At 43.9% G+C, this 72,089-nt stretch overlaps 1 protein-coding gene across 4 annotated transcripts; it reads right to left on the minus strand.

Annotated features, from left to right (window-relative positions):
- Positions 1-4,078: 4,078 nt before the first annotated feature.
- LYPD6 (LY6/PLAUR domain containing 6) lies at positions 4,079-44,200 on the minus strand. 4 transcript variants are annotated; one of them, XM_014951348.1, is made up of 6 exons: positions 44,032-44,200; positions 43,507-43,703; positions 16,197-16,357; positions 14,415-14,513; positions 8,681-8,811; positions 4,079-7,134 (listed from the first exon to the last, which is right to left on the minus strand). In XM_014951348.1, exons 3-6 carry the CDS (start codon positions 16,312-16,314, stop codon positions 6,931-6,933), a joined length of 552 nt encoding a protein of 183 aa, XP_014806834.1. In that variant the 5' UTR covers positions 16,315-16,357; positions 43,507-43,703; positions 44,032-44,200; the 3' UTR covers positions 4,079-6,930. The 4 variants fall into 4 exon arrangements, with proteins under 4 accessions (XP_014806834.1, XP_014806836.1, XP_014806835.1 ...); XM_014951350.1 differs by lacking the exon at positions 43,507-43,703; XM_014951349.1 differs by lacking the exons at positions 43,507-43,703; positions 44,032-44,200 and adding an exon at positions 38,777-38,904.
- Positions 44,201-72,089: the final 27,889 nt, after the last annotated feature.

Consider the following 72,089-nt stretch of genomic DNA (forward strand, 5'->3'; position numbering starts at 1 on the left):
TTGCAAACAGACTTGTGGCTTTTATCTTCCACGGGCTGCTGTGGTGTCTTTAAAATAGTAGCCCTTCACCTTGGTAATGGCAATTGTGGCTTTAGGGCTGGGGTTGGTTATTTTTCGGGAGAGCTCGGGCTGCGATTTCGGGAGCTGCACAAACACAAAGGTCTCCTCGGTGCGGAGGCTGAGGAGGGGGGGGGAAACCCCTAACAGGATTAGGAGACTGAAATTTCATGCAGCTGGGTGTTACGCTTCACCGGGAAAGTAATCTCCACCGCTAAAACCACAGCGTCTGGCAGATGGGGAAAGCTTTGAGAAAAGCAAATGCAGGCTGAGGGCTGGGCTTTGGGGAGGGTTTTACGTCTGAGAGAGAGACAGTGACTGGTAGAAAATGTTCGGAAATGAACTTTTTGGAATATATTTCCCCTGGGGAAAACTCAGAATCCTAGAACGGTTTGGGTTGGAAGGATCTTAAAGAACATTGACTTCCAACCTGTGCCCTGGGCAGGGACACCTCCCACCACACCAGGTTGCTCCAAGCCCCCTCCAACCTGCCCTTCAACCCCTCCAGGGATGGGGCAGCCACAGCTTCTCGGGGCAACCTGGGCCAGGCTCTCACCACCCTCACACCAAAGAACTTCTTCCCCACATCTCAGCTCCATCTCCCCTCTTTCAGGGTCAAACCCTTCCCCCTCCTCCTAGGGCTCCCCTCCCTGATCCAGAGTCCCTCCCCAGCTTTCCTGGAGCCCCTTGAGGGACTGGAAGGGGCTCCAAGGTCTCCCTGGAGCCTTCTCTTCTCCAGGCTGAACCCCCCAATTCTCTCAGCCTATCAGAATTTTGGTTAGTAGGATGTCTTTGGGTGACAAACCATCATTTCGATTGTAAAAAAAGCCATGTATGACCACGTGTGTTGTCCCCTACTGTGTGCTCAGGTTGCTAAGACATTAGTTGAGGTTGAGCAGTAAAAAATACCCATCCCAGGTGGTTCTCTACAGTGTCAGCAACATCACCCACATGTTCTTCTGTTCTTCTGACACCTGCCATGGGCTTTAGGTGCTGCTTTTTTCTTTGTTTTTGTCGGGATACACTGCATGGCTCACAGCTGGAGGATTACTTGAATTTTTACAGGAAAAAAACTAAGTTACCCCTTTAAAATAGTTACCTAGCTTTGTCAGGATACACTGCATGGCTCACAGCAGGAGGGTTACTTGCATTTTTACAGGAAAGAACTAAGTTACCCCTTTAAAATAGTTACCTACTTCAAATATTGGCCTGCAGCCCCTTGCCATGGTCCTAAATCAACACTTTTTGGGTAGGAAGGTGGGGTCAGTAATTTCTAACACACGCGGGCTGACAAGTTGTTGAGGTTTAGCCTGTCTTCAGTAGAGCTTGACAGACACAGCTGCAGCCCAGCTAAAAGCTGTCTCAGTTTTACATTGGAGAGTAGTGAAGTGTTTATAAACAATCAGTAAATCTGGCTCTTTCAGGCTGCTTTTCTCAGCTTAAAAACCTCTGGAAGGTTGGTTTTTTTGACAGCTTGATATCACTTACTTTGTTTTTCCAGTGTCCTCAGCCCCACGTTGGGTTTGTTTGCCTTTCTTTTGAATAGGCTCCATCACCTTGAAGATACCCTGCTATTTTTTTTTTTTTTAGTCTAAGACTTGTAGGGTTGAGCTCCGTGTGCTGAAATGTGTGAATGGTAGCTGTCTAAAAGCTGATGAAATCTTAAAAAAGGGATAAGAAACCTTAAACCCTCTATATACACGCGAGTTGAAAGAGATATATTTAAAATGCTTTCAAATACATCATGTCAATACTAATGGAATGACATTATTGGATCAACCTGGGCAATGGGTGGCTGATAGTTGGGTTAGGAATCCAGGTGGACTTTGGGATTCATGTCAAGGCGAATCTTACTCGGAGAGGAGCAAAGAGACATGGGTACAAGAACCAATCAAATGGTCTGATGAGGTTGGCAACAAAAATTGGAAGCCCATTTTGACCTGCACCTGGGGTGGACCAGGATTCAGAGGGATGGTTCCTATCTTCCTATCTGAATTGATACCACTTTGGGCATTGCCATTGCCAAGATTTGCACCTTCAGATCATGAGAGTTAACTCACACTTGCTATTGATTATGCATATTTTAAGTACGTTTTCAATTTCCTCTCCTACTAGCTACGTGTAGGTATAGTGAGATCATTTACCAGAGTCAGAGTTGAACTTATTGGTGGTTTCTTGGTGGAAGGAGCAAGTTGTGACATGGAGTCCTCTCCCCAGCTTGGAGAGGGAACATATGGGAACCTCCAGGTGTCAATGAGGCTCTTTGGGACATAACAGTTACTGGTTTGTTGAGCCTTTTTAAGGGGGAGGGAGGAGAAAATGCTCTCAGAAGCTTTGCTGTGCCAGTTAGTCCAAACTGTTTGTGGGTTTGGTTTTTTTGTTGTTTTTTTTTTGTGTGTGTGTGTGGTTGTTTTTTTTTTTGACTGTGTTGGATTCTGGCTGGCAATGGAGAAGAGGTTCCTGGGTCTCAAAAAATTGTTGGTGATTACAGGAGGTTCAGCATCACTTTAGGTGCTGCAGGGCAGAAGTTTTGCATTAAATGGGTTGCTGAAAGCCCTGCTGGGCTGCTTGATGCCCCCAAAAGCAGGCGAAGGCTGTGTCTGGTGTTGTTTAAGGGGAGGAAAAGAGCTAGTCAATCAAGCTGCATTGTCTTTACTGACAATTAATTCAACTGCTTTGCAGAAATGAAGGCAAAGTGTTTGTCAGGCACCATCTGCCTTCTGCTCATGGTGCTGTGACGCCGAAAATCAGTGATTGAAGCACTGAGCTCAAGAAGTGCTGCGTGCCCAGGGACTATTGTGTCCCTGGCCCTGAGCAGGGACTGGTGTTTCCAGAGACACCTCTTGAAGTGGGATGACATAGTCTCATCCCTCAAGGCACATTTGTAAGCCAAAGGTGCACCAAATGCTGAACTTCCAGAGAGAAACCTATTTTGGGACTATATTTTTGCATGTTTTACTCCCCATCAATACTGTTTTCCTATTATTATACCCTTGCAAACATCAATTTATTATTTTTTTTGCCCTTGCTTTATCTTCACCTCCTGGGGCCAGGAAGGCCTTGGCTCAGTCTTTCCTACTGCTGAAGAGGTTACTGGGATGGAACAACCTTTATCAGAACTCAGGAAAAACAAGTAAATTCCCTTCTGTACGCTTAGCATAAGGGGAAAAAGAGAACTGTCAGAATATCCTATAATACAGCGGGCCTTGGCTCAGTCTTTCCCACTGCTGAAGAGGTTACTGGGATGGAAGAACCTTTATCAGGACTCAGGAAAAACAAGAAAATTCCCTTCTGTACACTTAGCATAAGGGGAAAAAGAGAGAACTGTCAGAATATCCTATAATACAGCTGTGGTTTTTATATCTTTAACTTATGTATCTCCTTATAATTTTTTTTTGGCTTATACCTTCTTCGTGTTACCCATAAATATCTCTGTCCAAAGCCTTTCATTAGCTAAATGAAGTTGTTGACATCCAAATGAGTGTTGCTTTCAGGAGTGGAAATTAGAAATGAGTGCAGAATGCACTGGGAGCAAGTTAGTGTGGCAGCACGGTTATGGAAAACGTAAAGCTTTCCCAGAGCAGAGGAGGGAAAGGAAGATCTGGGTGTCACAAACTAAACAGGAACATCCTCAGGCTTATTTTATTTAAACACCCAATATAAACCAATTTGCAACAAATAACCATGGGAGCTCGATAGGAGAAAACCATGGGAAAGATTCATTAACTATGGTGGGAGTTAAACCAAAATGTTCTAAATACAGCTTTTTTCAGGGGGCTTTTTGGTTGGTTTGGGGTTTTTTTTTGGCTAGTAGGGCACCGGAGAAAGGAAAAGGGGGACAGGGGAGCAGACAGCAGTGTCCCAGCACAGGGGGTGGCACCACATCAAAGAGCAGGGATGGTGATGGCAATTGTACATGGTTATCAGACACCTCACACCATCTCAATATTTAAAACATTTATTTATACAAATGTACAGCATTTACAATAGTTAAAAAAAAAATTAGAGATTTAAAACAAATATCACATATATGTATATATAAATACGGTGCAGCTCAGCATCTATGTGCTTTTAAAAAACCCCAGCAGCTCCACGGGCAGCCCAGGCATGGGGAGGGGGGGATGCTGTGCTGGTTCCTCTCTTGGGCTGTCACCTTAATTTGCTCTTTTAAGCTCAATGTCCACGTTCCTCCTCCCGGAGACAGCAGCCCCATTGGACAGGGCTCAGGTCCCTTTTGAAGGGCACAGTGTTGGGGGAGAGGGACCAGCACAGCTCAAGAACTGGGACTTTCACCATCTGCACCAACATCGTGGTCAGAGCGAAGGTGGTGATGGGCAGAATGTAACCATCCACCTCAGCATACAATGAATCAGCCCTTGAAATAGCACTTTTTCCTTCTGCTGGATACAAAGATAATAGAAATAACCAGCTTGGCTTAATGGAACAGCCATAACTAAATTTGAGGAGTAGCATCCAGGTCTCTGTGGGTGAAGAGCGCTACCAGGTACCCAAAAAAGGCCCAGGTTGCCCAGAGAAGCTGTGGCTTCCCCATCTCTGAAGGGGTTCAAAGCCAGGTTGGAAGGGGCTTGGAGCAACCTGGTCCGGTGGGAGGTGTCCCTGCCCAGGGCAGGAGTTGGAACTAGATGGTCTTTAAGGTCCCTTCCAACTCAAACCATTCTGTGATTCTATGACTCCTAAATGCACATGTTCACATCCCATTAGCTTTCCAACGCAGGTTCTCAAGGCACATGTCCTGCATCTAGCCCTGCTTTCCAGAAAACCTGTTTAACCCCCAGCCCAGGAGAGGAGCTAAACCACTCAGCGAGATCCATCCAGACTTAAACTCTTCCATTTCACAGGAAAATAATAATAATAATAAATATTTAAATTGCTGCTGGAGAAGCCATAACCCCCTCCACCTCATTGCCCTCCAACCCATACAGAGCAAGTACCTCACACAGCTCTGCTGGAGCCAGGTAGCAGAGGAGGAGGGACAGGCTTTAGGAAGACCACAAGGTTGATTTTTTTTTTTCCCCCAAGGTCTCCAGAGATAGGTCTGACTTGCATAAAAATAACAGATTGCAACTACCCTCGTAACACCAGCTATCTGTGAGCAAGTCACAGGAGAGCTGAAAGGACATCAAAATGCAAGGTTTGGGCATGAGTTCAGCTAGCCTGTCCTCAAAAATATTAGTTTTTATATAAAAAGTTTAAAAAAAAAGAAAAGAAACAGTGTTTGATGTTCAGTTTTCACAGTGAAATATATATATATATATTGAAAAAACATCACTGAGCACAGCACAGCGAGGCTTCCAGTGTTTTCCTTCCCCAGAGAAGTCACCTGAAACTGAATCATGAGTGAGCCTTGCTCTCGGTCCTCCTCTGCTGCCAGTGAAACTCCGAAGCAGAGTTCACTCCAAAGGCCCCAAAACTCAAGACAGCACCTTGTGTGCTCAAGATCTGTGGTTTTTCCAGCTCTTAACGGTATCCAACACAGATGCTGCCAGATGGGAGCTTGCTGGGACCTTCCAGGAGCCCTCTCAAAGCACCGCAGACCATAACCATACTGTTGACAAGATAAGGCTCAGGTTCCCTTGGAGCATGACTAGCCAAAAATTAACTCATAAAAGAACAAATTTAAAAAAAAAACAACCTAAAATTATAAAAAAGGGTTGGTTTAACTTTAAAACAAGTCCATGGACACCCTGCTTTTATTACTGACCTTGCAAAACAAAGCTGATGCTTTTTCAATAGCGATGCAAACCATTATATATATATATATTTATGATAACTTATATATTACAGTCTTACCTATTTGCAAAACAACCATTTTGCCCAGCAATATCAGTTTTAAGAATCTTTTAAACGCTTTAGATCCTACTCAATGTACAAAAATAAATATTGCATATGTGATTTCCGAGCAAAACAAGCAACACAGGTCACCAAAATCAGCTGTAGCTGGCAATGGTCCGTACTCCGAACAGCCCATACGTAAGGGGAGTGCATTAAATAAAATATGAGAAGCTATTTGGGATCAAATCACCCTCATGCTGTAGGACTGGGTGCCGAAAATGTAAAAATAACTAAAGCCTCCAAAACACCAGGAACCTGTTGGCTTGGGAGGCACCAACATCCCAACCTGGACACCCACCAGTTCTCCTCTTGGGACAGGGTCAGGGACCACACACCCAGCTCCTCCTCTAAACACGCAACAGGAACAGAGTTTTTAGAGTTCTTCTGGTTCAGTTGATAAACCAAAGTGGTTTTTCTGCCCGTTCCAGTGTGTGTTGTCATGGGGGTGGCTCTTCATGCTGCTTGTGGGCAACCTCAGAGGAAGCATCTGGGCACGATGCTGGCCTGGTCCGAGCTTCTGCTGCTTCTTTGACCTCATCCCTTCCAGCTCCAGCTGCTTTGCTGCAAACTACTGCACTCTGCAGGAGGAGGAGATGTGGGGAGGCTGCAAAGACTTACCCACTACATATTATTTACCCTGTGGTCTCCAAAGAGGTTAACGAGACACCGGCGTTAGTGCTGTGACGAATTATAATAAGAAAATGTCAGAAGCGTAAGCGATGATAATAGCAGCTGGCAGTGACATAGTACTTTTAAATAACATTTCTTCACAGAGAAAAGAGAGGAATTAAGAAAAGTGTGTGTATCAGTCTCTGCAGTGGATTCTGGGAACGTTTTGCATGGGTTTCTTCAGAAAAGAGTTGAGAAACCACGTGATGGTCTTACCCCCTTCGGATGAGTCTACATCCCAGATTCACTGGTTCATCGCTAACAAAAAATAAGGTGGAAAACCAGTCTTTTAGGAGACAACTCCAAAGCGCAGGCTCCGCATGGAGATGTTGAAGGTGTTCTCAGGCCACCTCAGCTCTCTGGAGCCACCACACGTGGCAGTGTCACCCAGTGCTGGGACACCAGCCCCAGCCAGAGGCAGGCGGTGGTGAGCAGGGCGGGATGCGGGAGCCTCTGCGTTTTGTTGAGGGGAGAGAGGGTTGTGAAGATGGCATCTGTCGTGTTCCTTGGCAGGGGCAAGTTGCAGATGCTTCCTTCGCAGCAGGAGGTGCAGATCTGAAAGAAACAGGGTTATTTATAACTTGGTTTTATTGCCCAAAGAAGCTGTGGCTTCCCCATCCTTGGAGGGGTTCAAGACCAGGTTTGGAGGGGGCTTGGAGCAACCTGGTGTGGTGGGAGGTGTCCCTGCCCAGGGCAGGGGGTGGCACTGGGTGGTCTTTAAGGTCCCTTCCAACCCAAACCATTCTATGATTCTATTTGAAAAGCACCAATACCACTGAATAAAGAGGTAGGAAAATAATAAGACATTTGCAAAGAAGCACAGTGGCCAGTCTGATTTTTTTTTTCCCCTTTTTTTTCCTCCTCCTATTATTTTTTTAAACCTGATTTTTTTTCCTCCTCCTATTATTTTTTTAAAATCCATCTACTTGGAGAACAATTTCACATGTACAGGAACAGCACGTTGGCTTACGCAAAGAAGACACATCTATTTTGAAGAGGTTATTAAATTTAGGACAAGAGAAAATGACCTCAAGTTGCCCAGGGGAGGTTTAGGATGGATATTGGGAAAAATTTTTACACTGAAAGGGTTATCACGCCTTGGAAGAGGCTGCCCAAGGAAGTGGTGGAGTCACCATCCCTGGATGAATTTAAAAGAAGGGCAGACGTGGTGCTTGGAGATATGGTTTAAGGACAGACGTGGTGCTTGGAGATACAGTTTAGAGGTGGTTTTGTCAGTGTTGGGTTGATGGTTGGACTCAATGATCTGAAAGGTCCCTTCCAACCACGTCAATTCAATGGTTCTATGATTCTATGTTTTTACCCCAAATAAGTAAACCGATGAAAACCACTGTTGTTTGGTTGAAGTAGAGCTCGCAGTTCAACTCCAACAAATTAGTATCTATTCATATAGGGGTCTTTGGGTGCCTGTCACTTAGTGCGGAGTGATAAGACAATCCGTGTGCCAGCCCAAAGGACATCCTTGGGGTGAGGAAGAGCTTGTGACAGTTCCCTGCCAGAGCACACAGGTTTAGAAAATCAAGAGTAAGTGCCCAAGGCCAGGAGAGCATAAAATTCTGTGCAAAACCCAGATGGGGCTGTGGTGTTCCTGGCAGCTCAGCAAGCTCTTTGGTTTTAACCTATTGGAGGATTTCAAAAAGGCCAGCTATTAACCTTCAGAAAAAAAAAATCTTATTTTTAAGTAACTGTTGGATTCAGATATCAAACGTTTGCTTCAAAGGTTTTGGGGCTTTCCCCCATCCTGCTTTGGTAAAAAAACCACGAGTCAGTGGGCGAGCATCCACTGCAGAGCTGAGGGGACCAAGCCCAGAGAAGTTCTGCAGGAAAAGGGAGAAGGGAGTGGTTTGCTCCCCTGAGCTTTTGGCAGGAAGGTTATTTAAAGAGATTATTCTTTTGTTCTGGTAAAGGTTATGCCTTTGTTTCTGTAACAAATGGAAATGAGCTGGAACTCGTTTAGAAGAGAAACTTGATTTTTTGACGATGCTGATTTACCCACTGAACCAGTCAGACTTCTGGTGGAGGCCAGAAGGTTTCTGCCCAGTTTTCATATTCATAAAAAAAGGGAAAAATTGTAATGCTATACCTTGTATTCTTCATGCTTTACGTAGGTGCATCCTGTAGACAGACAGTCCTCTAATGGTACACAGCGCTTGGTGACGGACACACTCTCTCCAGTAACTTTCATCAGGTGTTGGCTAAAGCAGTATCTTGTACCTAGAAAGACAGAAAAATGTGTTTACCTGTCAAATTCGAATTTTGTGATAGTCTAACAAATGGGAAGGAATAGGAAAGGGGTCTTAGATATTTTTTTAAAATCTTGGGCTTTAAAAAAAAGATAATTCTAATGTCATTTATTGAAATACATATATGTCACACATTCCCCAAGCTCAGGAAGGAATAGGAAAGGGGGCTTAGATATTTTTTAAACCTTGGGCTTTAAAAAAAAGAGAATTCTAATGTTATTTATTGCAATACATATATGTCACACATTCCCCAAGCTCTGGTTTCAGAGCACTCCGGAACATGGAGATTTAGCGTTAAATTTACAGCTAAATTTTACAAGAATGGTCTTTAAAAAAGAAAACATTTGCAATACCTGCTTATGTCCGAAGCTAAGCTTTGTTTCTATAGGTTTAATTTTTTTCCTAGCTTTCTGCACAACCATTAATTCTGTAGACTTACCTAAATCATTACACATTGGAGACATCTTTCCCTCTATCCTAACACTGTGCACAAGCTGTTCTCACTGCTCGTGCTCCGACCCCGGCTCTCCCAAAGCTCCTGCTGAGCCCAGGGAGGATCCTTCACCTTCCCTGTCCCTCAGTTTTATCATGCCAAAACCACCAGCAGAATGTTTGGGCTGATTTATGTGTTCCTCAGTTTCTCAGTCTTTGGGAAAATGCACCATGAAAGGGACTGTGTCCCCAACATTCCCATCACATCTTCTGCACACTTCTCCTGTGGGCTTCCTCCTCCCCAAAGGAGACCATCCTCACCCTCATCCTCCTCCTTCTTTAAGCTACTCCTCTAGTGACACCTGCAAAAAGCACGGAAAATTCAAAGCAGAGCGACTGACAAACACTGTGGTTACCCTCAGCCTTGAAGGAATTTGGGATTATTTCATGCTTTAGTCATCAGGGGGAAGCTGAAGGCGCTTCCTACCACTCCAAGGTGAAAACACTGGATTTTCAACACAGGAAACATGCCATTAGGTATTTCTTCTCTAAATTATACCTTGCTTCTCATTAAACAACCATATTATTAATAAAATTGTTGCTTTCATAGGGAGAAAAAAAAAAAAAAAGAAAAGGAGTGTAATTAATTTAAAGTGAATGTTCCTGTTCAGCCCTCGTCTCCGATGGGCAAAGCCCCACATACTTCTCATGTTTTAGGTGTTCAGCAGCAACCGAGCAAGATTGACGACTGAAGACATTATTTATTAGGCAATAAATCCCCTCAGACATCTGCTGTATCTTTGACCCGCTCTTAAGTGTGATATCCACAGCAAACAGACTCAACTTATCACCAGAGGCTGGAGACCCTGGGTGTGCTGTCTTCCTTCAGACCAACACGGGGCTTTTGATGGCTTTTCCAGGCTCTCCTGCTCCAAGGGGTGAAGATCTCGCAGTTGCACCCCAAGGGAAGCACTCTCTGCATGATGATCATGAGCTTCTCCAGGGACCTTCCCTGGAAGTGCCTTCTCCAGCAAATCCAAGCGCTCATCGCTTCATTTCTCCTGTCAGGGGAGCTCACCCCTGACAGGTCCCAGATGGAACAAGTAAAGCTTCTAGCACCCCATAACTCTTTTGAGGCTGTTTCATTCTTTCTTCCAAGTGTGTTTTTAGAAAATATTGTGCAATCACCTTGGAAATATGTATTTTGCCCTGCACAGAGGGACCTAGCACACCTCTTCTCGTACAGCCATCACTGATGGCTATCATCTCCTGCAAGGCAGGGCTGCAGCTAGGGAGTAAGTCCACAATAAGTAATAAAATCCACTCACTCAGATTAATATTAATTTTTACACTGCATTCTGGTCTGCCCCTCTTCTCAGAGAAGGCCAAGCTCAATCTCTTCTCCCAAGGAACAGGCGACAGGACAAGAGGAAATTGCCTCAAATGGCACCAGAGGAGGTTTAGGATGGATAAAGTTTTATACTGAAAGGATTATCAAGCCTTGGAAGAGGCGTTAAGAAAAAGTTTTACAATGAAAGGATTATCAAGCCTTGGAAGAGGCTGCCCAGGGCAGTGGTGGAGTCGCCATCCCTGGAGGTATTTAAAAGCTGGGCGGATGAGGTGCTTGGAGATATTGTTTAGTGGTGGGTTTGTCAGTGTTGGGTTGATGGTTGGACTCAATGGTCTTAAAGGTCCTTTCCAACCAAGGCAGTTCTGTGATTCTAGGACAAAAGGCACTATGAGAAGTGCTGGAAAAGCTCAGAGCAAAGCAGAGGTGAGGAAAACCACCACAGTGAGGGACATTATCTGCTCTGCAGACATGGAGGCTACTAGCCAGAGGGATGGAAAAAGGACTCTAAGCTGACCCCATGAAGAACACAGGCCCACCGCTATAAAATAATTTACCAAAAAATAACAGAGAGATTTAGAGGGATTCAAGTAAGACTTTGAAGCTGGTGCTTCTAAGCACGATGGTGCCCAAGCCAGGCAGCAAGCTGTATGGCCACAGGGTAAGGAAGGCTCTTGGTGGTATTGTATCAAAAAACCATGGATTTATGCTTCCTAAATTTTGCATTTCCAGAGTGTCTCTGTCTTTTACATTTTTCTTTCCTCTGGTGGAACTCTCATGCAAAGACTGCATGATGTGCTTCAGCTATGAGTTATCTCCAAACACCCATATACAATAGACAGCCCCAGTCTCGACCTGCTGACCTACAGCAGCATCACTCAACAGCTGAAACGCACGTTCTCCATGAGGTCCACCTCATGGGGACCATCCTATAGCCTTAAAAGGAGCACAAATGAAGAAACCAGCTATTGAAACCAGAAGTCATGGTGCAGACAGACAGCCAGGCTCAGTGTAAGCAAACCAGCCCTGCACACTGAGACCCAGCAAGGCTGCTCTCCAGAAGGAGAAAGTTCTCCTCTCTGTTTTAAACTGGGTAAGGAAACACTGAGCCTGGTGTTTCAAAGGGCCCAGAGTCACACATTGAATTTTGAGGGCCCATTTCCCAACCTGCAGCCTCTAACGGTGCTTTTGGGGGCCACCTGCAGTGGCTGGAACATCACCGTGGTGGTGGTGGCCATCATGGAGATGTCAGCCTGCCCACGGGCTGTACTTAAATAGAGTACTGGGAGCATTTTGAGTGCAGTATTTCCATACAAATTAGATCACTAACACAGTTTCTGCTTCAGCTGAAGCTAATAAATAACAGAAAACAAGGTTAATGCACAGCAGGAGGCCTGACTTCTAGGAAATGCTTTTTCTAATCTCGGTTCAATACCAGGAATTGTGTTTTTACTCTCCCTCATAATTAATTTTGTTATATACAAAAGGTGGTTCCCTTTAAGTCCTGCATTACGGTTAATGAAAATACTTTGTTTTGCGCCGTTTTAATGGCATTCTGTTTTAAAAAAAAGAAATGAGGCCAATACCAGGATGGAGTATCCTTGTTTTCTCTCATCACTTAACCCAAGGGGAACGGCAAGGGTTCAGATTGGGATGGCTGCAGGGAGGGAGGCAACGCCACAAGCATCTTCCTCTGTCTCCCAGAGATAAGGTAATTAACCAGCAGATAACCCCAGCCCCCAGAGCACTGCCTGGGGTCACACCTCAAACCTGAGGCTGCTTTCTGCGGCTTCCTTAACCCAACTCAAAAAAAAAAAATAAAAATCACATTTGAAAGTTAAAGCAACAAAGTTAAAAAAAAAAAAAGCCAGTTTAACAAATGCTTTCCGATGTGGAAGCGTGTTGGAGGCACAGCTAAGAGATACCAACTGAAGCCGTGGGTGAGGAGGCACCCCGAAGCAATGGCTGAGTTCTACAGAGTGGGGAGAAATAACTTTATCAGCTTTGTCTCCACTGCAACAGGGTAAGGATGGAGCATTTAAGCCACAGTGCCCTTCCCCAGGTCCCTGCTCCTCTGAAGCACAGCGACTGCTGGCTCAGCACTTACTCCTTCCTGGTGTCCTAGCCTGGGTGCTAACGAGTCCTGCCTGGGGTAAAACATTATCAGATGCCACCAGTTTCAGGAGATGAGAAGTCCTCTGGGCTGAAGATTAAGGGCAGACTCAGATTTCCAGCCAGCCCCTTCTCATGGCTAAAACCCCATCCTTACTTCATGGACAGTGGGTGCTTGTACCAGCAGCAGGAGGGCTGGTGACCATAACGAGCAGCTCTGGTCTGGATGGACACAGGCACACCAAAGCACAGTTTCCCCTCCCCTAAACAGCCACTAAGTGCCAACTTTCCAGACAGGCACATTTTTTTTGGCCAGGTCATTTCTGCTGGCTGTTACTGAAGGCAGATGGTGGAGTCACGCCTGGCTCCCTGCACAGGAATCTACAGGTAACAAAGCCCTTAGTCATTTAAATGCCACCTATTCCTGTCAAAACAGGGAGCGTCCACGAACATCGGTCTCATCTGATGCCAACCAGCCTGATCCCTTTTATCGTTGTTGATGTTGTGCTGATTTGAGCTCAAAGCAAATAAACTCTCGGACAGATAACGCGCTCTGACACAGGCTGTGCACACAGCTGGTTCCTCCCTGCAGTGCAGGTTATGGTCCTTCTCTTTCCAAAATAAATATTTTCTGAGGGCACTTGTCCCACAACAGACCACAGACGTTCCAGATAGATGCTTCACAAGCACTGCTGAGCCTACAGAAAGCACCAGGGGAGTGGTGAGTCCTGGCAGCATCCCTCTGCCTCTTCAGCATCCCTCTGTCCTTCAGCCCCAGCAACATCCCTCTGCCCCCACGACCCCTGCAGCATCTCTTGGCTCCAGAAGCATCCCTCTGCCCCTCATCCTGGCAGCATCCCTCTGCCCTATGGACCCTTCAGCATCCCTTGGCACTGGCAGTGTCCCTCTGCCCCACATGGCCCCAGCAGCATCCCTGTGCCCCCACAGCATCCCTCTGCCCCCTCAGCATCCCTCCTCCTCCACAGCCCCAGCAGCCACGATGGCTGCCTCCTGCCCACATGTGGTTTCCACACTGGTGAGGATACAGTCCACATTCAACCCATGTCCACGGCTTCATCAGGGGCTGTGGACATCTTAATGCTTTTAAGTGTCTCAAAAAGAGAAGCAGTAAGGGAGGGGGAGATCTGAGGATCTCACTGGTACCTGGGTCTGATATTTGGGTGCCCGTATCCCAAAGCCTTTTCTGAGTTGTTCCCAACTTCAGACTCCAATGGGAGATCAGAGCCCCAAAAATACTGAAAATATCTCGATGCCAGCCAAAAAGAGAGCAGCCTCAGCTGCCCTGAGGCGTGGGCTTTTGGCATGGGGGAGGGAAGCTAACGAAGCGAGAACCCGGTCCTGTACCCACCAGTAAGAGAAACACAACCCTTAAATAAATGTCAGCCTGATTTAATTACCAGCTGAGCGAGAGGAGTACGGCGAGTAGATGAAAGTCCTAAACTTCACCCACCCCAAAGAGACAGAAAAGCTTAAAGGATTACTCGTATCGCTTACATATCTCTCTGGTTGAGGAGGCTTACAAGGGGGAGCAGCAAACGCCAGGATCCGAGTAGGAATTCCATAGGGAATAACGGGGGCTTGGTGCTGGCCCCGAGGTGGGGATAAGCGAGAGGTTGTCATAAGGGTGGGTTTAAATTAAACGCTAGCGTGTGGCTGGTTACCTCTGGGACAATAGACATCCGGAGCCCACCGGTTGCATTCGTAATTATCTGCTGCCCTTTCGCAGGTGAAACATTTAAATCCGTGCGGATACGGTGTGGCTGAAAGGAAGAGACAGCGTTGGGTTAAAATGAGCCAATTAATCCAGTACACAGCAGCATTTGTTCTCTTTAGACACGTCTTTCCACAAGTAAGCCTGCCCCACTTCATCAAGTTGGGCCTGATCTGTAAAAAATTCCTATCACCAAAAGCGACGTGGGGAAGGCACAGATACAATTAGGACTCAGTTCAACCCTGTTTACCAGGCAAAAATGCTCACTGCTGCCTTCAAAGGGAGTTAATGTGAGCAGGGAGAGCTTTTTCTCTCCATATCAGAGCTCACATCCAATACTCCTACTTTATCAGGGCTGATAACAAAATATCAGATGGATTAAAGTACTTCTGGAAACCGTCCCACCAAGGAAAGGAGCTGCCCCTTTTGAAGGCAGGCTGATGTCCCCAAAGGAAAGAAAAATCAATTTGCTGAACCTCCAGTTTTTAACAGCAGCCTCCGTCCTAATTTATCTCGCCAAACGAAGTGCGTGACTTCTTAAGTGGTCTCCTGGCAGGGCTTCTGTAGCACATTCAATACATCTCCAAGATGCTGCCACCTTCTCAGAAGCCAAACGGGTCACATTTATCTCTGTGGGGTGAAGTAAGCTGAACCTCCACAGACTCACAGACCACATCTCACCTCTCCCTCCTCTTCCCCTCCTCCCCTTGCCCACCAGCTCTGGGCCAGATGCCGTGTGGGCAGGAGAGCTGAAGCAAGAGGCATTCACTGCTTGTTTCCCCAGGTTCTTCTGGTTAAGGACCAGTGAGTAACCTGGGAGCATCTCTGGTGGGGCTGGTGCTGCCCTCAAGGAACAGTTTGGAGTGGGACAATACAACAACTGTAATAAATTCATAGAATCACAGAATGATTTGGGTTGGAAGGGACCTTACAGAACATCTAGTTCTAACCCCCTGCCCTGGGCAGGGACACCTTCCAAGCCCCCTTCAACCTGGCCTTCAATCCCTCCAGGGATGGGGCAGCCACAGCTTCTCTGGGCAACCTGGGCCACCCTCACAACAAAAAATTTCTTCCTAATATCTATATTTCTTCCTAATACCTATATTTACCCCAGGTCATAGGTCGTGGTTACAGCATAAACCAGGAATTTGATCTTGCTTGTAACAAACATACATTTTTCAGCCAAATTTGGAAAGGCGGGGAGTTTTCACTGGGAGCACATGGCAGGCACAGCTCCCTTCCTCTAGAATTAAATAAGTTTGTATCTGACAAAGCAAACAGACCAGTGAAAGTCCAGGGGAGATCTGAAGAGGTTATAGGGTTGCTTCAGGGAGTTACTGAAATAAAGTCAGGAGCAGTTGGTGCCACGGCTGCAAACGGTCACGTTTGGCCCTTGCTCACAGCTGTCAATGTGCTTGGGCACATCGTGCATGGCCACAGGACTTGGTCTTATGGCCACAGAAATAATCAAGGAGGAGAAAATAGTGAACAAAACACCCCTGACACACTCAGCTATCGTCTGTAACCCTATCTGCCCTTTAATCCCTTTGGGAAGCAGCATCATGAGATGATCTCATCATGAGATCATCTCCAGAAGTCCCTTCCAACCCCTATCATTCCGTACTGGGAATATTTATTAAACCTTTGCTCAGCTTGGAGCTCAGCCTTCATGTTTCCACGGCCTTAACACACATTCACCCCCAGTCCTTACCCCCGCGCAAAGGTGGCTTACTGGAAGGGTGGAGGTAGACGATGTCCTTGACGGTGAAGTCCCGGGGCTGGGTGGCTGGCAGGAGGGTGGCCAGCAGGCAGAGCAGCAGCACCCACGCCAGCGTGGGCTGTGAGGCCATCACCCGGTGAGGACGTACTCATGCAGCGGCCAAAAAACCCCACCTGGGTGAGAACAGAGAACAAGGGTGAGAAGAGGAAACCCACCAGAAGCCCAGCCACCACCTCTGCCCACAGCAATCCAACCTCGCCAGGAGGCCAGCCACCACCTCCACCCAACCCCACCAAAGCCATGATGATCCCATGAACCCTTGGCATCCCTCCCATGGGAAGAGGCAACCGTGTGGCTACTTTGTCTTGGCTTCAGTCACATCCCTGGCACCAGCAGGGAAAAGGACTGAGGCAAACCCTCTCCCAGTCAAACGGAAGCCAAGGGGAAGGGCGGTTGGGTTCATCACTACGTACAATTTAACTGGTGGGAGATTTGTTTGCACAAACCTCAGTAAGACATTGATAAAGTCCTTGGAGACCACACCACAACAGGATTTAATATCTTCTTTTAAAGAGTATTGGAAAAGTGCAGAAATTAGACTGGGAAGAAAGGAAATGGGATAGCTGGAGACCCATTGGGATGTCCTGGGGAGCAGTGATGTGTCTCCCATACCCACGCACCAACACATGCTCAGACCCTTCAAAAATACATCTTTTTGGCAAACCAGAAGCTTCCACATATCTTAGGAAAACCAAGGAGCTGCATGTTCTCTCTGCTTTCAGCTGTTAATAACATAAAGTGACTATTGCATTTTCCTCATCCATGCTCCTGTGACACTGTTGACAAATGATGCAGCATATTTTTCCCCCGTATCTGCATGAAGGGAGCTAATTTAAGAAATTAAGAAATAATACCCACTGTGGTACCACTTGTGAAGTAGTCCCAAAACCAGCAGCTTCCAGTAGCATCCCCAATCCCAGCTCTGGAGCCCCTCAGGAACAGACAAGGCTAATGCGTCATTAAATACACAACTCGTATTAGTCTAATTCCTTAAAAAATGATGAAAACGTGTATCAAAACCAAGTGGGACAGGAAAGCCCTGAGAGGAGGCGGCAGGCAGGAGCCACCAGCTTCCCCTGGCCGCTGGCATCCCTCCAGCACACACAGGGCTGGGGCTTATTTTTCCACTCAGACTGACCAAGAGACCTGCAATACCCAGATATTTCCCTAAGCAGCTTTGAAAGCGTGGTAGCTGTCATTTAATAAATCAAATTTTTTGTTGTTTTCTCAGGAAAGATGTTCCAGGGGCAGGGATATAACCTTCCACCTCTGGCTCCAAACGTTTTTTCTTGCACTGGAGACCCACACAGGACCAGGAGCCCAATGGCCATCAGGGGGGCTGTCGTTATCCTTGGCTCTTATCTGAAAACACCCTTTTTAATTAAAACACCGTGAAATCCATAAAAATAGTGAGGTTAACAGATAACGCGTAGTGTGGTACATTAAGCTTTGTTGTTTTAACCTTACAAAGAGGGAAATGCCAGTTTCCATTGGGTTCAGTCCACAAATGCAACCAGGGGAAAACGAAATCCTGATTAGAAGCAGAAAGGAAATAAACCAAGCCTCTCCCGGCCACAGGAAAGATGAAAGACATGGGACCAGTGGCTCTCTGCAGGGTCTGGAGGAGAAGCCCCCAGCAAAGCCAGCTGGAGCCCACCTCGGTGGGTTTGACACTGCAAGAGGGGAGATTGAGATGAGATGTGGGGAAGGACTTCTTTGCTGTGAGGGTGGTGAGAGGTTGCCCAGAGAAGCTGTGGTTGCCCCATCCCTGGAGGGGTTCAAGGTCAGGTTGGAGGGGGCTTGGAGCCACCTGGTCTAGTGGGAGGTGTCCCTGCCCAGGGCAGGGGGGTTGGAACTAGATGTTCTTTAAGGTCCCTTCCAACCCAAACCATTCTATGGTTCAGGTTGGAAAAGATCCTTAAAATCATCAAGACCCTAACACTGCCAGCTCCACCACTAAACCGTGTCCCTAGGAATCCCTCCCAAGTATGATAAGAAAAGAATTTGTTGGGTTTTCTCGTTATATTCACAAAAAAGCACTTTACAGCACTGATCAAAGTCTTCCAGCTGAGGACACCAGCTTTTCTTCTATCACACATGCTCCCTTTTATGGACCAAGTGCTTACTCAGCCCATCTCCAAAGGCCCGCGTGCGGCTGTCAGTACTTGCCGAGTCGTCAGATTCAGAAGACAAGTGGCTGTTAGTCCTGCCTGCCAGGGTGGCAGGAACCCTCCAGCTGCACACTAAAAATACTCACATCCTGCCTCTTGGAATTCAGCAGCTTAATCGCCAGCACCACTTGAAATGAGTCGCCAGAACCACAAACGAATATATAGAATTCACTTCCCCACCTCTCTTTTGTATGTGTTTGAAACAGGTCTAATTACAGGCAAGGAATTAAAATATAAAAACCCCTCTGTGCTCAGAACAATCCTGAGGAAGAGGAGCGAGGCCAGCCTGGCCACTGTGTTGAACTGTGGCAGTTACTGATGTAGAAAGTCCTTATTGAACAAACCACCTGCTCCTGTTATAGTCACTGATTTTCACACCAAGCATGTTCTACCCATCAATTTCATACACGTATAGCCAGCATAAAAATAGATACTTCTGCATCGATAGCAATCCCTACTGTCAGAAACCCAAAAACTGTTATAGTCACTGATTTTTCACACCAAACATGTTCTACCCATCCATTTCATACACGTATAGCTGGCATAAAAATAGATACTTCTGCAACGATAGCAATCCCTACTGTCAGAAACCCAAATATTCAATATTTCACAAATATTTTGAGTTAACGTTCACATGGGTACGCACAGTACTGCCTTTCACAGAGGGCAAAATACATGTACAAATATCCTGCATCTTATCGAGAAAATATTCGCTGAGTTTTAAGGTAATACTGGTATTTCACAGAGAGTGAAGTATCCAAAACTATTTTGAATAAAACCAGATGTATTCAATAATTACTGTTCATCACAATCATTCTCTGTTTTTACACCCACGCATAAAAATAAAATGTAATTGATTTTTTTGTTTTTAAAGGAAGGGAATATATCTATATAGAAGCACTGCCTTAAAACCTGCAGATACTTAACAAAAAACTGTTTTCAGTTCAATTTTTTTCCCCAAGATCATGCAAAATGGTATTTTTCTGCAAACGCGGCTTCTTTTAATGAAGCCTGTAGGCCCCAAGAAGCTTCATGAAGGGCATGAAGACTTTTTATTTTGCTCACAAGCCCCTCTCAGCTCACGGCTTTCAGCCCAAGCCACCAAACATTGTAGAAAAACATTTTTTTTGAGGAGCTATTGATGATGTTTTGGCTGCTGCAGCCATAAACTCTGCTGGCAGAAGAGCCTGGTTCTCCAGCGTATGGGGCACCTATTTTTTCCTTCTGAATTATCTTTTTCAGCTGCAGTAGCCTCCCCTGCATAGCAGGGTGCACGCACCAGCCTAATAGAAAATGGCATGGCCCGCTCTGAATCCGATAGGGGACCGCAGTTGGGGGAAATAGTCACATGGTATTTAGATCATACAGTCTGTTTATAAAAGGGCTGGGGCGCTGACACAGAAATCCTCGTTAACTCAATCTTTCCAGCTTCACCAGCACCTTTCAGACGGAAAGGCATCCCCCCATCCCCGCTCTGCAGCAGGATTACTTCTTCCTGCCCTTTGCCCTGACACGGCGCTATGGAAATTAACCATTAAGTTCCCCAAGCAGCAGCCCAGTTGCCCATTTGTCAGGTCTCATTAGGGCGGCGACATCTCCTCCGCGCTGTCACCAGCGCTAGGGACAATGGAAGGTCCCCATCCTCCAAGGAAGCTACTAGGGAGCCCTCGAGCAGAGGGGCTACAAAATGTCAGACCTCTGGTTCTGGGGGATACACGTTGTTGGAGAGGACAGTTACTTGTGAGGACACATTTGTCCTTCTCAAAAGCTCAGTAGATACCTGCTAGCTGGTCTTCACTGACAGCCGTAAGCTGGGCTGCAAGGTTGAGATAAACATTGCAGCATTTCAGGAGAAAAAAAGGTCAGACACCATACCACCATTTGGCCAAAGCCAGGCATGAAGGAATTCCTGGTTTGTAGGCATTTCTGTGGTTCTCCTCCCTGTATGAGTACAGCACAAGCTGCAGTGTTCAGTGGCCTCCACCTCCCTCCTACAGGAGATGAAATATTGCCCTGCTCTCCCTGGACATCTGGTGGAGAAGAAGGTTGCCCAGTCCCACAGCAGGCTAATGCTTGGGATAACTTCTGCTGATATCTTGGCTCCACCTTCCTCCTCACTGTCTCAGCCCCATCTCCAAGTTTTATAGTTTACTGCCTTCATTTCGCCCTGAAAACATCCTCTTATCTCTTCACTTGGAAGACCCTCCATCTCAGAATGCCCTAAAACAATAATTCTCTCAGACAGATAAAATAGTAAAAGCAAACAAAAGCTCCCTATCAGCCAGCAGTAGATGTATCAGCCCTAGAGTATCAAGCACAGGATGCCAAAGCAGCAACATCTGTGAGAAACTGCAGAAACCACAGCAGGAGTAATTTGCTCTACCAAATTCCGCTGTACAAGGTCAGCTGGACCTTCCTTCTACTACATTATGAAGATTATCCATCAGTTACAAACCCCATCAAAGGAGCTACAGCCAGCGTGACAAGGCTGGAAGGTCTGTTCCTGGATGGAAAGCCTACCCAAGAGTAGTTTCTCCATATGAACATCAGCAATGTGACTTCCCTAACAACTGGAAGAGTTAATTCACCGCTCTTTACGTATCCTCCTGTTTCTGCCAGTCCACACAGGTTCCACTGCTGAATATACAATCCACGTATTCATCTGCATTTCTCTACAGCTTCAAAAACTAAACCCCAACTCTCTCTCTGTGTCATCGCTGTCCCAAGACAAATCTGAACTGCAATGGAAAGTTTCCCACCTACCAGCAGTGCAGAATCCCAGACAGCATTCCCAGAGACTATGTCCAACTTCACCAGCTCTAATTGCAATTTTTCCCCTCTGCCTCTATCCTGCTCAATCTTTTTTACCTCTTTTTGGGGGAGTCTGTTCTGTTTATTTCTTGCCTTTTGGTTCCTACCACATAAATCAGAAAGGTTTTGAAGAGAATTGGGAATTCATTTGAATTGCCTTCAAATCCAGCTTCTTTCCACTTGCTGTTTAGAGAGTTCTCTTCCCAGTTTGGCCCTGGGAATGGTTAAAAACATATTACTCTCCTGGTAATATGGGATGTAGTGAAACACATGCAACTTCTAGCTAAGGAACCTATAGGAGCTGGTCCAAAGGGGTTTGCTACCTCTCCTCAATCACAGTAAGCAAGAGTAATTAAACAATCAAACACAATTAGTGCACGAATTACTCTCAGAAATGTGGACGATCTAATCGCCTTGCTGCTAATTACAAAGCCTGTAGTTCATTGAGCTAAAAGCCCACGTCCTGGGGAAGTGAAGGGGGGTGCAATATGTTCCCTCTCACACCATCATCCCTCGGACACGATTTAATCTTTAACAAAAGGTGTTTTCAAGATTATTTTAGGAGTAGCACGTTGCTTCTATTTTCAACCTGTATTATATTTTCAGTCAGACTAGTGAAACCTTAAGTTTTCCTAGGTCCTGTACAAACCCCTCACCTTTTAAAGAGTTGTAGTAAAATGTCACTTACATTCATTCATTCCCAGAGGATGGTCCGGCTTCAGATAAAAACAGAGGAGAGATAAAACAGGTGTATTTCACTCGACTATTTCAGATACTCAGTATTTGGTATAAATGACAGGGGGAAAAAAAGCTAGCTTAAAAATCAGGCAGGCCAGGATGTTCATATAAGAAAATACAATTTATGCAAATTAATTGTTAAACTAAGAAGGTGAGATATTCAAAGTCAGACATAATTCGTTCCCATAGTAATATTTAAGACTCTGAATCCTTCTGAATTAGAAGCAAGATGGATATGGATGACCTAATAAATCATTATTTCAAGACCTATCCCCCAGGTTTTTGCATGGCAGCAGGGGCAGCGAGCCCTGAACTCTGAGGGGTGCCCAAGTCCAAGATTTGGCTGAGTTTGGGAAGTCTGGAAGCTGGCGCTCGCCCCTGCCGTGTCCCACGGCACATGGGGCTGACCTCAATGTGTGAGGAGCCCCCAGACAGCCCGGCTCCACGCAGACAGAGGATAAGGAAACCATGCGTGAGCACAGAAATCCTGGGATTTTCCTGCTAATAAAAAGAAAAAAAAACCCATTCATTGAGTTCCAGCAGCCAAGCCCCTCTGCAAAGGGGAAGAAGGGGTGTAAATTATTTCCTAAATAAACATTTAAGTTCACTGGGGCTACTGAAAGGGCTCCTTTCTCCGAGGCAGGGATGCTGTTTGCATGAACCATGAGTTGTGTGCGGCTCCTTTCTGCTCCCCATTGAAAGTCTTGTGGAAAAAGGAGGTTCAAGGCTCCCAGGGCACCTGGGGAAGGGTGTTCTGGGGCAGGGAGGGTGCCACAGCTGGTCCAGGGTTGGTGGCCATACCATGAAATGGTGCTGGCAGTGGGCAGGGTGGTGGTGCTCTTCTGGTGAAACGTAAAACAAGGACCTGAGCCTATGAGGTAAGTTAAATTTGGATGAGGCTTGGTATGACAACAGCAACTGGGATTGTCCTGGACCATCTTTCCTACTTATATTTAACCCAATAAACAAGAGCATCCCGGTTAAAACATGGGGAAGCACTGACCATACAACTGTGCAATGCACCTGCTGGGGAAAAAGTGGAAAAATTTGCAGCCTGTTACCAAATAAAATGTAGCCAAAGAGTAAGAAATGCCAACAACACCAACAAAATCAAACAAAACAGGAGAACGCATCCCATGCTTATGAAGAGACAGCTGGCAAACGATCTAATCTGCAGCCAAGACATGAAACTCTTCAATAAAATAGTTTTTTAGTCGACGTACCAGGCTAGAAGACACATATACACAGCAGTTCTAAAAGAATGAGATGATTCCACTGAGCTTTTAAGGTTACATTTTCATGAAGCCTAGAAAATTGGGACAGTCTAGGGACCAGGAAGATCATCAGCACAAACTCTGCTTTTTTAAATGCTCAAAGGAACGACTGCTTAGCCTTAGGTCAGTCCTGGCTAAAATCACAGAACAGTCTTATTTGTGCTACAGCAACAAACATTTTAACTTGTAAAAAAAAAAATAAATTAAAAAGTTGTGAGAGAGGGTTGGTTGGATTTTGTGGAAAATAGGTCTCCGAACAAACCCATCATTTTCAAACAGGCGGGATTACAGCTCTGGCTGTGAAAGGAGACTGTTACACAGAATAATTGGGGAGAGACCAAAGCAAAGAGCCAAAGCACCAAACCCTTCTGATTACAAAAATGAGTTCTACCCAATTAACCAAGCATGCTCGGGCCAAATTAAAAAAAAAAAAAACCACCAGCTTAGTGACATCTCAAAATCTAATTGGTGAAAGGGGCATCTTGAAGCGAAAATAGTTATTTTTTTTCCACTTTCCTGCAAGGCTCGGTTCAGCCTTTTGTCCCACAAGTCCTGACAACAAGAAACTTCTTGTATTAAACACCCCAGAAGACGTTAAAAGAGGGAGACGAAACGCTTGTCCGTCGTGCAACAAACTGTGCTTTAATAAAACCATACATCAATCTGCACCATTGTGTCCTCGCTCCGCCGGTGCCTTCCCCCTCGGCTCTCCAGCGCGATTTGTGACAGTTCTCCTCGGACATCACCCCGCACATTTGACATGCTAGATTAGGCACCGAGTCACAGGCTGCTCGGCATCGACCCAAAGCCAGCTTTGTGGAAGTTCAGGGAGCAGCCCCGAAAACACCGTATTGGGGAAAAGGAGATTTTATTGTTACAGACTAATTCAAAACTTGAGCTCTTCACCCACAGAAGAGAAACGAGAGCTTTCTCACCAAAATCGTTGCAAACATCGGGCCATTATTATTCCTTGCAATGGACAAGATATTAACTCTCTTGCTTCACCCATTTGCATTGTAGTACCATGGTTTTTTTCCCAAAACAATTTAACATATTTATGTAGTAATTAATGAACTGGGTGGCATTGTTCCAGCCCCGGACCCACACAGACCCGGAGGCAGAAGGGCTCTCTTCCCCTGGCGGTTCACCCAGAGTTCATGCCATATTTTTTTTTATTTCCCCGACCCCCACCTGAATTCCCCTTGGCGCGAGGCATCAAGAATACCAGCAAGCCACAAAGGGAAGGCGACACTTTTGAGGACAAAACAGCTGTTTTTTGCTCATTTCCAAAGAGCACCGCTCTCAAACCGGGGCTGCAGAAGACGCCGCGCCGATGTCGGCAGCAAAACCTCAGGGAAATAATTGGGCATGGGATCACCCTCCCCAGCTACACGTTTTCGGCACCAACATAAAGCTTAATGAACAAGGAACTGAGCCTCGCACAACAGTCCTTTGGTTAAGTACATCATTCTCATTTTTCTCTTAATGATAGAAAAAAAAGTAGCTCGTCTTTGTGTGTCTCCACATCTAGCAGGGTCAGAGGTGGCATCCACAGCCTGGTCCGTGCATCAAAATAAATAAGACCTTTCTGCTTGCAATATTATATTATTTATATTCCCACCCTTTGCTCCACAGGGACTACAACAGACTTTGTAGGAAATCTCCCTTTGCAGAAATTTCCATAATTAGGTACAGTAAAAGACCAAACTTAATCTGATTTCATATTTTATATCATGTGGTGCTGAAACTCAAATACTTCTCCCATTAAGCTTCACTCAAAGTTATTCCACTGCCATCCCTTTGATTTTTATGCATATTTTATTTGGTATAAACATTAGAAAAGCTACATATCATTAAAGTAATGTAAAAGAAACCCGAATTAGAACTGACCAATTAGTGTTCTTTCAGCTGTCTAGTTAATCCATGGAGTAAACAAACACTAACATCATTAATTCGCTCAGATTTTCAGTAGCTTTTCCAGAAAAACAAAGCCTAACATAACCCAAAACAAACAACCCCCCCTTCTGCTTTACAAGACTTTCAAGTGTTGTTTGAATTCAATGACCAATTAATCATTTGGCTCTTGTCCTCCCAGAAAAAAATCCATTTGACTCCTTTATTTTTCTAACTTGTTGGTGGGGGGAAAAAAAAAGAAGCCGATTAAAAGAAAATTATCATCTCCACTGTGATGGGAAGCTATAAAATGCCATCCTCATTTTAGCCACCACTCCCGTGATGGTGTGTCAAACTTCCAACATCACACCATGGGTTTAGGTAGATGTTTCAGAGATGGAGATCTCAGCGTGATCCCTGGTACTTGCCTGCATATATGAGACTTGGGATGATGAGCAGCAGTAAATACTTGCCTTCCTACAGAAAGTTTTATACCCTTTTCTTCCTCTGCAATAGTCACCCACCCTTGTTAATGGCAGTACAAGTTGCAACCAGACACAAAATCTTCCAGACTAGTACACTCTGCTGCACCGTAGTATATGCTACTCATAACACAAGTCGAATTAAAGCTAGTTTTAATTCATCTTTCTGAATTCCCTACAAGCTCTGTACCCTGCCCTGCATTTCACTTCTTGCAAATCACTGTCAATCACTCCTCCATTTCACTGCCCACAAATCGCACGAGCAATAGTACGGGCATAATGCAACGTTCCCATCAAAAACACTGTTGTTGTGTGACACAGTTAAACAGGAAAACATTCCCATCATCGTTAATTATCTGCTAACGTGTCAAAAAGCTAATGCATATATTTATGTTTGTTCTTTTTCAATGACAGCAAACCAAGATACGGCACTGAGGTAAACACCATTGCACTAGAATCACCGCAAGCACAAAACCAGCCTCTCATCCTCCTGGATTTCTCACAGAAACAGACCTAGGCGTCTGTAAGCTGTGCCAGAAAAGATGCCTTTTGTTGGTTTTGATGTTGTTTAGGGATTTTTTGGTTTGTTTTGTGTTTGTTTGGTTTTTCTTTTTCCCCAGTTGTTACTGTAATCCACCAGAAATAGTTACCTGGAGCTTGGAAGTTATTTATTGTGTTGATTCATGGTTGGCTTCAAGTGATAGCAGTGCACAAAGATAGAAAAAGTGAATCTCCCTGAAACTTTGATGGCTGGCTGGCTGATACTGTCTGAAAATAACAAAATTGTATTTATACAATCATTTTGCTTCATGGCAGAAATAATGCATGCATGAAAAAAGCTACCTAAAAAATAGCTAAGAGGAAGAGGGAGCAGAAAGATATGAAAACTCCATGGACTAGATCCTGAGAGTCATGGGACCACCAGCCGGTGCCCATCATAACAGGTAAATCTTGGTTCTGTTAATAGAATCATAGAATAGTTTGGGTTGGAAGGGACCCCTTCAAGACCATCTTGTTCCAACCCCCCTGCCCTGGGCAGGAACACCTCCCTAGACCAGGTTGCTCAAAGCCCCATCCAACCTGGCCTTCCCCCTCCATCCTGGAAGATCTCTGCAATGTAGGAGTTGTCACCCCTTCAGTCTTGTGCCCCTGATAAGCCTAAGTGAGGCAGGCTCCCTCCTGTGCAGGGTGATCAGGAAGAGCCTCTGTGGGGTTTTAACACCCTCACCCCCCACTTAGTCTTCAGCCATAACCAGCCCCACACCCTGATGTCTCATGCATTTGCCCTAACACCATCCACCCTCAACCTGATGCACCATCATCTCTGCAAGTGCCCATTTCATTCAGTTCAGGTACTTTAATATCATCAGTTCACCCCATGGCAAATATTACATATGATATTAAATAACACATTTGCTTACCAGTAACAGAGAGCTGAGGCAGACCTCCTCCTACCCCATCTTCAACCCATTCCATCAAACCTCTGACCTCCTGGAGATCAAACTTCACTGCAGGCTCCTCTGCTCCTTCCTTTATCTCTTCATCTGCTCTGCCTTTTGCTAGATCCAAATGCCTCATCATCTTGGCATTAGAAAGTCCACTTTCCCAAGGCATAGAGTGTTTATGGACTATCATCAGTAATTCAAGTGTCTGCCAGCTAAGAGATGTTATCTTGAGCATAGTTGAAGAATACCTCAAAATCATGCTCCAACTCATCTGCCTCAAACACTCGCCTACAGAACACTCTACAAGCGGACCTAGTTTTCAAATGTGCCCCCCTGATTTAACCAGTTGCTTAATTTTCACACATGAATCATCTGGCATTCCAGAAGCCACGATATATAGCTCTCATTATGTCACCGCTGACATTTTCACTGCTGGGAGACCATGATTTACTGGTTTTCATTAGACCCCATCTCCACTCTCGGTCCTTCCCCCAACTTTTTGAGGAATCCATGTCTGATCAGTGAAATGTTGATCTGACTTGAAAATACACTGCTTTTCATCTACTAATTTCTCTAAAATTAACCTCCTTCTGGCAATTGCTTCCAATGCTGACAGTGGAGTATACAGCTATAAATAACGAGCCTGAGAGGATAACTGTTCCTCCAGCCTTGGGAGAAAATAGTGTCTTCTAGTAAAGACACTCCACCATCGTAACCACAACATTGCTATGTTTTCACCACAACAGATACCAATGAATGCTTAAGATTAAATAAAACTATTTTCTTTCAAACATTTGAACTGAAACTTTGTACAGTTTTGCTTTCCAACTGAAGCACCAGGCCAGTATCATTATATTTCATAAGAATTCTTTCCAAGCAAAGACTTCTCTAAGAATTGAGAAACCTCCTCCAAAAGGTTGAAGGCTCCTTTGCGTTAACAAAGCATTGCCCACGGGCCACCACGGCCAGTGCAAGATCTACAGCTGATACATAACTAGGCCAGAAAACATGGCCCACACCATTATTTTAGAAGACAGACACACAAAAAAACAAACCCCAAAATCAGACAATAAGTCAAGCCTTAGTAAGAATTTTTCATTTGAAACATTTTACAGATCATTGAAAGCCTGGGTGGGGGTGGGGGGGGAAATCAGCCTAGAATAAAGTATGATAGAAGTTTAGACCCTAAAGCCAACAGAGAGGCTAAGAAAATGGGCTGAAAATTCAAAAATCTTACTGGTCCAAATGATACATGAGAAGCTGTCTGATGAGAAGAATTCCAAAATGCTTTCTATGGCACTATTATAGTTAATTTCTCTTTTATATGTAATTAAGACCTCATGACAAATTAAGTCAGGCCAAGATTCTTATAGGAATGATGGTCTTTCCAAGAATACTGTAGATAAAACAGAAATCACTTGACAACGGCTATGGACATCCCCACCATATTCGCCAACAAATACACATTTCAGCACTGAAAGACTGATTTAATTTCCATAATGTCCAATTATGTCACCAGTCACTGGCTGTAAAACCATTTATGTACTTAAATCCATGCTGGGTTCTAACTAAAGAAAAATTACATTTGTGTTCTCTTTTTAAGTAAAACATACACTAGCTGTAAATATCTCAAACTACCAACACAAGACAGACATTCAAAAAAGAACTATAAAAAGTGAGACTGTGTTATGGAGCAAACCAGCACTATAAACAGACAGTAAGATTATCTGATAAAATTGCTGGTTGCAACGATTATCCTAATCCTGGGCAGGGACCTCAGGAGCTAGAAGCCAGTCAGGCTCCCCCTTGGTCACCCGTTCACCCCAACACCTGCCATCTCCAAATGGATCAGACATCCATGACCAGAGACCGTTCCCCTTCAGTACCTTCTCATACAAGTTTTGAGGAGTGATCCCACCCTGTCTCGCCTTTCCTATTTGTTTTCTTCTTTTTTTTTGCTATAAAAAGCAGCTCATTATCCATGGTTCTGTCACTGGTATATCCTATTTGCAATTATTATTCTCCCCAAATAACTTAGTGGGGTTAAGAGGTCTGGGTTAATAAAAAAAGAAATAAAAATAATGCTTATCTAGAGGTGTCTCTCACTTATTTCTATATCTTCAATAAATGGCCAGTACCTGTGCGGCAAGTAAAGTCCCTTTAAGCCTATGTGAAGCTTATGTCAAGGTGTACATATAGATATATACAGATAATATATATTCAGTTTTGGGCCCTTCATGACAGGAGGGACATTGAGGTGATGGAGCGGGTCCAGAGAAAGGCAACGGAGCTGGTGAGGGGTCTGGAGCACAAGTCTTATGAGGAGAGGCTGAGGGAGCTGGGGGTGTTCAGCCTGGAGAAAAGGAGGCTGAGGGGAGACCTTCTCGCTCTCTCCAACTCCCTGAAAGGAGGGTGTAGCCAGGGGGGTCGGTCTCTTCTCCCAAGGAAGAGACGATGGGACAAGAGGAAACGATCTCAAGTTGCACCAGGGCAAGTTTAGGATGGATATTGGGAAAAATTTCTTCACTGAAAAGGTTATCAAGCCTTGGAACAGGATAACTCCAAAAACCATGTGGAAACCAGAAATTCCCACAAGGAAATGACACTTTACCTTGCCCCATTTTCCTCTGGGGCTGGATGCAATGACGTTTGGGTCAGCAGAAAGCCTTCTGTTGATCCCCAATACCTGCTCCATAGGGCTTTTCCAGCCTGGCGAGAGGAGCATCCTCCTGCAGAGCCTGAGCAAAGACTGGGACCAGCTCAGCTGTGCTCCCACAGAGAGCTGGGGCACCCACATGGACCTGGCACCTCCCGCACCCTCCACACAAGCTCATAATTGCAACTGCAATTCCGAGCCCGACAATTACGAATAGACACTTAATAATAGTTTGCTCACACCCCGCTCATCCAGGCGCTGGAGCCAAGGCAGGCCTGATGGGTCTTGGCACCAAGAAATCATCCCCCTCTCACCCACCATCAGCCAGGTCCCTCGTCCACGGTGTACAAAACCCCTCACAACACAACAAACGCCTTTAAAAATATACCTTTCCACAGGGAAGGGACGGGTAACTGAAGAAATCTAGGCCTGGCGAGATGCGGCGGGATAAGGCCTGTGGTAACCGAGCCTCCTCAACCAGGGGAACAGTATCTCCTCATAAAGTTATAGGGCAGCGTGAGAAGCGTGGGGGAATTAATTAGAAAACAGGTTTCCACGTCCGATCGGGTGTCAACTCTTTCTGCTACAGCTTTGTTTACAAGGAGTAAGGGCACCAAGGGCTGACTCCTCCAGAACAAGCTCCCACCTATTGCTGAGGAAAAAAAAAACCAAAACACCCCAAAGCATTGCTCAAGATGAAAATATTGGAGAAATAAAGGGAAAAAAAATACTGGATAGAAATTTGTAGAGTCTGCTCTTGCATTTAGTCTCTGACTTCCCCCCTATGCAATAAGACTATCAGAAAAAGGTCTCGTCCCTCCACAAGTGATGTTTCCTCCAGATTTGTCCACTATAAAAACCTAAAACTCTGCACACTGCAGCCATGAAAATTATTTGCCTGAGAAACCGAAATAATCAGTGATTTAACTCTTCACTTTATATTATTTCAGCTAAAACAAAAATAAAATAAAAAATTTAAAAATCAATTTTACACTAGAAACAAAGTAGCTGCAACTCCTGCAAGCTGAACCCCATCATATTCTTATCTGGCAGTATAGATTTATTAAATTCATTAGTTTAAGTGGAAATATGTGCAATCTTCACCGTTACAATTCTGTGGTGAATTGTCAGACCCAGGGGGAGGCACCACACTGGGAGACAAGGCGAATTTTGAGCCCCGAGAGCAGCAGAGGGGGACGGGGCAGGCACCCACCCCCAGAGCACAAAACTTCCCCCAAGACTTTGCTGCTTTTTCTCCCGTATCCAGCTCATTGCAACACTTCAGAAAATTCTGTCCTTTCTTCTCCCAGCGGAAGAGAAGAAATTAAAAATGTGCCATACAACTTTCTCCTGTTCTGACAGACTCGCTCAGATATTTCGGTTTTTGATGTAGGATCGGGGGGGTGGTGGTGGTTTCTGTGAAGCTCCCAGCCGCGCTGCTGTGCCAGAGATATGATGTCATGTAGCTAAATTTCTGATTCCCCGCCAGTTTGAGCAGTAATATTAAACAAAGCCAAAATGAGCTTCCTGTGCTAAACTGGAAACAAAAGAGCGCTTTTACAACACTGCCCTGGGGGTAAATAGAAATATATATAAATATATATGTCCAACTCAAGGCATAGTTACCATCTTATCACACTATCGGCGCCTACACACATAGAACAACGTACAGTGTGGGCTCTCACACAACGTGGCTGTATTTAAATCAGTGCAGACAGTCACAGAAAGACTTCAAAACAACATTGGGCAGCAAGCCACCAGCTCCCATCTGCCAGCCACAGGGGACATTCCTGCCCTGTCACCCACTCCCCAAACATGGAGCGCATGGCCTGGGGCAGAAGACGTCACCTCAGTCCCCAACTGGAGACAGAGGAGTTACTATTTGTTGTGAGTTATGAAAAATCTGTTTGGATCTAAATTTAACACCACTGCCAACCAGTTTTGATAGCTGTAGACACCCGGGAGTTTTAACCACAATTAAGTCAGAGTATGATTATGGGTTAGATCTGGAGAGAATCTGCGAAGTAGATGTTATGACTCCCACCAAGACCAGCAGCTCCTTAACTCAAACAGCATTTCACATGCACAAATGCACTCCATTACCGTCCAGTTGACCCCAGGCATCGGCCATGGAGGATGCCAGCCCTGAAGGACCAGGCTTGGTAGGTGCAGCTCACGCAGCCTAAGCTGGGCTCAGCAATGGCCAAAGACCTGGTGATGGTAATGTTTTCTTTAGGCAAACTCAATGTGTCATTTTAAGCATTAAGAGGGACAAAAAAATTCAGATGACACAGAAAAGTGATGGATTATACAGCCCAGTCTCATTTCATGCAAGGTCTGTCCACAGGAGGTGACTTGTGTAATTAGGAAAAATAGGAGAATAAATACACGTAAGAGACTTCTTCACTGAAAGGGTTATCAACCATTGGAAGAGGCTGCCGAGGGAAGTGGAGGAATTGTCATTCCTGGAGGTATTTTAAAGCCGGGCAGATGTGATGCTGAGGGACATGGGTTAGTGATGGGTTTTGGCAGTGTTGGGTTGACAGTTGGAGTTGGGGTCCCTTCCAATCTAGAGAATTCTATGATTCTAATATTTCAAGGGCACCTGGGTGCTCTTCCAGCCACCCAGCAGCTGCATGCACAATCCTGCACAGACCTCAAAAATACCTCATGTTCAGTGAGTCCAACAAGACGGACCTGAACCCCAGGAGATGGGACAACCAAGGACTGACAAAGTAAATATACCTCCCAGAGGCACCAGGAGAATTAGCGCTCCACTAGAGACCACAGTTACAGCCTCTCTCCTGAATAATGAATGAGTTTTAATGGAACTGTTGTAAGACGTGGTGCCCTGAGAAATACTGAGTCAACTGATACAGATCTGCAGGTATTTTGGATTTGAAAAGAACAAGCAGATATTAAAGTCTTACTCTTGAAACGCTTGAGAATAATGCGAAAAAATCCAACAAATGAATGGCGCTCAGACAGATCTAGCTAAGACTGTTAACTGGTGGGTCCAGCCCTGCCAGATGCTGCCGACAGCTGCCAAAAGCACAGGCAATCATTCCAAGGCAAATCACCTTGAAAATAATCCTCCCTCAAGAAAGCTTATGATATCCAACAAATGTAAACCGTTTTCAGACATCTGCGAAAAGAAGGGGATTGCGAAGATCTTGGAAAAGCAATTATATACAATGGATGCTGATCAGAGAGAAAAACAGAGTGAAGACAAAGGCTGGCATCAACGAACGCAGTGATGAAGTATTCTAGACAAAAAGGGACAAAACTCAATGGCTTGAAAGTGTTCTCTGCTCCTGAAGATGCTGAATGCAAGTGAGCAGGAAGGCATGGGGTGTGGGACAGTGGGAAACGTGACCCCCCCCTGTCAAATCCATCAAACTGGACCACAAACACCAGCCCCCCAGCCTAAATCCAGTGAAACTGGATATCCAGCCCACATCATCTCTCTATCATCTGAAGCTGCCCGAGAGCTTATGAAACGCAAAAGTCTTTCCTGCCTACTCAAAGTTACTATATATTTTAAAAATTCTACAGATAATGAGTGTGCTGAAGACATCACCAGAACTTGTCCTGTTGGGTAACAGCAACAGCTCAGTTCCTCTCCTGGACTCATTAACAGTCAACAGTTCATCAATAAGACATGCCAGTATCCACAGAAGCTCTGCGTAGCTTCCACAGCTCTTCTATATGATAGATGTACTGATATGTTTGTACAAAGACATTTTTCCATTCAGAATAGTGACATGGGAGCGATGCTGTGAGACTTTAACACCTCTTCCCATAAGATGTCTCATGAATGGATACCAGATACAAACCTGCTAAATACACAGTGGTCCTGAATCGATATCGAAATCAGTATTATCGGAAAGTGTTCTCTGCTCCTGAAGATGCTGAATGCAAGTGAGCAGGAAGGCATGGGGTGAGGCTTGGAAATGTGACCCCCCACTGTCAAATCCATCAAACTGGACCACAAACACCAGCCCACCAGCCCAAACCCAGTGAATTTGGATATCCAGCCCACATCATCTCTCCATCATCTGAAGCTGCCCGAGAGCTTATGAAATGCAAGAGTCTTTCCTGCCTATTCAAAGTTACTATATATTTTAAAAATTCTACAGATAATGAGTGTGCTAAGACATCACCAGAACTTGCCCTGTTGGGTAACAACAACAGCTCAGTTCCTCTCCTGGACTCATTAACAGTCAACAGTTCATCAATAAGACATGCCAGTATCCACAGAAGCTCTGCGTAGCTTCCACAGCTCTTCTATATGATAGATGTACTGATATGTTTGTACAAAGACATTTTTCCATTCAGAATAGTGACATGGGAGCGATGCTGTGAGACTTTAACACCTCTTCCCATAAGATGTCTCATGAATGGATACCAGATACAAACCTGCTAAATACACAGTGGTCCTGAATCGATATCGAAATCAGTATTATCACAGCAATACGTGTCTCTATAACAAAGCAGTGGTTATAACATTGATCCTACTTTTTGGATCCTCAACATAATTTTCAGTCACTGGCATCAGACAGAGCCCTTCAGGTTTATTTTGACTCCCAACCCAGGCAAACACCCTTCCAGTGTAAGAATTAAAAGGGGAAAAAAAAAGAGTGACATAGAGTGCCATACACCTTGCAGGGCAACAATGTGGTGCATGGTCCAAAGCACCAAAACCTGTACTAATCACCTTGAGCTCATTAATTTACAAAGCTTTGGCCCAACTCTAGTGGCTGGCAGATGATCAAGCTCTTAGTTGATGTGATTCAAACTAATCCACTAAAAGGCATTTAAGGGCCAGCTAGGAAATAAGTATTTTTCTATTACTAGAAGTGTTAAAAAGTTTTAATGACATCAGACTCTCAAGGTGAGGGAAACAACATTCCTACGTGAGGACTTCCCTCCTCAAGTTCCACCACCAGTGAGTGCACTGGGCCACCCAATGGTTACCCCGGCATTTCTGTACATTTTTGCTGGAGATGTGCTAAAAAGCAACATGATGGAGCCTGTGTTAATTCTTCTTTTTCCCTTTTTTCATCCTTCTTCTCTGATCCCATCTCCTAGGTTTCCTAGGAAAAGGAGGATTTTGCCATCGTACCGGAGAGTGTCATTATGCTCCCTCCATCCAAAGCCAAGCTCAGACCCATCAGTGGCATTTGGTCAGGCTGGACACGGAGGTAGTGAAAATTAGTGAACACACAGAGCAAACATTCTTCAAGTTCCTCCGTCAAGGAAACACTGCAGCTTGCACGAGTACCTCATTAGACACAGAAAAACCCAACTCCATAACCCCCAAACCCAACAGACAAAGAAAAGAGACACTTTTAGGTACTCCAATCATGGAAAAAATTAAATCACAAACCACAAACCACCATTAGACAAAATGTTATAAAAAAATCAGGCTTCATCAGACATGGGGCTCATGGTCTACCTGGGGCAACGCTTGCTGCTGACTAGTTTGCTGTCAAACTGGGTCATAAACAAAGATTTTTATTTCATCAGTGCCAGAGAGCCAGAGGTTTGTTGTCTGAACACCAAACTAAATAGCACCCAATGTTATTCCCAGATGAAATATTTTCATATATATGAAATTCTCCCTTCATTAATATAATATTCATTGATATAACGATGCTCTTGGCTGCCTCAACTGCAATTTGCTCAATAAAGCAGTACCACAGAAAAACGTTCACAAGAACAAAAAACAATGAGAAAGTCTTTTTCCTTTTCACCACTTGAATATCAGATCTAGAACCAAGATATATTGAGACAGAAGCTGCTTAAAACCTCTTCTGTCTGGGATAAAAAAAAAGTAAGAAAATTACAATATGAATATTTAAAACATTTGAAAACCAGAAAAAAACCCCTTATGTGCTCTCTTACATGTTAAAGTAGAGTACAGTTTGGTAAATGCAAGCTAAACCTTTGTTGAAAATAACTTAATAGCAATGAAATTTTCACAGTTACATAGCAGCTCACCTAATTCTGGTAAACAACTTTAAAATCTTTTGCAATCTTGAAGACCAACTAACAAATAAATAGACACACACACATATATATGTGTGTGTATATATACACACACACACACATACAGATACTCTCTCATCATTCAGTAGAGGTGGGAAGTAAAACAAGGAGGACAAGGACATTTAGGCTTCTCTTGGTCTGGGAGGAATCAATAAAGTATTCTCTCATCATTCAGCAGGAATGGGAAGTAAAACGAGGAGGACAAGGACATTTAACCTTCTCTTGGTCTGGGAGGAATCAATAAAGTCTCCACTCCCCCCAGACTCCTTCTTGTAGCTCCCTTGGATTCTGTGAGACACCATAATTATTACCCACCAAACAAACCTGTTCAGAAGCTACACAAACCTACCCAAAGCCACAGCTGCTCTCCCAACGACACAGGGTTCAAGTTCAACAGTTGCAGTTGGCTCCACACAGGAGAGATGCCGTGACCAAAGACACTGGCCACCACCTGGGCCAGCCCCTCTTTATCTCGCTGACGAGGAGCCTCACTGGGGGCTGGAAGCTCCTTAAGAGAACGAACACATCTCAAGAGATATTAACTCTTAATATCTGCAGACTGGCATCTGCTTCCTCGGCCGTTTAGCCCCAAATGTTTGTCTGGGAAGAGCGCTCTAAAACCAGTAGGGATTTCTGTGAGATCCAGCCCTATACTGGTTTAGCTTTAGGCTCTTGTTACATTAACACAAGAATCCGAGGAAAATAAACTCCCTTGGCTAAATATTTAAGGCGAGAGAAGTCCGAGAATGCTTTTGATCATTAGCATCCACAAAAACAAAGAGCTCAATAGATGTAGCAAGAATAAAATATTTTTAAATAAGTTAAATTCCATTAAATATTTAAACATACACACTACCACAAAAACAGTATTACCCAAACTGGTCATGAAAACCCAATCACGCTCATGTCAAAACTATCTTTATCTGAAGGTTTGTCTTGTTAATGAAAATTCAGATGTTTATTTAAAGTATTTAGGCCTATAGAAGTGCCATAAACCTTAGGTGGCAACACTCAAGCAAGTGTCATGAGATGAGTGTTTACACAACATACATGAATCAAGCCTAAATCAACCATATTTCCCCTCAGAACCACCAAACCAATTATCCCGCCAGAACACGCTTTACCCATCCTCTCAAACAAAGCCAGCATTGCTGTAATTTAGGGAAGCCCTTCCAAAAACAAACACAAGCATCACGTGCTTCATCCTGGACAACACAGGCAAGAAACGGCGTTCAACGTATCATGACATATCAATCAATCAATCAATTGCATCTTGTTCCTGCTTAGTGCCTTCAAACAAAGCCCACGCACTCACCAGAAGAGGCGAGCACTGGATGAAAAGGTCCTACTTGATTTGGGATGCTCCTTGGGATTTTTGGTGGGTGGAAGCCCATGAGAGCGAATGACTTTAGCAACAGATGCACCCAGTGGGATCTTAAGACTCTAAAATTTTATCAAGGGCTTCCATTATTCTGGAGACAAGAGCTATTTGTTTCCACTCACATCAGCGCTATTTTGGGACTCTGTGTTAATGCACACAATTGCCCAAATTATCTTTTATTCAATTATTCAAAAATAACGGCCAAAAAGTAATCTAACTGAAGCTATTTCATTGACTACAAAAATCACACGCAACAATATGAAGCAACAAACAAATTAAAATCTGCACCAGAAAGCTCGGAGCTGGCAAACAGAAATCCAGGGGTTTAAGTGAAGAATATTTTGGTTTGATTGTCCTTCTCCTTTCTGCCAACCTCATTTTAAGGTGACTGAAACCTTCATGGCATAGCTTTACCTTAGCTTCCAACCCACAACTGTAGGTACACCTGATTTACTTTAAAAAAATCCATCCAACAGCTGATGGAATGAGAAATGAGCTTGTTGCCCCCCTCCCTCCACCAGCCAGACAAAAAACCAAGTGATTTCCATCACAGTAATGAGAATATCGTGGCATAAAAGGACAACAAGCTGCAATCATCCCAACTGCATTCCCCTACGAGTGCTGGAAAAGAGCATGGACTCTCATTGCAAAGTGATTTCATCTGAAAATCTCCGCAGGAGTAAAGGAATGACAACAGCAAAAGGGAACGGGGACTGCAGTTAGACATCTCCAACTACTTGGTGGGGTGGGGAGGGGGGGGGAAATTTAAAGAAAAATAAAAAATAAATCAAACACTAACACAGCAGCAGTTCATGCAAGTTCCTGTGAAAAACTATTTTTTTGGAAGATTTTTTTTTATTGCCCTCAGGCTCTTAATAGCCATATCTAATAAGCTCAAAATTAGGCACGGTGAATGAATATGCAGCCTTCAGCATTTCTGAATATAAGTTACCAGCAAAATACCCTGTTTGCTTGGCTTCCAGTTTTCCAGAATCATTTTATTTACTGCCCTATAAACCCCATGATTTGATTTTTTAACCTGTTTGCACACTTTTCCTCTTTTGCACGGCATATCCCTTGGTGTGGAAAAACCCTTGTCAATACAAACCCCAGTCATTTCGTGACCTGCCCGATGCTGAAATATTTACATTAACGTTTTACCAGCCAAATACCTTCCAGTCACACAAAGGAACCACCCGACAGCCAGTCAGTCAACTACCTACGAGTCGTAATTCATCTGTACAACGGCTAATGAGAGGAAAGCAGATACACACAAAAGCAGGAGGTTGGCTGATACAAAGTAATTGCAGGCAGAATTCGATGACAGTAATTTGTGTAATTCCATTAAAGGAAAGGCAGTTGCATAGGAAGAGTATGAAAGGTCAGATAAGAACCCTCCAGAATTTAAACAGAATTAACAAGGAATTTTCTATACTGTACGAACGTATAAAAGGAAAAAGGCCACAGCAAAACTTTTAAGTATAATTGGCTCTTTCCCTCCCATCCCTTCCCATCACATTTAGCATCCTATATAGCATATTTAGCTGTTTATATAAAGCCAGGCAAAGAGGCAGCTTGCTCAGAAATACACACCGACCGAGCAGCACGCAGGATATTTTTACATCCTCACCCTAAGCACATCCCAATATTCAGCTCCCAGGTTTCCGAGGCAGAATTTTCCCAGTATTGCAGCAAAGTAAAGCCCTGGCACGAGGCGCAGCTCCCGCTACGTGCATCTGCAGCATCTCCCTTCTGAGAGACACCCAGTCCCTTGGCACCGCCGCGAGCCAAATAAAGAGCAATATTGTGGATTCAGACCCAATCACGCCCCGCGGCACCAAAGAAGGGTCTGAGCTGGGCATCACGTATGCACAAAGCTGTGTGACATACATACAGAGGGCAGAGACATTGATACAGAACCTGCTTCTTTTTTAAACACGTGCCAAGTGATAAACTGGGATTTTACTCAGTATACAAACGTCAAAAATATCTAAGATGTTGACAATGAAGAATGGCTCACGATGAATGGTCCTGCCTTACATATGTAAGGTGAAACTCTCACAATTTCCACAGCAGCTTTATAAAAACTATATCAGGGACAATAAAGTACCACGCACACAGGCTCGACATACCCAAATACTGGCACTTAACGGAAAACGATGATTATTGCTGCGAACATATGAACATATGCTATCAGGGACAATAAAGTACCACGCACAAAGGCTCAACAGACCAAATACTGGCACTTAACAGAAAACAATGATTATTGCTGCGAACATATGAACATATGGCCACTGAGGGATAAGAAAGACGCTTCTCTCTCGAGCAGGTCACACCACACAACAAAGAACACGATAAATTTACTGATGGAAAACATACATCGAAGGTCTACTACAGCTGCTACAATACTTGGCAACAAGGAAAACTATGAAGAATTATTAACTTTATAAAAGAAAGGTGGCATTCCAACAAGTCTTGTTCAAACTATCCCGTCCTCCCAAAAAATCATGGAATCCGAGCTAATTTTTTAAAAAAGATGAAATAAACATGGACTATATTTGTACTCTTGTCCTTCCTCACTGATTATATCACAAGGAGGTACTGTCTAATGGAAAGGTCTATTCAGAGTGCCAAAGAAGTACCAGCAATTCTACACGATAAATTTACTGATGGAAAACATACATCGAAGGTCTACTACAGCTGCTACAATACTTGGCAACAAGGAAAACTATGAAGAATTATTAACTTTATAAAAGAAAGGTGGCATTCCAACAAGTCTTGTTCAAACTATCCCGTCCTCCCAAAAAATCATGGAATCCGAGCTAATTTTTTAAAAAAGATGAAATAAACACGGAATATATTTGTACTCTTGTCCTTCCTCACTGATTATATCACAAGGAGGTACTGTCTAATGTAAAGGTCTATTCAGAGTGCCAAAGAAGTACCAGCAATTCTACTTTACCGCCTACTTTGTGCTATTATCACCCGGTAAATATCCATTTACAACAAGAAGATACCCACCAGCCATCGAGATACCCAGGCTTTACCCAGGGACCACATCAGCCACCCTGGGATTAAAATAAAGAGTTTGTTTTCAGGCAAATGAGTTCGTTTTAACCCAATATGTCTTGCTGAGCTTTATCGAACCGAACCGTCGGCGGCACCGACACAGGCTTCAGGCTCTTCTGCGGGGTTCACCGTGGCCCGAGCTTGGCTCTTGTATCACTTGACCCCTGCCAGTTGCTCTGTCTGTCCCATCACATCAATGTGACAGACACTAAACGTGATGTGGGGGCCAGGAAAAGGAAGGGTCGGGTGGTTATAGCTCACCGCGGTCAGGTTCATACACGGCTAAATAACATCTTGAAGGATGTACAGCAATTATTCTAGCACTCCTTAAGTCATCAGCGTGCCCATCGATCCTGTTTCTAACAGTAATGGGAAGCCAGGACAAATCAAAGGCTTTAGACTCGGGTTTCCATTGGAAAACTCCAACCCGACTCATGAGCAAAAACTGGAAAGAAACCCAAATTATTCTATTTCCAAACTACTTGTAACTTATACTTTGCCTTTTGCACCAGAGAGTGGGAGGAAATCAGACTCAAGATCAGACACGCGAACGCCAGATAATTAAACAAGCGGATCACTGACGCATAAATAAAGTTTTAGATTTACGGCGAACAAGTCTTCTACTGTAATACAACCAGGATGGCTTTTCAAATGTTTTTTATGTCAGCACTGACCTAAAAAAAAACAAATCCAGTGGAAACCTAGAGGGTCAGATTCCCTCCCCGCTGGCACCTCCCGGGCCACGCAGGAGGAACAGGGTGAGACCTCAGGACCAGCCTGATTAAAAGCCTGTCCTCAGCGTTTGCATAACTCCTCAGTTGGGCGTTGGGAATCGTTTTATCTGGCAGGGTGAGACCAGCCTGTCCTCAGCGTTTGCATAACTCCTCAGTTGGGCGTTGGGAATCGTTTTATCTGAGCCCTACTAATGAGCCAAATCACTGTTATTATTGCAGCGATCACCCACCCGTAAGCACCTCATCTAAGGCTTTATTTTTACCTTGTTCCGCAGCAAAGCAGACACGGATCTGGTGAAGAAACCTCATCCCGACACCTTCTCTCCACCAACACATGGAACCTACAAGCTCCTCACTCACTACAAGCAGAAATGTCTCATTTTTCATTTCAGAGCTCGCTATGGATGGCACTGTTACATTTCCATGCCAGGAATCCAAATGTGTTGGTCTGAAACCCTGGGGGCTCGGCAGCCACGATGCCGGAGCAGGACGCTGGGGCCAGCCTGACCTCCTGACACCCCCGTCCAGCGGCCGCCCTCAGCTCTGATGCATCCAGATAGCCCTATCTCTGTGCAAAACGGGGTTTCCACAGCAATAAAAGCATTAAAAAAAAATTCAACAAAGATCATTCTGGAGGTATGTTAATGGCCACGCTGGGGATCTCCACCCAGTTCACACTGAGATATTTATTTAACTTTTTTTTAACCATATTTCCACAGAACAAGCTCTCTGAGGCAACATCATTTTTTAATTACTACTATTTTTTTTAGAGTGGATACATATATCATGTTCACAGTCCATGATAACCATCATCCCTCTGCTCTGGCGTGGCCTTACAATGAATCCCATAAGTAAAAAGACAAACCACAGCCCTTCTGCACAGCCTGGACATCCCAAGCTATAAAAATCAACAAGTACACACCTAATAATATACTGTATTCAACGGATACTCCTGCAGAGAGTCCCACAATTTATGCAGGTTTTCCTACCTGTCAATATCCATTACTAATTAAAATTTTTTAATTATTACTATTTTTTGGAGTGGACACATATATTGTGTTCACAGTCCATGATAACCATCATCCCTCTGCTCTGGCGTGGCCTTACAATGAATCCCATATAAGTAAAAAGACAAACCACAGCCCTTCTGTGCAGCCTGGATGTCCCAAGCTATAAAAATCAACAAGTACACACCTAATAATATACTGTATTCAACGGATACTCCTGCAGAGAGTCCCACAATTTATGCAGGTTTTCCTACCTGTCAATATCCATTACTAATTAACTTTCCAAGGTATAAAAAAAATCACATGGACGCATGAAAAAATTATATAGAAGCACAGAAACGTGCCTGTTATATTAGCAAGTGATGTAATTTACTGTTTTCTATCGCACTAGCTATAGAATGCAATTACCATTAAGAAGCTGCCAATATGGTCTCCAAAAAAAGTGGATTTTAGCAGAAAAAGAGTGTGTGCACTGGCTACAATTGGGAAGAAAGATATTTATCTAAGAAAGCAATATATATATTTTTTTTAGAATCATAGAATCATAATAGCTTGCTGATTATATTGGCAGCTATTAGTTACGATTGGAAACTCAAATATTTGTCTAAGAAATCAACTTAACTTTTTTCACAGTGATTTTTTTTTTTAAATAACAAGGATGAGCGAGAAGTTCTTTTACACCAGTGATGCGCTTCTCTTTTGCAGGCTCACAGCATATATCACTTTTTCATTCCCTTTTACTCGGAAAACAATTTGGAAGGAACTACCTTTTACACCAGTGATGCACTTCTCTATTGCAGGCTCACAGCGTATATCACTTTTTCATTCCCTTTTACTCGGAAAACAATTTGGAAGGAACTGCGTTTTCATAAGCAGGCTCTCAAAAAAAAAAACAAAAAACAAAAAACAAAAACCACCACCCAAAACCACCCAAAAACTTGCACCCAGGTCCAAAGCACCACACTGGGGTTGGGGCAGAACCAGCCCTACCTATCATTGCCCCTGGCTCAAGTACCACTCCGGGGCTGCTCCCTGCATGGGACGACTAATTCTCATGTTGGGGCTTTAATAATCCATCAGAGAGTGGAATAAACAGAAAATATTCTGGTTTACCTTTCACTTTGGAAAACAATTTGGAAGGAACTACATTTTCATAAGCAGGCTCTCAAAAAAAAAAACAAAAAACAAAAAACAAAAACCACCACCCAAAACCACCCAAAAACTTGCACCCAGGTCCAAAGCACCACACTGGGGTTGGGGCAGAACCAGCCCTACCTATCATTGCCCCTGGCTCAAGTACCACTCCGGGGCTGCTCCCTGCATGGGACGACTAATTCTCATGTTGGGGCTTTAATAATCCATCAGAGAGTGGAATAAACAGAAAATATTCTGGTTTACCTTTCACTTTGCACAACGCACAGTGTGGTTTTTTTTAAGTATATGTCAAGCAAAGTGACTTTTAGACTAAGATCGTCACATTTTTTTGCTGCAATAAGGGGAAAAAAAGGGTTAAAAAAATAAGATATTTTATGCAGTATATAGAGGTGTACCTTTGCAACGCTGTATGTTCTGGCGGGGTGGCTCAGGGGGTTTCCATCGTGCCCTCAGCAGTGTTGGGGGACCCCAGGAAGGTCCCCCCCCCGGGGTCTGACAGAGGTTGCCATGTCCTGGGGGTGTCGGGATGGGATGTGCAGGGCTCCCCGCCGGGACCAGCGGCTCCTCCGCCGCCCCAACGCGCTCCCCGCCGCTGGAAAAGGGGAAGATTAGGATCTTCACCCCAGCACGGATCCCGCTGAGCTCTAGTTTTCTTTCATGCTTCGTTAAAAAATTAGATGCCGGATTATTTCAAGCATACATCGGTGTATCAAACAATTAGGTTGTTATTCTACTCTTACACAAGCCCTCTTTGTTTCAGCGGGGGAAAAAATAAATAAGAATCTACGGGACGATAAAGTGTAAATAAAGCAGGGGAGGTAGGGGGGGGGAGGAGCAGCCAAAAAGGGGAGTGGAATCGCAGCACCCGAGCCAGCACTACCCAAAATATGAAATATAAACTCGCCCAGCTGAGGGGTTACCTTCTTCCCAGAGGTTTTTCCGCTCGGAGGGGCTGATGCCAGGGTGAGAGGCGAGTGATTCCTAACTCTCTGCTCCGGCTGGGAGTGCCTTCCCAGCGATGAATCACCCCGGCTCTATCCCAGCGTAACGTTACAGGAGGCTTTACTCCAGCAAAAAAAACTCCCCGTGCGAGGAGGCTGCGGGTTTTCATCTCTCGCCAACCTCTGAGCGGGTTTCGTTATCATTAAAAGAATGTAATTACGTGTATCGCCCTGGATCCACGTCTGTTTCCCAACGGACCGAACATAAATACCTACACGTACTCAGCGGAGCGTGACATCACGTTTTTAGCTCAGTTAAGTGGCTTTTAGATAACGAGTCATCCCCCCCCACACACCCCATCCCCGAGAATGCAAAGATTAGATAAAATATGGAAGAAGAAGAGCTGTGACTTCCAGCCGTTTGTTTGCACACACGAGCGTAAAGTTTAACACCACCGTTTCAGTCATTTGGGTACATTAATTAGTCATGCAGGAAGTATGCAAAAACGAGACTAAGCAACAATTCATACCCAAAAAAAAAAAAAAAAAAAAAAAAAAAAAGCATGAGTATTAAATCAGCATTGGCTGGCAGTTGAAAGCTGCTAATAAAGGCAGGAATGCTCTGGCTGATGGGAGAAGCTACACAACCTGTCCCCCAGCTCCCCCCGGTCTTTCCTGCTCCCCTTTTCCTCTCGTGAGGTTTATGGGAACATCATCTGCAAAACACAACCTTTCTCAAGCAGTCCCCTGGCACGGCCAAAGATGTTTTCGTCCTCTGGGTTTTGGGCACTGCCACCTGTACCCTCCCATCTATAATTTCATTTTATAAGGAGCTGCTCTGATAGAACCACAGCTCACTCACTGCAAAGTCCAACCCAATTCTTAAATTAATTGCTTGTTATTTACCCTACACAGCATCTTGGAGAGGTCCATGTTTTCCTCTTAGGAATAAATATAAATAAGCTGTACTTATACTGTAATATAAATATTTATTTTATGGATTCCCCAGAGTTTTGCAGGAAAAAATACCGTGTAATGGAAGCACTGACCCAAGGCGAAGGGCAGACCTCCTTAGACCACTGTGCCCCACAAGTCAGATAAAGGCTGAAGGATGACTTGAAGAAGCGACCAGGGAAGAGAGGAATAGTCTAGCAGAACAGGTGATAAATACAGAGGTCCAGGAAAACCTTTATGGGACTGAGGAGCAAACCTTTGCATGGGCAGGACAAGATGCCCTTCCTCACCCAGCTGCAGGAGCAGAGCTGGTGGGTGTCTCTGGAGGACCAGCTGCTCAGGGAAGTGATTTGAAAGGCAGATGCCAACTCCTGGCCAAAGACCTTAGTCAGGGCTGGGCGTGGAGGCAGGGAGATGGGTGGTGAGCCAGCAGTGCTGGGATGGAGGGGACAGGAGCCAGGAACCCCACACCAGGAGGAAGCTCTGGCAGCCCCAGTTGGTTGCTGGCCATTTCTGGGACCAAGGAAGGGCATCTGGCTGGGCTTAGGCAATGGGTTCACAGATTGCACCAGGTGGTGGCTGTAGAACTGGCTGCAGCAAGTATTCAATGGGCTTCTGTGCACTGAGGTGGGAGCCAGCCTTACCCAAAAAAATAAGTGGGTGGAGAAAGAAATCTCCTTTTCAGGAGAGCCAACAAGAAAATAAGCTTAAAAGAGTGAGACAGACACTGAGTGTTGCTAACAGAGGGTGGACACCCTGGGACCAAGGTCCTGACTCAGCTCAAGGATCATCCTTCAGGCTTAAAAATCTGGTACACAGGATTTAATAATACATAAGGAATTATTTTCATGTTTACTCCCACGAATACCATTAATAGGAACAGATTCATCTGTCTGGAGCTTTCAGCGCCTGTGAATCATCCCAATGAATCAATCACAACACACAGACGAGGAGCTCACAGAGGAGAAGACAAAAGGAGCAGCAAGGCTGCGGGACAGCATCACGAAGATGAAACATTTAAAAGGACAGGCAAGAAATCCCACCTTGGTATCAGGATTATAAGGGCTGTAAGTCTCACGGAGGTTACAAAAGCCTCGTGTTTCTGCAGGGAGATTACGAGGTCAAAACATCTAATTGAAAAGGGTTTTATAGGAATTAATTTATTCCAACTGACTCCATCAGCGTCCATAGGAGGTGTACCTACCTGATGGTATGTGCGTGTATGGAGTCATTTCAAACTGCCTAGAAACTTTGTCTATAAAACCATTGTTAAAATAACTCATAAAATTATGCAAGTTATGAAACAAATTGTAAAGCCTTTTCAGAGCCTCGTACAGGTTTGAGGATTAAAGAAACAGTTGATGTTAACCATAAAAAAAGCTATGTAATTTGTTGTGAAAGACATTCATTTCTTCTCCTGAGGAGGATGGCTCACCACAGCCAAGCATTGTACGCATCACTTTGCTGAGATGTTGAGCACCAACATGTGATCACAGAATGCTATGGGGTTGGAAGGGACCTCTGGAGATCATCCAGTCCAACCCCCCTGCCAAAGCAGGTCCACCCAGAGCAGGTCCCACAGGAACATGTCCAGGTGGGTTTGAATGTCTCCAGAGACAGAGACCCCACCACCTCTCTGGGCAGCCTCTGCCAGGGCTCTGCCACCCTGAAAGTGAAGAAGTTCCTCCTCAGGTTTAGGTGGAACGTCTTATGTTCAAATTTGTGCCCGTTCCCTCTTGTCCTGTCCCTGGGCACCACTGAAAAAAGACTGGCCCCATCCTCCTGACACCCACCCTTGAAGTATTTGATCAGATCCTCCCTCAGCCTTCTCTTCTCCATGTGATGCTTAAGGCAGGCTCATGAGCTGTAATTAACCGCAACGGTCCAAGCAAGCAATGTGGTGCCTCACACCAATTTAAATTGGGTAATGTTGGAGCATCAAAGGCCAGTTATTAATAGCTATTATTAATGCATTGCTTTTAAAGATTACATGAAAGAATTAACAATCGTAGACAAAACCAGCTAGCAACATCGGTTCTGCTGACAACAAATCCTGGTTTTGTCTGTATGGGGAATGAATGAGGGACATCTGTTCCTTCAAGAAATGGTTTGGGGGTTTCTGGGGTGGGGAGGGACCTTAAGTTCTGTGACCCTGCACATTTATGCACCATGTAAAAATAGGTTTGAATTTTCACATTATCTTCAGACGCTTCCTAACTGGCCAGGCACGAGAACACATCGCTATTTAAGAGGGGCTTCAGTGCAGCCCTTGGCTTCTGTGCCAACATTCAATGCATTTTATTCATCCACTTGCCTGTGATGGTTTATGAATGTTCACTTCATCACCAGGGGAACATGAAAGCCGTTTCTTTAGATGCCTATAGCTTATACAAGCAGCAGTGTCCGTCTGCGGCTCTTAACACTGCTAGGCCAGACTCCTCAAATTCCCCATAAACACTGGGAAAAACAGCTAAACTGGGACTATTATGTCATTGTCTGTGTCCATCACGACCTACTCTCATTTAGGCACAAGGCTGAACTTCTTTGCATCTGTGTTTCAGAAGATTAACTCTCCTATTAAACATGCCTTATTATTATTATTTATAGATCTCCTCTACTGGATATAACTTAAAATTGTCTACATTAAATTTTGCTATATCCTTTTTTAAAAGCCTTCTGCCAGTTTCAATCGCCTTTATATCTTCACCAAAGCTTTGCCAAGAACACCCAGGCACTAGGTGTTTCTGAAAGCACAGCTCAGTTACTGCAGTAGCAGATGCCCCCTCCCCGAAGGCCCACTGCCTGTTTTCTATAACCTCCTGGATTTAGACCAAGATCTTGGAAGACACAGCATGAGTAAACCATTAACCTTTGTGCTTGGTAGAATTTGGGCTGGAGATCCATGATCAGGCTGTACAAAAGCCAGGGCATGAGAGAGATGTTCACAGACTCTGTGGAGCCCTTCCAGCCCTCCTTTTCCTGGCTGTCCACCATACAGGGCAAAAAGACTATAAAGAGATGGAGAAACATGACAGCACTTCAGGTATCCAAAGTCTAGGTATGTTATAATGATCATTTTGATGGGAACTGAACCTCCACATCTTCAGAGATATAGGAGAGGATCTTGACACCATGAGGTTCTCCAAGTTGGAACCCTCCAGTTATCTTCTACTTCCTACAAACCTCAAGGAACCCAGGTGTTTGTGCACTAAGCCCAGAAAGTACCACTCAAAAAATAACAGTCCCAGCAAGAAAAAGTTCTAAATCAGTGACAAGGACATTAAACTTTACATCAAAGGAACATGACTGAAAGTATTGTGTTTTGAAACGTCAAGTTCGGTTGCTACTGAAATCCTACCTAATTGGCTTATTTGGTAGAAGGTTCAAGGACAACAGCTTGGAGACATATCACAAGCTATCGGTGGTTCGTAGTCATATTACAACTGTAAGGCTTTGGTTCCTGCATGCCCAAACAGTCCTTGGTTTCATATGGAATTAGTGACATAATTAACAACATTTAATAATGTTCAACAGATACTCAGAGCCAGAAGACTGAATGAGCAGTCTAAATTGGTGCCTTTCTATGATATCAGCAAACCTGATTTTTCCAGTCCTACAAAGGAAATTAAGGTAAATATCTATGGCATTACCGGTTTTTAGCATTTAGAAATTACTTTCCCAGTAGTAAAGCTGGGAACGCACTGTTAAATCACAGCATTTTACAAAGACCAGGACATTCTGGGCGTTCTTGTATCCTTCATTTGACTCCAGACTTCCCTGGCTTAAGTATCACTTGAAGAGAGAAGAAAAGCTGACCAATTATTTGTCCTAATTGCATCCAGTCTAACACCCCAACTACCAAAGCAATACCAACAGGAAAAAGGTTTCATCCCAGTCCAGCATCCCTTCGTTTCCAATGGTAACCCTCAAATACGATTCCTTTTAGACATCCCTTCCAGCATAGCTTCATAGAACAAAACACAATGCCTACAGAGTGTAATAAAAAAACCTCAATACTTCAAATAAACAAGAAAATAAAATTAAAAAGAGCGAGGTAAGGTTTACAGAAAGATAGGCAGATAGGGAAAAGTTGGAGGGAAAAAGTAGGAGTGCTTCAAGGGCAAGGGGACAGCATAACATGGAGAAATAAGTGCCTGGGGAAGGGGAACCGAAAATTTAAGACAATCCACGGTTTGGTGACAGGAGATATCCCTCTGTCCTCAAAGACATCCCTTCCTCTGCCTGACAAGAAACTAGATTAATTAGCCAGTGCAGGTTCCTGTGCCACAGCAGAAGCACCAACACACCCCAAATCTTCTCGAAAGGTTTTAGCCAATGGACAACATGAGTTTGGTTTAAAAAAAAAACACAAAAAACAACCAATAAAAAGGTGGCCAAGTCACTAAGGATCACAAGGCAGAAGCTCTTGTGCTTCTAAGCACTAGAAGCACTAAGGAGCACCACCAAAATACCCACACACAGCTACGTAACGCTCTATTTCCTAGTAGAAGGTACTGAAGGTGTGTGGCATGTTTTAACAACACGCTCCACAATCTATAAACCACGGTTCCAGCGTGCCCGTTGTACCCACCAAGAACAATACTTTGGCAAACAACTTATCAACGTGTTTTTCCTTCTCTGCCAGGCTCTGGCAGGAGGCACCTCTGCACCAGGAAGGGAATTCCAGAGACGGGCATCAACTGTGGAAACTATCAACTGTAGAAGCCCTTCTGCCAGCTGAAGGATGCTTCACAGAAAGTGCACTTCTGGATTAGAGGCAGCTATAAAAAGCACAGAACCATGAAATGAAAAAGAAAAAAAATAAAGATGAAGGAAAAAAAAAAAAGAGGGAGTCAGCGAAATAAAAAAGGGGTAATTTTTTTTTTTCCATATACTGGATTTTTTTTGCAAAAAGCAGGAGCAAAAAGTGTCAGGCATGAAAGAGACCCTGATTGCCTATTATTAACTGCTAGTAGCACCATTAGTTTATTTACTAGAGTGAAAACTAATAAGGAGACTAATGAGAGGTTTGGTTTGAGGCATTGTGGCGTTTCATTATAGTCTGGTGGAAAATTGGAAATGAACCCGATAGCTCTGTACTCCATTAACTCTTTCTCTCAGATCTGTGTGAAAATGCAAACACACATGCCTGGAGTCAACCGTATATGCCAGGAGAGCTCCTAATCATTTTTTGTCAACTTTAATACCTCCAGTAGATGATTTCTTGCTCTTCATGCCTAGCATCGCGGTATTACAACATTAAAATTCACCATCAACATAATAATCGTTTATATGCCTGCCGTGCCTTTGATCAGGGTCTGTCAAAGCACTGCATGGAATGTAATTAATTAAGCATAAGTATCTCCTGATACTCCTGGGGTCGGTACTGGGATATGGCAGCTTCACTTCAGCTCCCCAGCATGGCACAAGGAAATGTTAATTCCTTCAGTAACCTGATAGTTATAAAGACTATCTCCAACTCAAGAGGTTGGGAGAGGATGGAAAGCAAAAAGCAGCATCTGCTGGGAGTGGAGAAGGAAATGAAATTCATCCCCTCTGCTTGATCAGCATCTCAGGAACTCCTGTGTAAGGGAATGCAGAAATAGCACCACACAAAAAGAAATTAAAAGATTTTCAAAACTTTTTATGGATACACTATAGAAACAGGAAGCAAACAGGTACGATTTCCTACAGTTCAGGGTGATGTAACCAACAGAGCTGTTTTAACCAGTTGAACAATAATAAGGCCATTTCTTTGCAAGAAGCTGTACATGTACATAAGACTGCCACATCCTCTACCTCTTGCCCCTCAAGAAGGTCCCTCCACGTACGTCATCTCTGATAGTGCTGCCAGACCCTTTGACTGCTTGATGGCTTCATTTCTGGTGGGGTTCAGGAAATAAAACCCCCACAACTCTGTTTTAGGAATTAATACCTACTTGAGTGGTGGAAGCAGCAGTCTGTCCCCTCAACGCATGCATTTCTGTGTCTTTCCTGAATCTTAAAAAAAAGAGTGGATGGGCTCATTGCAGATCCCATTACATGAGCGTGTGGATGTACACCATGCACTAGGGAGCACCTAGGCTGAGTGATAAATAACCCAGCATTTTCACAAAATTACCAAATTACATCTTTTTATTTGGTTGGGTTCCTTGCCATTCCTTCTGGATGAGCAAGCAAAACCATCACCATCGAGTACAATCTCTCTGGGTAAGAGTCTCACCAGGAGCATCTGTCCATTTCCAAATGCACCAAAACATTAGGATGCAAAACATCTGAGCTTTCTGGAGATGGTCCGTTTGGATTTTCAGGAGGAAAAAAAGATCATCTGAAGAAGATTCCCAATAATTTTTTATATTTCTGGCTAGCTGCTCATAACAGTTGGATCCTTGATTAACTACAAGGGAAATACCTGTAATTCAATTCTCATCTCTCCAGCATAACCAGGTAGAGAGCACAACCAAGAAAAAAAATTGAAAAAAAAAAAAAAGGAAGGAAAAAAGATGGATTTAAAAGAAAATACCAAAGGAGGCTAAACTGACAAGTTTTATATTCTTCCCTCGGGGAAAAAGTCTTTAAAGCAGGTGCAGAGATAAGCAGCAGGAGGCACAGAGTGGTGCAAACGTGACATGGAAGAAATAGCAAAAAAATGACATGCAAATACAATTACGTCTCCTTCCCGGGGAAATGGTGTCAGACTGCACAAAGGAGCTGGGCAAAAAAAAGCAGTTCCATAACTGCAAAATTCCATGCAAGCTGAACTCCAGCCTCTTCTTTTGACTGTTTGTCTGTGTTATCAAAGAATATCATTAAATTACTTCACTGGTCCCAGGTCAGAAAGGTGCTGAAGGAGGACATGTCCAGACTTTTGCTTCAACTCTTTGTTTTAGATGTAAAAAAAAAATAAATAAATAAAAAAGACTAAAGTGCGATTTTTCCCTAAAGGATTGTGCAAGGTTCTGGGAATGGGAGACCATGCAAGCTGAACTCCAGCCTCTTCTTTTGACTGTTTGTCTGTGTTATCAAAGAATATCATTAAATTACTTCACTGGTCCCAGGTCAGAAAGGTGCTGAAGGAGGACATGTCCAGACTTTTGCTTCAACTCTTTGTTTTAGATGTAAAAAAAAAATAAAATAAAAAAGACTGAAGTGCAATTTTTCCCTGAAGGATTGTGCAAGGTTCTGGGAATGGGAGAAATCTCCTGAAACCTGCCCCCTTTGCCAGTGTCACACACACGACCTTTTGGTTTGGAGATGGTTCCAGCCTTCATTAGGACCATTTGATCCACGCAGGGCCCTGGAGCAAAGAGCCCTTGTTTGGTCTGAAGCTCGACACCTCACTTTATTAACCACCTGAGCCAACGAGCACTGAGGCTGAATTAATGCCAGTCTCCCACCAACTCCAGCCTTATTTGATTAGCTTTAAAAAAAAAAACAAAAACTACAGAAGTCTCTATTTTTTCCCATAGCTGAATTCCATCAATGGATTAATATTTATTTTTTTTAAATCATCGAGAAAATCTTGGGGTTTGCCTCTCACTTTTAGGTCAAACTTACTGGATATCTAATGTTGGCAACTTAACCACATTCCCTGTCACCCTTGCTTTACAGATGGAGCTGCTTTTCAGCTAGATGTCTTCTTTGGGTTTATACATTAAGGTGATAAAATATGAACTGGTGAAATGACAAGCAAATTAGAATAAAAATATTAATCAGTAGTTGTTTAGACTATGATACCAGCAGTTTGGCAGAACTGTGAGGTGATGTTGCCATGTTTAATACACAGGATGGAAAAAAAAAAAGGCTTTGAGCTTAATAAAAGAAGAAAATAAACAAAAAGAAAGGGGAAAAGCCATTGGGAAATACTTTGCATGTCTTTATAGTTGAGATGTTAATGGTCCAAAAGAACATCTGTGTTCTTCCTACATTCTTAAAAGGAAAAAAAAATAAAATAAAAAAAGAAATCACTTGCTGATTATGTTAGCTTGCTTTGAAAGCCCACAGCAGATTTATTATTTCCTTTGGAAAAATTGCACTTTGTTCTCCCTGCAATATCATTCCCATCAAGTGCAGCGTGCCAAAAGAAGCTGCTTTGGGAATAAGCCAAAAAAGATGGAGACAATGTGGTATACTCTAAGCACAGACTATTTATGGGCTACGAGAGAAAATCCTTTTGTAATTTTTGAAGTCTGCACTTGGTGCGAGTTAATGAGAAAGTTTGAGAGACTGAAAGGTCTCATTATGACATGTCACTCCAAGATCGCATCTTTGTTTCCTTAATTTTCTTTTAAGCTGCTCCCAAGCTGCCTAAAAAGAATCTTTTTATGAGAGAGGCTGAGATAAACTTCTGAGAATTTCAATGCAAAGATGGCCAGTCCAGATTTTGATCCCCTTTTTTCACTCTTCTGGTGAGCTGGAGAGAATAAACCTACGAGTCACCAGGAAGAGAGACTGGCAGCAGGGCTATAAAACCCCATTTTTTGTTATTTACAATACTGTGCACACCGATATAAGTTCAGTCCTCTCTTCTGTTTGGGAATCTCCACTTTTTTCCCCCCGATCCCAATCATTTTTCCCAATTATTTCATTCACTCTTCTGGTGAGCTGGAGAGAATAAACCTACGAGTCACCAGGAAGAGAGACTGGCAGCAGGGCTATAAAACCCCATTTTTTGTTATTTACAATACTGTGCACACCGATATAAGTTCAGTCCTCTCTTCTGTTTGGGAATCTCTGCTTTTTACCCTGATCCCAATCATTTTTCCCAATTATTTCATTGGCAGTGCTGAGCCACAGCTGTAACGGCATGTGTTTATCTGCATGACTGTGCCCACTGGCCATACTGGTTTGCAGAGCTGTGCTTTTTACCCTGATCCCAATCATTTTTCCCAATTATTTCATTGGCAGTGCTGAGCCACAGTTATAATGGCATGTGTTTATCTGCACGACTGTGCCCACTGGCCATACTGGTTTGCAGAGCCGGCCGCCTCCTTCCTAACTGGAAGATTGAAATGAGTTGACGGAGTTTGAAAAATTACCTAATTGCTAGTAAAGGATTACTTCTTCTCATTAATCTTTTCACGTGGCTCAGTAAAATCCTTTGAAGAGAAGCTACTTCCGAAAGCGGGCACAGAAAAACTCGTCACACGAAAATCAAGAAGACGGTCAAAAAAGAAGAGTTTTGGTGCACAGCAGGAAGTGACTGCTGCAGTTATTGATGAGCTGACCACCTCTAGGACCTAGAGCCGGCCGCCTCCTTCCTAACTGGAAGATTGAAATGAGTTGACGGAGTTTGAAAAATTACCTAATTGCTAGTAAAGGATTACTTCTTCTCATTAATCTTTTCACGTGGCTCAGTAAAATCCTTTGAAGAGAAGCTACTTCCGAAAGCGGGCACAGAAAAACTCGTCACACGAAAATCAAGAAGACGGTCAAAAAGAAGAGTTTTGGTGCTGTTATTGATGAGCTGACCACCTCTAGGACCTTTGTATCAAATGCCCATTTATAAATACACACAATTTCAGGTATTAATGAAGTAGTTCATCCAGTGGCTTCATGGGAGTGCTGGCTCCACTCTTGCAACCATCTTGGTGGCATTACCACAGTCTGCTCTGGAGTGGTTTTGGAGCAATTTGTTTCACCCCTGGCATTGCAGCTCATTGCACACTGCAGCGTTGTTCAAGTAGTCAAAAAAGAAGATTTGCTAAGCTAATGGCTGGAGGTGATCAGAGAAGGATGTATGTCCCCTGTTGCACACTGCAGTGTTGTTTAAGCAGTCAAAAGAGAAGATTTGCTAAGCTAATGGCTGGCACATAACTACGGAGGTGATCAGAGAAGGATGTATGTCCCCTTATGGCACAGAGGACATACATGTGTAGCATCACATCCTTTGGTGTGATGGTTTCGTGACCATACCCAGCCCTACTGTAGTCCTAGATTTTAGCTCAACACAATGTTTTCCCACTGGAGTGGTTTTGGAGCAATTTGTTTCACCCCTGGCATTGCAGCTCATTGCACACTGCAGCGTTGTTCAAGTAGTCAAAAAAGAAGATTTGCTAAGCTAATGGCTGGAGGTGATCAGAGAAGGATGTATGTCCCCTTATGGCACAGAGGACATACATGTGTAGCATCACATCCTTTGGTGTGATGGTTTCGTGACCATACCCAGCCCTACTGTAGTCCTAAATTTTGGCTCAACACAATGTTTTCATGAAGTGTTGTTTTCGCTTGTACTGGGAATAAAACCAAGATGCAGAAGTCAGGGAGTAGAGAGAACCTCCTTCACCAGCAAACCTCCTCCTCAGCCATCGCAAACAGCTCTGTCAGAAAATCTGTTCTGCAAAGGGATCAACTTCCACGTTAAACACAGAGCTCAACCACCTGGGTGGCTATTCCTGAGTCTTGCTGATCTGGTCACCACCAGAAACACTCCCCTCCACCCAGGGTATCCATGACCCATCACATTCTGTACCACCTTAGCTTAGATTGCTGCCAACAATCGACAATCAGTGGTCAACAGGCTTTTCAACCCGGGTCTGCTCTTCTGCAGAGGAAGTCATTGAGAAGAAACCCCTGAAGTTATTTCTTGTGCCTCTTCTAAAGCACCAAGGCAGCACATCTTTGCCTATGCATGACTCCAGTAGGTCCCATTTGTTCTTGTGCCAACTTGTCCTTTCAACAGAGGAGCTCAGCCCTGCTTCCTCCAACTGCTCCCAACCCACGGGGCTTGCTCTGTGCCCTTTCCCTCTCCTCAGTCTCCAAACCATTTATACAGAAGGAGAACACGTCCCCAGAGGGGGAACAGTTGCTGGAGATGACGTAGTCAAGGTTGGGGAGGAGCTGAGTTACCTGCAATGAACCTCACCAGCACAGGTATACCCCAGGCCCCTTGCTCACCCCTTTCTCTTCCCTCAGCCCCCAGGGACCCATGAGCAGCATGCCCTACAGATGCCTTATTTTCAATAACTAGTTCAATTCTGAGCACAACATACTTGCTGAGCACCATGGATGTTCTCTGCAAGCTCCTTTCCCCTCTGGAGCTAACAATAAACTGAGCTGAAGGGGAAAGCTCAGATACCGATCTACGTATAGAAGTAAAAATGATAGAGCTCAACCTACTCCTTATTGAAAGCCCAAGACTGAAAGCATTTCTGGATACTCGCTGCAGAACTCAGTTCCTAATCAAACATTTGGATTTAGGGCTTTTCACACAGAATGAAGGACCCAGCATCAGCTACTTCAATGTGGTCACACGCTCCGGCTTTTGGTGCACACGCAAATCCATGGAGAAAGGCTGGATGAGGTTCAGAGTGGCTTATTTTTTCAGATCAACACACGATCAATACATTAACTTCTAAATATAAGGACGGAAACTACCCAAAACTATGTAAAACTATCCAAAGATACTACCAGATGCCACCTGTCAGTCATTAAATATCTTTGGGTTTTTTCCAAATAAATAATAGCAATTTCTATGGAATCTTAAAAAACTATCCAGAACTATGTAAAACAATCCAAAAATACTACCAGATGCCACCCATCAGTCATTAAAAAACTTTGTGTTTTTTGTAATAAATAATAGCAATTTCTATGGAATCTTAAACTAAGCTTGTGGGATTAGAACTGCACTTGGGAAACTTCTTATCTAATTGGGAGAGCAGGCGATATTTTGAAGGATTTATAACAAACCCCCAAAAACAAACACAACTTCTCCTATCTGTTTACTCCTGGGTAACCCCTTTATGCCACCAGCCGTGGAGCTGAGCAGTCTGCGTCTCCGCAGAAATCAGAGGAGCTGTAAAATTGCATCAGCACGAAGATAAATGCCCTCACCTGGGAGAGACGGGGCTCCACGGCCAGCAGAGAAGAATGTAAGATGAGATCTACCACAAACCCCACGCCGATAGTAGCTGGGCAACACACAAACACCCCCCCAAACTGCCGTGTTTGGGAAAGGCAACTGAAATCCAGCCCTTTCCCCATCCCTGGGCAAAATGGTTGCAACCAGGCTGCTAGGGGCTGCTTTCCAAATACTTCTGATTCATTGGAATACACGGATATCTTTTAAAATATAAAATCTGCTTCCATGTTTCTTCCTGGAGTATCGGAAATTCTGATTTATTTTTTTTTCTTCAAATCTCAGTCATGAATATCAAATATGACATATTGCTTCAGTGGAAGAGGAACCAGTGGGAGTTATTAAGCCCTTTTTTGCACTTTTTTCTGTTTGGTTTTTTTTTTTTTGTGCATGTTCTTCAAGCTCATTAATTATCAAGAATCACTTGATGCTTTGAAGAAGTAATGAAGAAAAAAATGATCTTTTTCTTAAAATAGCGTAATGACAACTGATTGTTCCCATCCTATTTTTATCACAGACATTTCCATCACTGAGACGACTTAGTTTCACACAAAAATGTAACTGCTACAAAACCCCCCGTTCAAGAATAATTAATGCTGGGACAAACAGAAACAGCTACAGCTCAGCCTTAACTCGTGCTGCCGGGAAAAGCCCAGCACATTAATCAAGAATGTGTCTGGAGAAGGACAGGAGTGCCTCATTCACAGCCACAAAGCTCTCCAGCTCCTCTACCATGGCCCAGCCCCAGATTGTGAACTGAATTCCGTTGGGCTACTCGCACGCTTAAATTTACACATGTGCCTAAAATAGTTTTCAATTAGGATCCAGTCCAGCTGGCAACTGGAACAGACTCATTAGAGTTCAGATAACCCAGAGCTGGAGGGGGAGAAAGGCTCTTGTGGTCTTGTAGCTCATACAAGAAGTGGAGGATTCAGAATGTGGAAGGTCAGAATGTGCTGAGGATTTAGAGCTACGAGAAATGGGGCTGGTGGACATCCCACTCCCAGCAGCAACACAAAGCAACGCTCAGTTAATGTTTCCACATCAGGAGGTCAACTTCAAATAGAGTCCATCACTGCTAACAAAAAGCAGCTAAGAACTCAGCTAAGATAAAATACTAGAAATGCTTCAAAAACGTGTACTTTTAGAGAACCAACACACATCAGTGGCAGCAGCACTTGCAGGAGGTGGCTGAGCAGGGCGGTGGTACCCAGGTCTGCAAGACCTTCCACAGCACCATCTCCAGCAAAAGCAAAGGTAAGGAGGCAAGAAAAACGACACCAGCATCTTGAAAGTTAAGAGAGTTAACTTCAGACTCTCCTGGTTCTCCCAAATGTGAGGCACCCAACATGCTTTCAGCTTGACCCCATTGGTTTCCCATAGCACATGTGGGTACCCCCAGAAGATGCCTTCATCTCTCTGTACACAAACCAGGTATCACTGCTAAACCAACCATCTTTTCTGGAAGGAAACCTGCTGAAGTGGAGTTGTTCTCCAGGAAGGCACACAGTGCTGGAGAGCAAAGGAATTCCCAAAGGACAAGCAGGGCACAGCCTGAACAGGGCTCTCCACTGCTTTGCCCATGGCCTTCAGCCTCACACACACACACTCTTCCTTTAACCTGACCCTATCTCCTACTGCTTTCCCACCTCTGCCCACCCCATTCTTCTCCCCAGAGCCTCCTGCCCTGAAGGCACTCAGATCCTCCCATGGCATAGCAGTGGGCAGAACAAGAACAGGAGAGGAAGAGAGAGGGAGGCTTAACCAGCAGAGAAGGAAAAGTGTCAAAAAAGAGAGCGACAAGAAAGAATGGAGCTCTTAAACCCCTGACCTCCAGAGGAAGCCCTAACGAGTGAGTGGGAGCTATTCAACCTACAGACATTTTCTGACAGAATGAAAGGGTAAGTTCATCAGAGACCACCAAGGGACAGCCTATTCAGCCTGTTCAAGATAGAAGTGAACACCTCGACCACAGCAAAACCCACTTAAGTCAGGCAGGAACAAAACCTGGTAAGGGTGGTGAAGCACAGGAAGAGCTTTCCTTGCCTTCAGTGGGGGTCTTCCAGTCCAGGTTAGACAAGGACCACTGGGAAGCACAGGGAGCAGAGCTGCCTTTGTACTGATCTCGCTGAGGCTTCTTGAGGTCTCTAATATTGGTTGCACCCACAAGCAAGGTGACTGTCCCTGTTGGACACCAGAACACCACTGGAACACCCTTACACATCCCTGTGCACCACAAGAACACCTACTCGGTCAACACCAAACTTCATGACAACCAGCTGTCCCAGCCCCTTCCCAGAGACACAGGACACTCCAAATAGTGTCCGAGAGCTCTGACTTGTTCTTCTAATTCATTAATGAACACTTTAATCTTGTTAATCTCATGAGGGACAACTCTTTCAGATTAATAGCAGAAACTGGGGGGTGAGGGGAATGTAAAACACAATTCCTTCAAAGTCAAGAGCATATTTTGCTAATGCAATGTGATTAATGACAAAGATCATGTTATATTAATGGAGAAATCTATTAAAGTACACTTGCGGGATTTCACAATTAATCTTATTCTCCCAGACTACAAATTAATGGACATTTTCCCAGACTTCACTGAGAGCAAAGTATAAATACCACAAGAGAGGGAGAGCTTGTCCTGTAACCAAACACATCACGGTTAACGTCACGTTGACCTCATGCTTAGAGGCCAACCGCGTGTTTTTGCATATGCAAATCAAAAATCTTCATCTGCTGGTGTCTAAACTGATTTATAGCCGAAGATTTTGATGAGTGCTGAAAAGACTAAGTTCCAAAAACTTGCTCATAAAGATTATTGCTAATGAACTCTCAAAAAACTTCTTTTCTGCCCTGTGTATTAAGGATAAGGCTGCGACCAAAACACACCTCTGTAAAGGGAGATCTTGTGCAAACCTGGTGTTAAGAGAACGTGAACATCAACTTCCATGGTAAGGTATTGTATGTTCATGCCCTTCCCTTCCTCCAGCTCTTTGAGCCCCAAACCTGCATACAGAAGGAAATTTTTGTCCCTAGATTATTTCATCTCATCCCATCATCAGACTCTTTCCCATCCCTCAACTTGTTATGGACCCCAGTCTCTGTGCCAAAGCTTTGGTTACCACTACTACCAGCAGCAAGCTCCCACCCCCTGGCCCTTGTGTTGCCCACCAACAGCCATTGATCACCCAGAGATAAAGGCTAGAAAAGGGCTTGAGGCAAAGCATGAGACTTCTCTTGCTCCTGCATGGCCAGCTGCTTAGGGCAGTGCCCAGCATCCTGGGGAACAGCTGCCCAGGAGAAGACCTCCTGCTCAGGGGACACATAGTGCTCATGGCTGGGCTGCAGGTGTCCTTTGGTTTCTTGATGGACCTGGACACCCTCTCTCTTGGCCCTTCATGAGCCACCCTACACATGCATGGCTGCACCTCCTCCAGCATGGCCAGCTATTCCATGGACCATGAACATCCTTGCACGGGGTTGGCTTAGGAATATGTATTTCCAATGTCTGAAGGACACCTGCGGTCATCTCCAACCCACTTCTGACCTCTCCTGCAGGCAGGTTGTCTCCTTGTGCAAGTCACCCTCTACTGTTTTGAGCTACCCAAAGACTTGGCAGTTGGTGCAAGCTCCAAAAACAGCCAAGGCATTTTGACGGTTCAAAAAAGCTTCCTCTCCCATGGCCTGTATGTATAGATTTTATTAAATTTTTCAAAGTATTGGAGTGAAAAAAAGGGTTACCACATTCTCTCTCGGCAGCAGCAAGAGAGACATCAATTCTCCACCCTGCACTTACACCAGAGCATTAATTTTAGGATCTCAGCTCCACTCAGGGACAGTATTTTACCCCCCCGTCCCAGATCACCAGATCTTTTCTCCTCCAGGCCCAACTCACACAAAAGCTGCAGTTTCCAGTTGTGTTGGCTCGGGTTTGGGGAGCCTCGTGACAGTCCTGTGCTCTCCAGCAGCCTTTGGACAATGCTTCTGTTGTCTCGGACTCTTTGCTCCCAGCCTGTCAACTTTGTTCCTCTAAGCACAGATTTTTCTCTCCAGTTAGTCTTCCCCAAAAGTTAAGTTTGCTGCTACGAAGACATTAGATCTGGTTTATTCAAAACCATCGGGGTGCAATTCTTCCCGCAGTGGTCCATCACATTCTTCACTCAATACTCTCCTGAAAACCCAATCCTACCTTGCTCTTGCTCTTTCTTTTTCTGCAGTGCTCATTTTACCACTGCTAATGTTTAACTCGCTCCGTGCCACATAAACCCACAGAGCCTTTGCTCTTCTGCATCCCTGTAAATAGCTTTTTCTGACATTTCTGAGTCCACCTGTGTCCTTTTGCCTTCCCAAGTCAGCAAACTTGTATCAGGTGGGCTATGTCATCAGCTGTAGCAGCCAGGTCTACCTGGGCTGAAGCCCCAAAAGCCCTTCTCTCTACAGATTTTAAATGGTGGTGAATACAGCAAGCCACAACTACTTTCTTAAAATAATAAAAAAAATAATTTTAAAAGTGCCTATTTTTTAAATAGGAGGGGGGAAAAAAGGCACAAAAGACTAACTCCTGCTTTTAGTCCCAAACTTTGCACAGCCTGTGGCAGGTACATCCTATATTATCCTGTCTGTGGAACGGAGACTTATTTTGGAAGGTATCTTGGAGGGCAATGCTTGGAAAACCCATATTCTCAGCAAGAGATCGGTAGGGGAATTTTTCCTCTTTCATATACATGAAGTTGTAGCCTTAGCGGATTAGTTACACATGAAGAGGAGAAAAAAAAAAAAACAACCACCAAACCACAAACAAAATCAAAGAGAGCAAAGCTAAACCCATCAGGTGTGTGCACATGGGCCTGGGCAGGTATATACTATAGGAAGAGCATGGGGAAAACTATGCACGAAGGGGATACGAGCAGACCTCAGGCAGGACCAAACCAAACAGAACATGCTCGACGCCGCTCGAGATGGCTCAAAGCCACACAGAGTCAGAGATGGAGAATTTAGCCCCAAAAAGGCAGAGGCGAAGGATAAACTGCAAATCTAAACCCCAGTGTTTCCAGGGAGAGTTCTCCCGCTGCATCATCTCTAAAGTGCTCCTCCAAAAACTACCTTAAGGCCATGTAAGCTCACTCTGGGCATCCCTCTCTCCCTGTAAGCAAGTGACAAAGTCCTTTTTTTGAGGAAGGGTATCTTGGTTTGATGATGTTATGGTCATTTGCTGAGTTTTAGAAGCCAGAGATGGATCATCTCGTGCATTCAGGAGTCAGCCTGAATTCCAAACCCACTTGACTTTGAGGGAAGTCAAACATGGTGTCCTAGTGTCCTGGGCTACACCCAGCCCTGAATCATCAGTTTTAGCTCTGACACCTCAGACAGTAAGATCTTCAAGCAGCAAGGTAAAAAATTATAAATAATAAAAATTAAAAAGCTGCTCAGAAGCACAGAGGATTAACATCAACACCCAGCTTAGATCAGTTCAGCAGTGACAGTAATTAGCAGAAGCAATATTTTGGTTCAGCCTATTATTAGATACAGTACATCGAGTTTCTATATCTGATTTTCAGTATTCCCAGAATTGGGGATGGAATCACCAATAATGTAATCACTTAACCGTCAGCAGTGGAACTTGCTTCTCTGCCTGGGGATTGAAAAAAAAAAAAGTAAAAATATGCTATTTCTCCCCCCACAACACCTTTTCCTATATAAATGTGGAAAAAAAGCACAGTCCTGATTTTCCGAAGCCAGAAGGGCAGAAGCCTATTTAATCACTCATTTTCAATCTTTGAAGACCAGCATGAATAACACCATTGTTGCCCACGTATCAGTGCCCAGCGCTAGGGTTACACTACTTTTGGAAATAAGTGGCCTTTGAATTGCCCCCTCCTAACAGGTACCACATTTGGGTTGGTTTGCTTGTTTTAAAGAAGCCATAACAACACACCAAACGCAAGAAAAATTAAAGTTGTGTCACTTTAACTTATATTCAGAAGGAAAAAATATGAATTTTGACCAGCTAGCGAAGAGGTAAAACGCTTTCTGTCCTCCACGTAAAGAAAATAGTGCAAATGGAAGGCTGGGGCTATCTCCTTGCATTTATCAAGCTGAAGCTAACAATGGGAATACTGAAGGAATCCAGGGAGGAAACACAGAGCTATTGAGCTGCTGCAGCCCTATCGAGGATTCGATCAATCTTAATGTCTCACCCCACATTCTTCCTCGCTTAGATTTCAGCGGATACCAGGGAGAGTTGAGCAAATTTTATGTAATTGCCCTGCACTTAAGAGCTTCAGAGGAGACTCCATTTCACGTTTGGTTACTTTACAAGGCTCACAGTCACCTGCAGCCACCTTATCTGACCGTCAGGATGCTCTCAGTGCTTCCATGTCAGCCAAGAAGCATCATTCTACCTTCAGTTATAATGTCCAGAAAAGATAAAAAGAAGAAAAATTTAAAAATAATCATAAAAAAATAGGAGTGCACAGATTGATCCTTCCCAGCACGCTCCACTGGGTCTTTAGGTGAAACTCATGGAACTGGATTATGGCTGGTGACAACCAGCTCAGAGGGAGGAGTACAGAGGAAAAAAAGAAGAAAAAAACCCAAAAACCAACTAGCAAAGCTGCTTTTCACGTGAGACAAATTACTCAAGTCTTTATTTGCGCTGAGAAATGCATGTTCATGCTAGTTTTCCTAGCTGAGTTCAGCCAGGATTAGTCACACGATTAAAACACCCCCCCAAAAAAAAAAAATCTGTTCCTTACTGTGTTTCTGGCAGCTTTAGCAATAAAGCCAGAGGGATTTATTAGCAATAGAAACCATTATGATTTTTATTCTCCATTCTGAAGCGTGCTTACTGACTCACAGCCTATTGACCAGTCTGAAAACTGGGACATTGATATTTTTGGCCAGGCTTTTGAGGATATTGTAAAATTCCTTAGGAATATAGATGCTTTTTCAAAATGCTGCCAAGCAGCGACTTTAAAATCTGACCCTGAGGAGCTTGTTCTTTTACTGAAAGTGAGAACTTCAGCCAGCATCTCCTTTCCCTTGTTTGGAAAGGACGTTTTGGTACTTTGGTGTTCCAGAAGTTAAATTTTTAACCCCAGGAGTGGCTTGCAGGGTGACACAAAGCTGGCTGGAACGACAAGTGTGCCCAGCTGGTTGTACACCCTGGAACACATTCTCCCCACGCTGCTTTTAGTGGTCAAAAACCAAGGTCAAGGCTCTTTATACAGTTAAATGATAAAGTTTCCGTGGGCTAGATGCCTTCTGACATATCCTCGTGACACCTCTGAGACACACCACTTGGGGCCTTCACAGGAGAGCAAAAATAGAAAAAATTACATGGAATTGTGAACACAAATGAGATTTACCCAAACATTCAAACCACTTGCTTCTGTGTTTGGTTTTATGCTTTCTGATGGACAAACCTTTTCCAGTGCTACTTTATTAGCTGTGGCCAGAGCTCTAATTACTGGTTAATCCCAAGGAGTGTCAGGGGTTTAAACAGCTGCTGAAGCAGCTCTGGAGGGTACGGGTGCAAGACAGGGCTATGTACAACTAGTGCTAGTGCACATATATTGTGTAATCTGGCTAAAAGTGACCAATAAATAACTAATAAGGTGCCATAAAAGTCAGTGGCACAAAGATGATGCAACGACTTGCACTTTGGAGAAACAAACAGGGCACAAAGAATATCACTATTTCAATGAGACCACACACAGATGTATTCTGAAGGGGTACTTCTTGGTTAAAAATCAAGTCACAAGAATAAAACAAAAATGGATTTTTTTTTTTTCTACGAAGGGATTTTCCTGCAGAAGTCTCACCTAAAGTTTATTTTCTGGAGAAGGTTTGTTTTTTGTCAGATGGATCCTTTTGCTTCACTTTGCAACTGACAGGGAAACCTGAGCATTTCTAGCCTCAGGCCCCACGTAAATTCTTCCCTCCTTGATAGATGTTTCCCTCCAGCTTTTGGATGGGAAAAAAAAATCCCCAGAATATAGTCCACGTGTCCCCTGCTCCTTATTGTCATATGTGGCTGGTGATGTAGAAGCCATGGAAATAGTGCCCACAGAGCCTAAAACTGACATCCCACAAAGATTTCTGTAGGTTTCAATTAAATTTAAGTAGATAGAAGCCATAGGTTCCCTCGAGGTTATCACAAGGGAAGAAAAAAATTATAATAAATAGGAATAATCAATCAATACCTGTAAATGAGGTATAGAAATAATGAAGAGCAGTGATTCTGCCCCCATATGCCAGCTCTGGGGACACCCCCACATCCCAGACAGGCAGGGGATGGTAAATGGGTACCACGGCTCGACTGGAATAAAGGCAACGAGACACTGCAGACAGGTCAGATGAAGAAAAGAGATATTCTGAGTGGTATTTCGGTCAGCGGCAGCCTGGCTGTTAATGGAAGCTTCTTCTGTGAAGAAAGACTAATAACATGTCTCAAAAAAAACCAAAAAAAACCAACCACACAAAAACCCAACCAGCCCCTAAGGCAGATTGAGACCAAGTAAAAAGACTCTGCCGTCAGCTGCTGGAAGGGAAGAGGTTACAGGGGAAACATTAGAAATGTACTTTCAACACACACACAGAGCCTCTGGTCTGAGCACACAATTATTCTACAAAGGTTAAGATTAATTTATAAATTAATAAAGCAGGATCTAAACACCTTCTGCAAGATTGAAACCCAAAGGGAGCAGGTCCCTGAGGGTCATTAAGGCCAAACAAGTTTTGCCCCCCCAAATCCAGGCAGAAGGCAGCAGGGGGGTGGAGAAGAGCTTTTATCCCCACTTTGCAGACAGGGAATGGAGACAAAGTTAGCTGAAGTCATGGAAGGAAGAAAGGAACACAAGCAAGTATTTCTCACATCCCAGCACCAGGCCAAGTCACAAACCTTTAGCACCCTCATCAAAAAAAAAAAAACAACCACAGGAGCACATGAATCTATAGGAACCACATAACCATTTTGTACCTTTGTTTTCTGGGTCTAATTTAGCTCACCTGAACATATCAGAATCTTATCATGTCAATTATAAGGCCTGGAAAAAAAATCAGTTCAGCATATTAGCTTCTGAGTCCATACATCAGGTTATTCTTTTATCCACATCACTAACATCGTTCTCCCTGATCTTTTTTTTTTGTTCCAAAAATAAAATAACAAAAAACCCCTTCCACTGTAATTCAGTCGCTATTACTATCTCCAAAATCATCTACCCGTGCTGGATTCATACCAGAGAGATTTACAGGACTTAATGGCAGCAGAGGGTTGGAGGTCAGTTAAGGGAGCTCTGAAATTACTTGCCCCGGGGACAGCAAATTCCACAGCAGTCGCGGCAGGGCCCGGGTGGAATGACGGCCTGCAACGCGCCGATGACAGACGGGGAGAAGTCCTGCTACACGTGTGGTGCCAACCTCCTGGGATGGGGAGTGATTTCCCTCCTGATGACTTCCCTGCTGGAAGCCAGGTGTCTCCAGAAGCACTAGGAGATGCCCTCTCCCTTCACCCCGGAGAAACGCGCGGTGCCAGCTCAGCCACCGCCGCCAGCGGGCTGTACGGGCCTGTCCCTCAACAGGAGCGCTGTCTTCTCAGCCTCACCCACAAGGGTTTTAGGTTTCAAATCAAATTTACACCCCGCAGTTACATGAGGGATTGCTGAGCTGCGGTAACCGAGGCTGCTCTTTCATCCTCTCCTCCCTACAGAAGGTTTCCCCAAGACAGGTTTTCCTCCTGCTGCTACCGCTCTTCGCCTTTCCTGCCCCCGTTAACTCTCAAGTTTCTCTGCAATTGGCTTTTCAAGAGAGTGTGGGGCTACCCCCTTCTCCTCCCCTCCATGGCTGCCCTCTCACCACCCTTCCTCTCTACTGCTCTCCTAACCCCTGTGCTCCAGCAGGACTTCCCTCCTCCTCCATATTTTATAGAATCATAGAATGGTTTGACTTGGAAGGGACCTTGAAAGATCATCCAGTTCCAACCCCCTGCCCTGGGCAGGGACACCTCACAGGGCTTCCCTCCTCCTCCATACTTTATAGAATCATAGAATGGTTTGGGTTGGAAGGGACCTTGAAAGATCATCCAGTTCCAACCCCCTGCCCTGGGCAGGGACACCTCCCACCACACCAGGTTGCTCCAAGCCCCCTCCAACCTGCCCTTCAACCCCTCCAGGGATGGGGCAGCCACAGCTTCTCGGGGCAACCTTGGCCAGGCTCTCACCACCCTCACACCAAAGAGGTTCTTCCCCACATCTCATCTCAATTTTCCCTCTTCCAATTTAAAACCATTACCCCTTGCTCCTCTCACTACCCTTCCTGATTATTTTTCAGCAAGGAAGGCAGGGAAAGGAAGCTCCCCAGTGAAGGATCTCACCAGCTCTCCTGATGATCCAGGAGAAGGTCAGGCTCCAGGGGATATTTGACACAATCCATGATGCTCCACAGAGCTCTCACCTCCCCAACATCACACAAAACCTCCCCACTGTGACCACTGTGGCTGTTTTTGTACCAATGAGTATAGAAAAGGACAGGGGGAAAGGGTATAATGTTGACTTTTTTGGTCTGGGTTTTTTTTTTTTAAATAAAATCAATACTACATTTCTTGTAGAACCACGAAACCTCCTTATATTTCCCACCTATGCAAGAAGCTGCAGAATGAAGATAACTTTCTATAAGTTTCATAAACTCACATTGAGCTATTTTGGAAGCACCTTCTATAAGTTTCATAAACTCATATTGAGCTATTTTGGAAGCACCTTCTATAAGTTTCATAAACTCATTTTGAGCCATTTTGGAAGCACCTGCTACAAAACAGCTAGCACAATAAATTGTTGAGTCCTCTTAAATTTGTCTTTGGATTTTATAAGCAAAAAGATTAATTTTTTTTTTCAACATTCCAGCATTCCCAGTAGCCTCCCTTTGCCCACAGCCACCTACAAATTCTTAGCAGCTTCCTAAGGCTACTGGTTCCTTAAAAAGTTGCAGGCTGAACAGACAGAATATAGTTTTATGATAAAAATGGAAAAGGCACGTTATGCTCACAAGAAAAGGCAAAGGAGGAAGAAGAAGGAGGAGGAGGGATTTCCACTTTGCTGGAATGAATTGGGAGCTCCCTAGGATGAGGCCACGAGAAAGATAAAGATGATAAATAAATGAAATGCCCACTTCTTAAACAGAGCAAAGAGAGATTCCCCCCCTCAATACGCAGAATCCTTAACGAATTCCCATAATCAGACCTTATTTTGTACCTAATCCAAAGAACATCTTGAAACCATCAGTTCCTGTCCCACAAGAGGGAACACAAACCAGTGGAAAAAAAAGGTGTTGAGTGAAGGGGGAGGTGCATTTTTTTAACCTTTTCTGACCTGCACATCCCTGAAAGTTTTCTAAAAGGGAGACCACCTCTAGGCCTAATTTGAACCAACCAAAAATAACTCATTTAATGGAGAGGAGGGAAGGGAAGATCACCTTTCAGTGCATCCTTCAGAGAATCCACAGACCTCTCAAGTTTTAATTTACAGCCATAGGCTGAGACCAATCTTTCATCCAAAAAAGGCTGATCCAACATTTTTCTGCAGATTCTTTCGATTTCCTTTCTGGCCTCAAAGAATTTAATAGAACGGTATTAGGAAAAATAACTGTAAGAAAAGAGAACATTTGAATTAAAAAGAAATAGAGCCCCCGAAATGAAATAACAAAGGTCATTGATCACGACATTTCCTATGAACTCAAAACTTCTCAGGAACATTCAGAGAATTTAGAAGGACCTTTACCAAGTGGCGACCCCGGGAGCTTTCACTGGTCTTCCAAAGCTCAAATACGACAAAGGTCATTGATCATGACATTTCATATTAACTCAAAACTTCTCAGGAACAGTTTAGAAGGACCTTTACCAAGTGGCGACTCCAGGAGCTTTCACTGGTCTTCCAAAGCTCAAATAAAGAAACTTGAAACACAGTCACTGCCAGACAAAGGCATAAAAACCTGATGGTCTGTCTTATACACAAGCAATCCTAGTAATAAAATTTAAAAAACCCTTAATATTTAAAATTAGGGGGATAAAGCACACTTAAATGTATGTTAAAACAATGTAAACCTTAATTAATGATGCAGAGATGCCAAATATTTCAAGGTGTGCACGTCTACAAGTGTGTATTTTCAAATCATGCCAGGCACGGGGTGGGCAACAGCCCAAAGCCTTGGCCAGTCCTCAGCTGCCTTTACGCTCCTTTCAATTCAACTTTTAAAATTTAAAGGGGAACAAAATTCCAGCAGCTGAAAATCCTGAGAATGAGAGGTGCACAAACGTGATTTAGAGCCTTCAGTCATTAGTAACAATTAACGGTGGAAGCGAAGAGAAGTAGAATGGCTGCGTGTCAAGACCAAGTCCAGGGTTTCTCATCATGTCCTATGTGCTTAAGTGGAATACTTATTTATAGCTGTAATAACAGAAAAAAGCTAGTTCTGGAAATAATTCACAAACAGAAAGGAATAAATTGCCAGTCAAATGTCATTTGAGTTATATTAGATTTATATTTAAAAAAAAAAAGAGAAACTTTTAAACTGAGGTTAGTCGAAGCATTTGCTGCACGAACAGAAGGAAGTTGCAGAGAGATGGAGATTTTCCTCCCTGATGGATGAAGCCCCACCAAAACCACCATGTCCTGAGGTCTTAGCAGACAATGGTAATGGCAGTCCCATACAGGGGTATCAGCCAGAAACATGCTTTTGACATTAAAACTCCCCAAGTGACTATAGGCACGTTGTCCAAGACAATTAAACGAACAAGCACAATTATCAGCAAAAGCAAGAAAATTAATTGAAACAGAGACTTGCACTGTCTGCTCCAGTTGCTTGCTGTAAGACACATTCTATGCTAAGTCTTATACGCATGAAATATGCCCCCCTGAAAAGATCTAAAAATCAGTTATTCACCAAATTCTTTTAGTCTGGTGAGTCTATCTACTCTTAGTCACACTATCTCTTCAAATACGGAGTTAAGTAATATTAAAATCACCTTAAATTCACGAATACCAGAAAATTCCACTTAGGTAACATCCAGCCATTACAACATAGCACAAAAGAGAAAAAATTCTGTATATAACACGCACAAATCCGGGTCTGGTAGAGAACAGAGTAGTAAAATAGAAAAGTTTTAGTGATATATGAAGATAGGCTAACCAAAATGTCTGTCTATCATAAGCAAGGTAAGGTGGAAATCAAATGCTTGTAAAGATTCCTATTAAAATTATTTGCACTAATGCATTCCAATGGATCACCTGGACTTGAAGGTCATTTCCAAATACAGAATAATTAATTAATTAACGAAAATGTTCAGTGTTCTCTCATTTCACAGTGGAACAGATTTCTCACTGAGCTTTCTGTTCTCTAGGCACCTGGTAAAGCCAGAGTCTAAGGGGTCGTTCTACAAAAGGCTTTAAGGACCAGAAGTACCAATGCATGAAAAACCAAGGTACAAGGTTGTAAAACCCACAGAGAGTTTAAGCTGTAATTAACACACTATGATTTAATGCTAAATGCTTCCTTGTCAGCCTCAGCAATAACGAACTGCCTGACTATAGCCGTTCACAGTTCCCCTAAAAAGCTAAGTATTCACCCAGAATTTCTTCCCTTAAGACTTCCAAGTTGAGGATGACGAGATGTTCCCCAAACCACTAAGCCATCGAGGATCCCGATAACCAAAATGTCTGTCTATCATAAGCAAGGTAAGGTGGAAATCAAATGCTTGTAAAGATTCCTATTAAAATTATCTGCACTAATGCATTCCAATGGATCACTTGGACTTGAAACTCATTTCCAAATAGAGAATAATTAATTAATTAATGAAAACATTCAGTGTTCTCTTGTTTCACAGCAGAACAGACAGATTTCTCATTGAGCTTGCTCTGCTGTTCTCTAGGCACCTGGTAAAGCCAGAGTCTAAGGGGTCATTCTACAAAAGGCTTTAAGGACCAGAAGTACCAATGCATGAAGAACCAAGGTACAAGGTTGTAAATCCCACAGAGAGTTTAAGCTGTAATTAACACACTATGGCAGGAATGACTTAATGCTTCCTTGTCAGCCTCAGCAATAACGAACTGCCTGACTATAGCCGTTCACAGTTCCCCTAAAAAGCTAAGTATTCACCCAGAATTTCTTCCCTTAAGACTTCCAAGTTGAGGATGACGAGATGTTCCCCAAACCACTAAGCCATCGAGGATCCCGAAGGTGGGAAGAGTTACTTTAGCCATGGGATTAGAACAACATAATATTCCTTCAGCAGCAAACAAGTAAGAGTTGGTCAAAGGAAAGCTGGAGCTCTTAATGTAGTAAAGAAGCCCTGTAAGGAGCCAAAGCACAAAGAATAGAGAAGGATACGAGGAATAGTCATTAGCAGCTCCTGATACCCTGATGGGATTTTCTGAAATGTCACTTTTTTTTCCAATTCAGTCAATTCTTCCTATTTACTGTAAAGTAGCAGAAAAAGAGGAGCAAGAGATGATGTTTCCTAACGAAAAGCTCATAAACAACCGTGAACAATGACACAACAGAAAAGCTTATTAGGAAAATACGGTTTCTGTGAGAAGGACTTTTAAACTTTTTTTAAAAAAAAACAAAACAAACCACCAAACTCAAACAAGTGCCAATAGACACACAATAACCAGGCAGGGCCACTGCCCTCCTGAGCCAACCAGTGATCCCCCATCACCTGGGTGTTATGTATTTGCACGCTCGTTCTCCTGGCAATTCAGGCAGTGAAATTCCTAAAGCATCAATTAAGCCGTCCCTAAACCCTCACTTGACAACTTCAAAAGGTACGAAGTGATTCATAGACCCGGAGCTGGCTTTCTTTATGTAAAATACAGCATTAATTACGGAGGAGATAACATAACTTTCATTTCCTACTTCAGTATCTTATCTAGGAATATATTAGAACCTTTCGCATACCTACATTTCTTTTTTTCAAAGACAGCAGTTTGATTCTCCCCGCTACTTCTTGGCCCTGACAAATCCCAGCACCACTGAAGGTGGTGGAAGCAAACCATGAACAGGAGCTGGCTTTGCAACAATTCTCCTGAGCCAACCGGTGATCCCCCATCACCTGGGTATTATGTACTTGCACGCTCGTTCTCCTGGCAATTCAGGCAGTGAAATTCCTAAAGCATCAATTAAGCCGTCCCTAAACCCTCACTTGACAACTTCAAAAGGTACGAAGTGATTC

The sequence above is a fragment of the Calidris pugnax genome, unplaced genomic scaffold (genome assembly GCF_001431845.1).
Source record: "Calidris pugnax isolate Ruff unplaced genomic scaffold, ASM143184v1 scaffold190, whole genome shotgun sequence".
Lineage (NCBI taxonomy): Eukaryota > Metazoa > Chordata > Aves > Charadriiformes > Scolopacidae > Calidris > Calidris pugnax.

Excerpts from the sequence above, each read along its gene's own strand:
- LYPD6 (XM_014951350.1), bottom strand. The coding sequence starts at position 16,314 with ATGGCCTCACAGCCCACGCTGGCGTGGGTGCTGCTGCTCTGCCTGCTG. Across the intron at positions 8,812-14,414 it reads GGATGTCTATTGTCCCAGAG|GTACAAGATACTGCTTTAGC; the intron begins GTAACCAGCCAC and ends CTGTCTTTCTAG. Across the intron at positions 7,135-8,680 it reads TAAAGCATGAAGAATACAAG|ATCTGCACCTCCTGCTGCGA; the intron begins GTATAGCATTAC and ends TGTTTCTTTCAG.